At 32.4% G+C, this 72,089-nt stretch overlaps 5 protein-coding genes, 1 long non-coding RNA gene and 2 other non-coding genes across 9 annotated transcripts in view; 2 read left to right on the top strand and 6 right to left on the bottom strand.

Moving 5' to 3' along the window:
* Positions 1 to 2,134, bottom strand: part of LOC111706125 (regulator of G-protein signaling 9) — a gene marked incomplete in the record, with an annotated part of 32,850 nt that extends 30,716 nt beyond the window's left edge. The window contains 1 exon segment of the mRNA XM_023478900.1: positions 2,027 to 2,134.
* Positions 2,135 to 10,432: 8,298 nt separating this feature from the next.
* Positions 10,433 to 11,772, bottom strand: LOC111706131 (uncharacterized). The gene is made up of 4 exons (XR_002766168.1): positions 11,545 to 11,772; positions 11,297 to 11,353; positions 11,019 to 11,068; positions 10,433 to 10,834 (listed from the first exon to the last, which is right to left on the bottom strand). It is a non-coding gene; the product is annotated as an uncharacterized LOC111706131 (long non-coding RNA).
* On the bottom strand, positions 10,890 to 10,970 carry LOC111706146 (small nucleolar RNA snR60/Z15/Z230/Z193/J17). Its single transcript, XR_002766170.1, has one exon. It is a non-coding gene; the product is annotated as a small nucleolar RNA snR60/Z15/Z230/Z193/J17 (small nucleolar RNA).
* Positions 11,773 to 13,538: 1,766 nt separating the features above from the next.
* LOC111706145 (small nucleolar RNA SNORD24) lies at positions 13,539 to 13,612 on the bottom strand. Its single transcript, XR_002766169.1, has one exon. It is a non-coding gene; the product is annotated as a small nucleolar RNA SNORD24 (small nucleolar RNA).
* Positions 13,613 to 16,027: 2,415 nt separating this feature from the next.
* On the bottom strand, positions 16,028 to 19,187 carry LOC111706130 (60S ribosomal protein L3). The gene is made up of 7 exons (XM_023478913.1): positions 19,095 to 19,187; positions 17,858 to 18,219; positions 17,528 to 17,683; positions 17,119 to 17,285; positions 16,837 to 16,951; positions 16,358 to 16,601; positions 16,028 to 16,216 (listed from the first exon to the last, which is right to left on the bottom strand). Exons 1-7 carry the CDS (start codon positions 19,095 to 19,097, stop codon positions 16,067 to 16,069), a joined length of 1,197 nt encoding a protein of 398 aa, XP_023334681.1. The 5' UTR covers positions 19,098 to 19,187; the 3' UTR covers positions 16,028 to 16,066.
* A 959-nt stretch (positions 19,188 to 20,146) lies between these two features.
* Positions 20,147 to 26,047, top strand: LOC111706141 (40S ribosomal protein S3a). The gene is made up of 8 exons (XM_023478926.1): positions 20,147 to 20,258; positions 20,326 to 20,441; positions 21,347 to 21,427; positions 22,593 to 22,700; positions 23,430 to 23,525; positions 23,810 to 23,935; positions 24,702 to 24,809; positions 25,906 to 26,047. The coding sequence occupies exons 1-8, from the start codon at positions 20,171 to 20,173 to the stop codon at positions 25,987 to 25,989; spliced, it is 807 nt and encodes a 268-aa protein (XP_023334694.1). The 5' UTR covers positions 20,147 to 20,170; the 3' UTR covers positions 25,990 to 26,047.
* A 3,336-nt stretch (positions 26,048 to 29,383) lies between these two features.
* On the bottom strand, positions 29,384 to 42,028 carry LOC111706138 (uncharacterized). The gene is made up of 12 exons (XM_023478923.1): positions 41,890 to 42,028; positions 41,386 to 41,446; positions 38,092 to 38,184; positions 37,985 to 38,024; positions 36,590 to 36,672; positions 36,276 to 36,331; positions 35,934 to 35,990; positions 34,281 to 34,344; positions 33,693 to 33,763; positions 33,436 to 33,496; positions 31,285 to 31,370; positions 29,384 to 30,303 (listed from the first exon to the last, which is right to left on the bottom strand). The coding sequence occupies exons 1-12, from the start codon at positions 41,931 to 41,933 to the stop codon at positions 30,120 to 30,122; spliced, it is 900 nt and encodes a 299-aa protein (XP_023334691.1). The 5' UTR covers positions 41,934 to 42,028; the 3' UTR covers positions 29,384 to 30,119.
* Positions 42,029 to 66,158: 24,130 nt separating this feature from the next.
* LOC111706140 (uncharacterized) overlaps positions 66,159 to 72,089 on the top strand; it is a 20,196-nt gene continuing 14,265 nt past the window's right edge. The window contains exons 1-4 of one of the 2 annotated variants that reach the window (XM_023478925.1): positions 66,159 to 66,334; positions 66,395 to 66,441; positions 69,699 to 69,741; positions 71,501 to 71,559. In XM_023478925.1, coding sequence (XP_023334693.1) covers positions 66,406 to 66,441; positions 69,699 to 69,741; positions 71,501 to 71,559 — 138 coding nt within the window. In that variant the 5' untranslated portion in view covers positions 66,159 to 66,334; positions 66,395 to 66,405. The remainder of the gene's footprint in view (positions 66,335 to 66,394; positions 66,442 to 69,698; positions 69,742 to 71,500; positions 71,560 to 72,089) is intronic. The other variant, XM_023478924.1, reaches the window with a different exon arrangement.

The following is a 72,089-nucleotide window of genomic DNA, read 5'->3' as shown; positions in this document are numbered from 1 at the left end:
TTTTGGCTTTACCTAAACTAAGAATTTAACGGAGGGATTAACTACAAGTAACCTTGGCAACACCGTATATTACAATATAAATATAATACATATAATTTATCAATATATTAATATAATCAACACATGTTATCATACACCATGTTGGTTATCTATTATCTATTAACTGCACTCCTATACTTAAATCCAAGGTACTAATGCAAGGAAAGTTATTTCAGAGGTGTACGCATCTTTTGTTCTGAAGTGTACTGTCTCTGGGCGGTAATGTAAACACAAGATGGATGTTACAGCCTGGCATGGGATCCAAATTTCACATAAAAGATCAATTAAATATTCTGGTCATAGGAAACTATTATGTGAATTATCAAAATTTTCAAAATTCAATGGTTTTATCCTCCCCGAATACTAAACGAACACTGATGTATCTAATCTTGCTTACAAATTTCGCCCAGAGAGAACTGGTTTCAATCTGGACGCAGAGAATACGCAACTGCAATTAACTTTCCTTGCATTATAACCTTGCTTAAATCAATATTTTCTACAGAGAAGATGTGAACAGTTCATGGAGCTGGGTTTAGTCTTTTCATGGGCTAACTTCATTTTCTAATTTTTCTTTTTTTCGCGTAACCGAATATTAATATTAATTAAAATTAAAATTTGTAAAATATATAGTCGCCTGTTTACTATTGTACTCTACTAAAAATCCATAAAAATGGGACACTTTTCCACCCAAACAAATCTATTTTAAATATAAACATAGTTTCAGATAAACCTTCATGCAAAGATAGCTATGTCCGATTTACAACGGTTTCCGTAAAATCGCTTTTAACCTTAAGCTTTGTCTGTTCAATGCTATTAGATATCAACGTTTATAATTTTAAAAACTGATTATTTTCAAATGATGGTTTACGTTTCTCAACAAAAGTGATTTGCCTACTTCTACTGCAGGGAAACATGTAAGAACTATATCAAAATTAAAGACAATATTTTTCACAGTATTGATCCGATAAATGTTCAAAGGTATCATCGTAGATCTGGTATTGTTATCTTTGCATGTATAGGGTCCCTTGAAATTATGCTCACCAGTCCCTTTAAGGAGAATAAAAATGTTAGATAAATCACCCCAGAGTTTTGTTTTTTAGGATATAACTATATCTCGATCCAAGAAAGAAATTACTTCTTCTTTTGAACTCCTAGATCAACAACACAATATATTTTCCACCAGTGGCCCATTTAGTACCTAATTATGCATGGATTATCTAAAATCACACTTTTTCATTTTATGTTTCGGTTCAACCGTTCATTAATTTGATTTAGTTATTTGAAACTAAACTATCATTGATAATCTTTTGTAAAAGTACGGACCTACTGAAAAAATGAAAAAGATTGCCAAATTTGTACAAAACGCGAATACCACAGCATATATAACATGAAATAAATGTATATTGTCGTACATCTATTTTTCGCCATTGAACGTACTTTTTTGTTTAATATTTTATTTCACCATAATGAAATATATATATACATTAACGAGTATATATCCATACAGTTACACGTACTCTGCTAATGTACCAATATCTACAGCAGTTTTACTTACTACTGTAAAAGATGACTATCTGTTCATTATTACATGTACATCGTACATGTTTACTTCGACATCTGTTAAACAGTACTGCAAAATTCGTAATACCTTTTTGTACAGCACTTTATTCAACCCATCTGCATAGAGGAATCCATTTAAATCTATTCACAAACATTTTACATGGAATCATTCGTAAATCTTTCTTGTTCTAAACTCCACCTCTCTTCCTCTCTATATACTCTTCTCTTTCTCCTTTCCTCTTTCCCCGGCTGGAAGCAACCACCCTGCCTCCCTCCCCTCCTCCCTCCTACCCAACACATGCACACACAATTCACATTTATAATTCCTGAATTCTACATTTTCAAACCATTTTTATTACAAGTAGACTGTAGCAACTGACTTCGTTGACTTTTCAAAGCAGTTTGAAGCCGAAAAGGCTATAAATACCTTGTATAAATGAATCTATTTTGTCCCCATCCGTAGAGTAGGTTTTGGCGGAGGTTGGCCCGAGTGTACTAATCCTTCCTCCCGCCAGGGGAGCTAGTGTCGCGGGTAACCGAGGCTGCAGCGAGGCCCCCCCCCCCTCCTACTCCTCCCCCCTCCTTCTTTTCTCTGTGCTCGGCCCGGGCTACAGAAGACCAAAGCAATACATTTTTCCTTGAGGTTATATTTTACCTTTTCATTTGAAAATCAAAAATATTTCTGCATCTTCAGTTCAATCTTTTTATATTAGACCGCCTTAAATATTATTCATGCAATCAAATAATTTAAATGTAAAACTGAATATTAATTAACCGGTATTCATTTATAGAGCTATATAATTTATGTTATGATTAAATCAAAGATGGTGTTTAATTGAGGAATAGAAAGCTAGAAAAAGAAAGCAACGGAGAAATAAAGGTGGAAGGTTAGCATCTTTTCATTTTAATTATTGTTAAAAGGCCCTTGATGTAAATACAGGGTGTCCCATTAAACATGGGAATTCAGTAACAAATTCGATATTCATACCTGATTTAAAAAGCCATAATCAGGCGCGCAACTGGAGGTAGGGGCAAGGCCCCTCCTAGCCTGTTAAGTGGGGGGCAAGCCCCTCCCTTAAAAAGGCAAGAAGTCCACCCTTGGCAAATTTAGCGATTCATGAATTCCTGGGAAGGGGAAAAGGGGGTTTATTAAGTATTTCTAGATATTTTCACTTTAAGTTCTGCCACTTATTTTAATAAAGCTTTAATACTACAGTACAACTATTAAATTAATCCTACATGTTTACCGCAAATATTGTGTGATGTGTCATATTAAAAAAATATTTTCATTTAAAGTCATAATTTTTTAATGATGCTTTTCTTGTCAGTGTCTGAGTACAATGTACATATTTGATTTATGGAGGAATGATAAATTTATATTTATGTAAATTGTAAATTAATTAATGTTGTGATTTATATTAACCTGAGCTGAAAACTTAGAATGGTGGATATCGGGATTAAGGCTTAATCCACTCTTTTTCTTAATCTGCAGATTAAATATTGCTTGTTCTCCACTCATTTTTAATCTCCAGATTAATTATCCGATCAGGATTAAGGATATCCCATTCAAAAGTTCCCATCTCAGAATAGATTTCTTTTTTATTTCATATCAGATGTGTTGACTTACTGAATATCCGGTTGGTAACGTTAGTATTTTTTATTGTTTGAGTATAATACACATTTTTATGCCCCCCCCCCCTAAAATGTTTAGGGGGGGGGGCAACATTTTTTTTCATCTTGCCCCCCTCAAACAAAATGTCTAGTTGCTCGCCTGGCCATAATATTATTAGCCTGCTAGAGTTTATTTTAAGAAAACGGTAAATGAGGTTAAACGTCTGGAAAGATGTATCCATATTGTCTTTGCAAGATGAAAATTGAAGACGGACAAGTTTACTATGTACGTTTGTATACTGTAATTTTCCTGTTTTACGATCTTCCATCAGTAGGGCTGGGCATCATTCCTGGGGAACAATCGTTCTTTCACAAGAACGAACGGAACTATCAAGAACGATACCATCGTTCCTAAACCTAACTGGTTAGAACATGACCAGTCCCCTTAGGTCGGGTTAGGTTAGGTTAGGTTGGGTCGGATTACCTAACTGGTCCGTACATGACCAGTCCCCTTAGGTTGAGAAAGGTCAGGTTAGGTCGGGTTACTTAACTGGTCTCATATTGGCCTTAACCTGACCAGCCCACTCAGGTTTAATTTGGTCATGATTTGTCATTGGTCAGGTTAGGTTAGATAATTGATATAATTAGGTCTGGTCTTAACCTCACCAGTCCACTAAGGTTGGATTTGGTTATGATTTGTCTGGTTATGGTAGATTGCCTAACCGGTCGAAACATGACCAATCCTCTTAGGTCGGGTTACTTAACTGGTCTCATACTGGTCTTAACTTGACCAGTCCACTTAGGTTGGATTTGGTCAGGTTATCTTAGATTACCGAACTGGTCGAAGCATGACCAATCCCCATAGGTTAGGTTAGGTTGGGACCTAACTGTTCTCATACTGATCTTAATCTGACCAATCCACTTAGGTTGGATTTGGTGTCAAGATTGGTCAGGTTACGTTGGATTACCTAACTGGTCGAAACATGAGCAGTCGGTTTAGGCCAGGTTAGGTCAGGTTAGGTTGGGTTACCTAACTGGTCTTAACCTGATTAGTTCTCTTACGTCAGATTAGGTTAGGTAAGGTTGGACTAGGTTGCGTTACCTAACTGGTCCTAACTGCATCATAACTTGACTCTTAATTTGAAATTGGGTAATGTTGACGGACCAAGCCTCTGTAGAGTAAAAAAAAGCAGTTGTAAGTTAGTTAAATTAGGTCTTGTGTGGTTGGATTACCAAACTAGTCTAACTGGTCATAACCTGACCAGTGCCCTTAAGTCAGATGTAGGTCAGATTAGATTGAATTAGGAGGAAATTTGGGCTAGAGGAGGTTCATGGCGGGGAGATGGGTGGCGTTATTGGTTCCCAGGTTCTTGATGTACAGAGTGTTGAGGGCTGCCAGTGATTGGATGAATTGAACCTGATTAGTGAGTTTTAATGAGAGGCAAGGTGCAGGATGACGTGGTTCGTAGGTGGTTGAGGCTGGTTGGAGTTGGTTGGAGTGGTACGCTGGTCATTGCTGTTGTTCAGGTCCACGTCCAGGTTGTGAACGTGGTTGGTTGGTGTGCAGCATATCATGCATCCCTATTTCTTTCAGCAAGAGAGGTAAACTCATGCTGATAGAATCTTTTAACTCGTAAATACTTTTTGTCCTGTGAAAATCTGATGCCTGTAGTAAATATTACTCATTCTTAAATCTCATTACCTGAAAGAACCAATCTCTTGAATCTTTTCAAGCTGAAGTAAACATTTTATTGAATCCCATACTTCAAGAGTAACTATATTCTTGAAACCTATAAAGTTCAAACCCGTTAATCTGGAGTACAAATTTTCTTGAGTCTTGTAACAAGGAGTTAACATAGTTAATCTCATCAACCTGGAAGTATTTTATTGTAAATCCAGAGCCTGGGGAAACCTTTCATGAAGCTCATCAGTGATAACATGACTTGACCATTTTCTTGAATCTTTTAACCCAGAGTAATTATTCTTGAATCTTAGAAGTCTGGAGAAAACATTTTCTTGAATCTCGTAATCTTGGAGCCCTGTTCGGGAAACTAATCTATGAACCTCTTGATCTAAAAGGAATTTCATCTAAGAGTAATCTGATCTAATCTAATCTGATCTGAGAATTTAATCTAAAAAACGTGGAAATTGATCTAAATATTTTTTTAGATTTCAGTCCGCATTTTTCTGAAAATTTTTGGAATTTGATCTAAAAAATGTGAAATCTGATCTAAAATATTTTTTTTCGAGCTCACTGTTCATTTTTATATATTTGTCAATTGAAGATTTTCGTTAAATTTCTTCTTCCAAAGTTGTGATTTTGATCTATAAGTGTAAAGGCATACACAAGGTGATTAAGCTTCTCTAGGACTCTCTCCGATGTGTTAAAACTGTTAGTCGCAAAATATATTTCAAACCTGAAACAAGGATGATTTAATTACAATGTTTCTGGAGTTACAAAATGCGAGTATTTGTTTTAATAAAAAAAATGGCTAACGATCAACTTTAAGAAACACAAATGGTAAGGATACAGTTTAAGGTTGTTGAATGAGCGGAGTAAATATTTATAAACTGATAAGTTGATACTATTGAAAAAAAAGTTCCGAACATTGTTCGTTGCTAATATTATGATTGTATTTGAAAGGGTAACTTACTATTAGGTCTTAACACACTCGAAATAGAGAGGTGATTGATTTGTGACTAAAACATAATTGTTTTCTGAAAATAATTGCTTGTTTAAAAAAAAGAAGAAAGATTGTTTTCACTTGATATTTTAACTTATTTTACTTTAACATGAGCGGTTTTGGTACACAATTGAGTTTCAGGGTCGGGGGGGTTTGGTGTGTATGTCTCCGTCAGAGAAATAAATCCTTGGCAAACCTGGTAAAGACGACTTTCAAAGGCTCTGGGGAGTTTAAATTGATTTTGTTCAACAATAAGATATGTGTAATTGGATCTAAAATATGTTGAATGTGATCTAAAAATTTTTTTTCAAAAAATATACATTTCAGATAACCATTACGCTTCAAATCCTAAACTTTATTTGCTTAAAATATGGAATTTGATCTAAAAAGTGTTTACTTTGATCTAAATAATGTAGACTTTAATCTAAAAATTTATAATTTGATTAAAAATATTAAATTTAAAAGTTAAGAAATGTGTAAGGTTGACACCTTAATTGTGAAAGAGTTGGGTTCATGGGTTCAGGATCTTCATATTTTAGATCAAATTATACATTTTTTAGATCGAATTCTTCATATTTTGGATCAGATTTTACATTTATTAGACCTAATTCTACTATTTTAGATCAGATTTTACATTTTTTAGATCGAATTCTTCATATTTTAGATCAGATTTTACATTTTTTAGATCGAATTCTTCATATTTTAGATCAGATTTTACATTTATTAGACCTAATTCTACTATTTTTAAATACAGAATTCTGTACTTCCAATATAATTTCTGCACAAAATTTGGGAATTTTATCTGTAATATGTAGAATTGGATCTAAAATATTTGCTTTTCAAAAATAAACATTTTTAAATGACATTTTTGACTCAAAATATATAAAATCCAAATTTTAGATCAAATTCCACAATTTTCCCGAAAGAATTGGAATTTGGTCTAAAACTTTTTTTAGATCTAAGTCCACTTAGATCAGATTGCCTTTAGATCAAAAGGATTATAGATCGGTTTCCTATGCACCCTTGGAGCAAACCCTTTCTTGAATTTCATATGACTGGAGTAAGCTTATTCTGGAAACTCATTTACTTGAAGTATTTCCTGAAACTTAAACCTAACTAAAAAATCTTGAATCTTGTACATTTTTTTGTAGACATATTCTTATTCTTAAAAACCTGTAAGAAAACAGTTTTAATATAACTTATAAACCTACAGCAGACATATTGTTAAATCTCATAGCCTTGAATAAACATTTATTTGAAACTAGGAATAGACATAATCTTGAATCTTTTAAACTTTAGTAAACAAATTCTTGAATCTTATATACCTAAAGTAAACATGTTCTAGAATCCTATAAACCGGATGTAAACATAATTTTGAATCTTATAAGCCTGAAGTAAACATATTCTTAATTCTTATAAACCTGTAGTAAACATATTCTTGAATCTTATAAACCTGAAGTAAACATATTCTTGAATCTTATAAACCTGAAGTAAACATATTCTTGAATCTTATAAACCTGATTTAAACATATTCTTAAATCTTATAAACCTGATGTAAACATATTCTTGAATAAACCTGGAGTAAGGTTAAGTTAGATAAACATATTCTTGAATCTTATAAACTTGAAGTAAACATATTTTTGAATCTTATAAACCTGGAGTAAACAATTCACATAATTGAAAATTGAAACTAGAATCTCTTGAGAAAGCCTATAAACCTGCACTGTTTTTAAAAGATTAGTTATACAATAAACTGCGTAGACATCTCCAAATTGTTAAACCTTAAATTGCTAATATTGCAAATTCTTTCGTCTTTTTCTAATGCAAATCCAAATTAGGAAAACAGTTTCATGTGATGGAACATGGAGGTCAAAATAAATCTATACTATAGTTTAGAACATATCCACTATTATTACCAAGGCTCAGAAATAGTCAAAGCTTGCAACTTACAACTATGCATGATCATATACTTTAATACAAGTCTACTCATGTCCATAACCAGTCCACATTTTAACTCCTGGGCGACAGTAATAGTTGGAACAGTGAGCCGATTATCACATTTAGGTTTGAAACAAATCTTTTCACAAACATCTTTGGATTCCCACACCCACTCACTTAATATAGATTTCAATTTTTTCACGTGAAACAAAGCAGCTCAAATAAGCGAGAAGGATCTCCTTTAAAGTGAATTATTAAACCTTTTGCTAAGACACGGATCAGCTTTCACAGGCAATACAACTATTCACATTCAATAATCTAGCCTCACAGGCAATAATCTTGTAACACAGGCAAGAATCTAGTCACACAGGCAATAAATATAGTCACACAGGCAATAATCTAACCACAAAGGCAATATTCTCTTAAACATCCAATAATCTAGGCACACAGGCAATAATGTAGCCACACGTGCAATAAGCTAGCCATAGAGGCAATAAACATAGTCACACCAACGATAACCTAGCCAAACAGGCAATAATCTAGCCGCACAGGTAATAATATAGCCACAGACAATAATATAGCCACCCAGGCAATAAATCAGCCCCAAGGCAATAATCTAGCCACACAGGTAATAATATAGCCACACAAGCAATAATCTAGCCACACAGACAATAATATAGCCACCCAGGCAATAATTCAACCCCAAGACAAATCAGCCACAAGGCAATAATCTAGCCACACAGGCAATAATCTAGCCACACAGGCAATAATTTAGCCGCACAGGCAATAATTTAACCGCACCGACAATAATTTAACCGCACCGACAATAATCTAGCCACACAGGCAATAATCCTGACCAACCGTAGGATCTATTCGAGTTTCCATCAATTACTAAATCTAAAATATTAAACTTTGCTTTACAAGAAAAACTAAAATATGCCAAGTTCAAATTGAATTAATTAAGTATGCAAAATGTCTCACAAGAAATGTACAGTTGTCAAGACATTACTGAGCAGCTGCACTAAGATCCTTAATAAATACTGCCTTTTGTGTAAACATTGTTTGATTTCATTTATGTAATACATCCTTTGAAATTATGGATAATTTTTTTATTTAAAAACCGCTCCCATCTCTAGTTCTCCTTTGGAGGTATACACCAGAGTAATTAAGAGGGAGTGTATGATGAGACTGCTAAGAAAATTACATAGTTGTCAACTTTAGTAACACGAAGAACGCAACGGGATGGACCATTCTCTGACTCAGAACACCAAAAACGGAAGATGGCTGGAACCCTCGTTCTAATAGGGAATGGAACAATTTCAAAAAGTCGGAACGTGCCCAGCAGTTTTCGACATGCGACTACATCGCCAACTCAGATATTTAGATGCTCAATAAGGTGGACACTAAAGTGCATACCGAAAGTTCATCAAACTAACAGTCAGGAGTCAGATAAGATAGCGATCACCGTTACTGTCCAGAGTTCTAATAAAAATTTCTTCTTATTCAATGTATATTATTTTTTAAAGATATCAGGAGTTATTATCGCATTATTTGTCAAGGAAGTCCCAGAAGTGTGTTATTAAGCATTTTAAGACAGGGTATCAATTAACACTGGAACATAAGCACTAAAGGTTGAGAAGTTTCGTTTACATGATTCGAGAAAAAAGAACCATAGCTTAAGAATCCCACACATTCAAACCAATGAAGACTCTTATTAATTTCCATAATTAATGAGGAAACGCTAGACAGACCAATTTTCATTAAATCTCTTCGCCATTTATAGATCAAATACGTTCCAGTGTTTGCAGCTCAGATGCTAGCTTCAAGGACATTTAGAGTTAATACATCAATATTATAGACTAAATCACTTCTTTAATTAGTTTCCAACACTGGTAACATATTTTGTTAATTACTTAATCTGATCAACCATGACATATCTTATCCTCTAGTCTTCAATCACAAAGAGATAAAAGAATAATCTTGGTTTATCTTTGAACATACAGTTGAACTTATTAAAGACTAAATCAGTACTTGTATTAATTTCCAACACTGATAACTATTTTATTAATTACTTAATCTGAGTTGAAAACTTTAGAATGGGATATCCTCAATCCTGATCGGATAATTAATCTGGAGATTAAAAATGAGTGGAGAACGAGCAATATTTAATCTTCAGATTAAGAAAAAGAGTGGATTACGCCTTAATCCCGATATCCACCATTCTAAAGTTATCAGCTCTGATCAACCATGACAAATCTAATCCTCTAGTCTTCAATCACAAAGAGATAAAAAAATAATCTTGATTTGTCTTTGAGCATACAGTTACGATAGTTTCAATTTAAAAATGCAATGCAAATGCAATTAAATTTCACTGTAATTTTCTCCAAAATTATCCTGTATATTAATCTATTCCGAAGAAATAAACGACTAGGATGGTTAATTTACAACAATGCCATTTTATGGTTTAATAGAGAATTCATATTCTCCAGATTGAAGACTAGATTTGATAATTTAAGACCACCGAGAAAACTAACATGAACATCTCTAAGACTCGAGATTCCAACATTTTACTCTCTAATTCTCCAGTTACAGAAGAACAATTTTTTTTGTAAAAAAATTTATTTTACAACTTAACTTAAGTATAAAATTGTCGAACTTTTAAGAACATGGTCTGTGGCCCAGGTGATAAGTAACCCTCAGCCGCCATAAACCTGCGCTATGCAAAAAAAAAAAAATAATTTGATATTTAAGTCTTTCGAGAGGCAACCAATAAAAATAAACTCTTATAATTTTCTTAAACATTGTCTAAATAGAAACAAAACAAAAGATACTTCTTGAATGAAATAAATTGTAAGTGAAATATAAGACTTGTACTGCATAGCGGAGGAGCAGCTGAAGATTTTCTCCCAAAGTTCGTAAACCAAAATCAATGCGATAACCTAGATGCCTTCACACATGCTATTTAAATACAGAACCAGTCCCCTTCTCAAAATCCACCAATCCTGAAATATTTTAACTTAAGATTGAAGTATTTGAAATAATCATAAATTTACGATTTAAATGTATCAGATAGGAGCGAAAGACTAATTTACAGTATGTCATCAGTATGATCAGTTGAACTATGCAGTCATCAGTTTAGGATACGAAATAAATATTTTAATTCAAAGTATTTTTATCTAATATTACCTGCGACTTACATTCTATCATCGTATTTTACTAAAATGTTGACAGGGATCCTGAAACTTACACAAATTAATAATTAAAATTTATAATTTATTTTATCAACAGACAAATTTAAACAAACAAATTTTGTCTTAATTTTAGAGGATGGGATTCAGCCAATGATAAGCTGAACACCGAAGGCATAAATTAACTTATATTATTACTCTTTTAATATTCATCGTGCAACATAGGTCACATAATGCCAAGAACAGAGGGTAATTTATATTTTTGGTTACTTTTACCTTTAAAACCCACTGCAGCTAGATCATTCCTTGTATAACCAGTCAACACTATCCAGTCTTAAATAAAAATTAAAATGAATTTTAGAAGCAGATGGAAGATTATTTTTAGAAGAACGTTAAGATCAGAAAAAAGTTTTAAACAGAAGTTTGACAGCCCTCTATCCACTGGCAGGTGGGGTACTGACAACTTTCAGACGCAAATTACAACCATCATGTAAAAATAAAACTTGATATTGTTAAAAACTCACCGTGGACAAAGCAGAATATTTCAGAAATTTCCACACGCAATTCGACATGCCCTGAAACAAACAGTATGCTTTAACACATTATTCGTCAGTTATGAACAATTCAGTGCTAGGAATCTGCATCATTATTATGCGAATAAGCAGTACTTAAGACCCGGATCCGCAAAAATATGCGAATCCACGGAAACGGATCAAACCCGAAACTGCAAAAAAAACTTTTTCCTCCAAAACCAAAATATGAACTTAATATTTTTTTTTGCAGGTTTTGGTTGATATTTTGCCCCTTAGATCCGGATCCGTGGATCCGCATATTTTAGCGGATCCGAATCCAGGTAGCCAAAATCTTACGGATCCAACGGATCCAGTTACGGATCCTAAGCACTGGTTGGCAGACTTAGATTATCTTTGTTTTATAAACAGTTAAAAATTTGCAGAAAAGATATTTTCCCCCTTAAGATATGGAACCATGGGCCAACGTTTTACCGATCCGGATCCAGGAACAAATCTGAACCACTGAAGAACAAATTTGTGAAGCTTAGATAATACGACAATGTCAGAACCTTGCAACTCCAGTTACCCATGTAGAGGATAACCAGACCACACAGGACGTATTTTTCTAGCGACTGTGGATAAACTTCACTTTTAAACAATAAAATTGATTTATCCACATGCGCAAATTTGAGAATACAAAAAATCTTACAAATAATGCTATTAAACTGATAATATGAAGGTCTGTAGAAAATCTTCAGGTTCAGGTTAACAATTCTGCAAGAGAAAACGATAAATGAAGAAAAATTACAATATAACCTAATAATTTTTTAATAATGTCAGGACCACTGGGCAGTAGCCTTTTTAAAAAATCATCCTGTATAATTAGGTGTCCTAAGTTTTAGCATCATTAAAAATAATAAAAACTGGTGTAGAGATCAATAATTACCTGTTATTAAGTAACTTCCAGTAGAACAGGAGATGTGCAGTAATATCTAAATAAAGAACACTTGAATGCCTGTAGTGTACAGAAAATAAAAGTATCAGTAATTAACAAAATCAGAAATGTGGGTGATGAGTTAAGGGTCATCATTGAAAAACTATGAGTGCGTCAACATCATTTTAAAAAAGATCAATTTACACAAAAATATTTTTATTAATTACCCAAGATCGTGTCAATGTTGCTCAAGTTAGTGTGTTGTATCTTCGGCCTGCAAACAGATGTCGGGATGAATTTATTTATAATGTTTCTATTAAATTTACGGTTCCATAAATATTCAGAAACCAGGAAAATATATTTCATTAGAAACTTCATTGGGATAAAGTCATCATTTGAATTAAGAAAAGAGATTCTAAATTAACTTACACGTCATTAAACTAAGCTGGGTAGAGAGTCAGGGACACTACAATCTGAACAATTTTGAAACATCTCCTAATTCAGTCTTCACCAGCAATACAAGTTTCTCAATCTGCCCAAACTCCTGTAAAAATATCCAAGGTTAAACCGCATAATCACTCCAATAAATAATATAAAAAGGGATCAGTTTCAGAATCGATGTTTAGTCTATTAATAAAATAGAAGGGGAATCCTAGATCATCAATGAAAAGGTAAGTCTCCTCAAAATTATAACCCTAACCTTCAATTCAATAAGCCGGGATTTGTTCCTCAGCTTACCAGAAGCATCACCACATACAAAGTCCAGGCATTTCACGCACGACTATCAACATTGTAAGCTGCTCAATCTCCTTAAAATAATACCGTGAATTTCAAAAAGCAAATTACATAATAATTGATTTGAGATACTATGTTCAGGATTTATGGGAAAGTTTTGTCGTCATTGAATCACTCCAAGAGAGCTGGGTGTATCATCATTATTTCTTAACATTACAATAAAAAAATCATACCTGCTTATTTGAACAGTTGCTTTAATATCCCCGTTTCAGACCTAAAATAATTATCAATCTGAATTTATGTTGAAATGTACAATCAAATAGTTAGATGCCAACCAAATATCAGCGATCTTGGTGGTTAAATGTCGTCATTCAACAGTCGAGAGTAGCAAATAACAAGTCATCATAAGTAAAAAACTGCAAGTTTTGACAATAAGAAAAAAATTACCTAAAACTCGAGATTTAACAGATAGAACTCACAACCGTTAGTGTAGACAGTACTTTCTCCCGCACTGAAATATAAAGAATTTATTACTTAGTTCATATTTAAGAATGTTACAATATTTTGTTAAAATTTGTAGTCTGCATGGTTTATCCCTCTGGTCATGGCCACATAGTGACTACAGAGAACCTAGGAATATGCACTCTCCCGTCCATCAACTGAACCGGGTCCAGGACAGTAGGGTTAATCTATGACACTGTGGGAGGGGAAATATACCATATGGAACATGGTTTCCGACCACGTAGAACAAGATCACCGGTAAAGGAAATCTTGCTCAAGTGTCAAGTTAAAATGAGTACTCCTGCTTTACACAGCATTTTATCAAAACAACGACAGTGTAGAAAATTTTAGAAGTAAAAAATTGCTGCTGGAGTATGATTTAACGAAGTAGGGACCATAAGAAACTTGTTTATATCGCCATAATAGAATGCAATTATTTACCACTGCTGTTGAAATCTTCAGCCATATTTCTGTACAACCTCCGCAGCCTAAACGAAAAAGTTAAAGTTTCTTTCTGGACCTCTTAAATGTTCTTAGACATTTACTGAATTAAAATCAGGACACAGGTTGACAGCAGTTTTGTCTCAGAAGACCGTCGTGTAAAAATCTCATCAGACAAGTATTGATTGATTAAATTAATTAGCAGTTAACCGTACCGTAACATCGATGTGAACAGCCATCCATGTGATGAAGCATTCAGTTTGGTTGCTAAAATAAAAATATTTCAACAACGAGGTCTTGTTATAATTAACTTTTCTAAACTTTAGAAGGGATTGTAGGGACAGTTTAACGGCACATGATATGCTATAAAAACATCCATGCTTCCTGAAGCCCATTTTATATTCCTCTTTGATTAATAAATCTGGCACTCGCAATATTATTGGAACACATCAGAGCGTGGCTTTGAGGATTAGGTCAATTAAGTTTTAAATGTATCTAGAAGACTGACCACTCTTTAATGTATAAAGAATGGTTAATTAATCTAGAGTTTAGTCTACGCAACAAGAAAGAACTGAAACCAGATGCACTGGAACAATTGGCAAAAGTTGCAAGAGTTGTATATAGAAGTTTATATTTCACCTGTAGTTACCATTCACCAGTGCTTAGGATCCATTCACACCACTCAAACAGTACAGAGCAAAACATAACTACAAAATATACAAGTTACACTGAATGTTCAAAAGTGAAATCTAATATGTTTTACAATTCTTGAGCTCAGACAGCCCTGATGGGCGCTTATTACATTTTCCAGTGGGTTCAGCTATTACTAGCTCTGGATCAAACTTGTTTTTCATCACTGCACTTAATTAAACGAAGATGATTAATTTCTTACTTTTAATGTTATCAATGCTTCGTCGACTCACAGAAAGAGAAAAGTTCAGAACAGCCGGGCCTAATTAAAAATATTGTAATTGATTTTTTCAATGTAAAAAAAAAACATTTTAGCCTGTAAAAAATGTCAGTCCTGTTGAGCTTGTTAATTCTCTCACAGTATTTCAAGAAATGTCTAACATCACCATTGAAATTTTAAATTTTAACAAACCTATTTTTACCTGTAACTAATTCAGAAGGGATACAGAAAACCAGGTGCATTCTGAAATAACGGAATTTTGTAAATTTGTCGAAATTAATCTGCTAAATATTTTAAACATGTGAGTATCAGTAAGTAAAATCATCGTCATCCATCAATCGGAGACTCTAGTCCTGCTTATTGTCATCATTAAAAAAGGTCTTAAAGAATTAATGACTAACCTGTAGCATTCCAGTTCTGAATTATATGAACATCGTGCTTCATGCACTTACTCCGCTAAAACCTAAGTAAAATTCCATGAACTATGTGCTTGAACATAAAAATATCTATTTATTTTTCTTATACCAATCATATTTTAGAAACCTCTGAACACTATTGTTAAAATGTATGTTTTAGAGGATTTTAATACAGCGGAATAATTGTTAAATTTAAATAAGCCAGCAAAGCCAAGTTTCTAATTTAGTTTTAATCTTGCCAATAAAAAAACGGTAGTCTTACCTAAAAATATCAAAATCACACAACACACATCACACCTGAAATAATAACAATGAAACATTGAATAAAATGTTTTTAAAAACATGAAAATATGCATGATCAGCTGTAATTTCATATCAAGTAGGTTCATTTCGGACATTTTTATTCATCATTTGTATAACTTGAATTCGTGAAAGGGTCAATTTAGAGAAATTCTCTTAAATCAACCAATTAAACACATCACAATTTTAGAATGAAATAAAGCTTACCTAACGCACGAACACACTGTGCTCCAAAACGCACAAACAGACGAGACAAGGTTGGTGATAACAAATTTATTATTTGGATAAAATAACAATTTATTCTTTCTTGTCCTTCTTGAGGGGGCCCATGAAGGAGGCCTTGTCCTGTGCGGTTTGGAATCGACCGTGACCGAACTTGGAACTGGTGTCGATAAACTTTAAGCTGACCTTCTCCAGATACCTCTTCTTGGTGTGAGTTAGCAGGGACTAAACAAACTCGTATTAGGAAGTGATTTGAATAGAGAAAAATGTCAAGTTACCCTATTATAAAGGCAATTAACCCTTTTCAAAAAAAATAAACATTGTGCCATGTTGTCTAATTTGCTTTAAAATGTTAAGAAAATTCACCTTTCTCAGAGTGAGAACTCTCTTCTTGTGTCCAATACAAGCTCCCTTGATGAGAAGGAAATCTTGTTTGACCTCTCCGTAGTGAGGGAACCCACCCATTGGATTAATGGATTTGTCAGCCAGATCGTAATCTGTAGCTCCACTGTTCTTGATCAGCTTTCCATCAACCATCTTGTAACCCTCGCCAATTCTATAGATCTTCTTGTTGATCTCAGTACGGTGATGGAATCCCTTTTGTCCAGCCCTAAATAAGATATAAAGTTCGTTGCGCATTTAAGTTTGCGGTTTAATTCGAATTTAACGTTTAAAAAAATGAAAAAAGCACAAGTTCAACAGCACACGTTATGTAACAAAAGCATGCATGCTTCCTCAAGTCTGTTTTCTTTGAGATATCTATCAAATACCATTCATCAAATCATTTTACATTGAAAGGTGGCGCTGAGAATTAAGTTGATACGCCCAGTTAAAGCCAAACGTACCTGGGAACAGTGTACTGGATACGGCTAGGATGCCAAGCTCCAACACAGGCAACCTTCCTTAGACCTTTATGAGTCTTACGGGGAAGCTTCTTTGTGTGCCAACGTGAAGTTACACCTGAACACAAGATGAACTGTAAATATTGTTAGGATGAAGCCAGGTTTCCGGTAAATCGGTTTTGTTTTCAGAAGGAAAGCAGCAGAGGTTTGGTTTCATTGTTTTCAAACGGTAATTCCATGTGGATCATCATTTTAAAATCAGATTTAGTCTAAATTTGATATTACCTTTAAATCCATGACCCTTGGTGACACCGATGACGTCAATGACCTCATCTTGGGCGAACACAGCGGTAACTGGGACCTCCTTCTCAAAATGTTCCCTGGCAAAGTTGACCTTGTCGGAGATGCTTCCACCGTTCAGCTGGACCTCCATGATGTGAGCTTTCTTCTGTCTAAAAATTTGGTACCATTAAAACTAAATCCAAGTAAATGTGCTTACAGCTTACAAAATTATTTATCAGCAGCACAAGTTGTTATCATAATGATCAAACAGTACGGGGCTAGTATCATCACATAGTAGAGAAAACCTTATTTTAACACAGAAGGTATCCTCAAACGTTTGTTTAGAGATTGCAATCTGTTCAGAATAAACAAGATAAATCTATCGGAAATATTTCTTAAAATGAGAAACAACCTGCGATGAAGGATTTTCATTTGAGTGTGCACAATAACTCTGACAACAGTGCAGTACTTCTTGATCTGGTTGAGCTCCTTCTCAATCATCTTCTTACCAGCATCATCAGCCCACTTAGTGCAAGATTTTGTGAAAGCCTTCTTCTTGGACTGGGACCTGAATAAAAATATTGACCCGACCTGTCGTCCAAAGGATTGGACAAGCCGTGGTCCACCCCTCGTAGCCTAGACCAGAGGAGGGGTTTACAGGCAACCAGTATCCTGACATCTCAAGATGTGGATATATCTGGTATTGCTCAGATAGCTCTGAGAAGAAGAGCCAAATACTTACCAATTCTTGTAGAATCTTCTCTTGCACTCCTCTCCAATATGCTCAGCCCAGACTGTCTTCAGGGCTCTGAGACCACGGGGAGTCTCAATATATCCAACCATTCCAACGCAGACAACTGGAGGAGTCTCGATGATAGTACAAGCCTCGACGACCTCCTTCTTGTTGACCTTAGAGCCAGGCCTGTCGACATCGCGTACAATATGGGTCATGCCAGCCTTGTATCCCATGAAGCAGGTAAGATGCACAGGTTTGCTGGAATCATCCTTGGGGAAGCACTTGACGCGCCCTCTGAAGGTTTTGGAACGCTTCTTAGGGAGAAATCCCTTGGATCCGTGTCTTGGCGCCTCAAACTTTCTGTGAGACTGAAATAAGAACATTTTAATACAATGACATGTACCACTTAAAGGTCTGCCCATTTAAAGACTGAGTGGGATTCATGTCGTGTTCAATGCCCCAGAAAAATCAAAAACAGCGCTAATTTTGATTAATTAAAAAATATGATTATATGGTTCGCAGTATTAAAGTTCAGAAATTCGTTCAACGAGAAGGTTCAAGCCTTAAGCGAGGGACGAAAAAACCGAAAACCTAGAGGTAAAAAACGTTCAGAAAGTTTAGCAGAAATAAGAGTATTATTTGTAACTTAGGAAACGTCTTCAAAGTTTATATCAACCTTGTTATCATTTTAATAATAGAACCAAGAATAAAAGTAATACCCTTTTTTTCGAGAAAATCTGAGAACCTATCCAAACTTGTTTTATTTACAGCTAGGGGTCTGTCCTAGTGAACGATTTTTGGACCCCCCCCCCTTCCTATCAATTTTGTACATGATCAAACAAGTATTTATTTAGCATTATTTAGGGTTAGGTTAGGACACTTTCTAGGCCGAGCGCTGCGGCTAAATAAGGCTAGGGGGCCAAGCGCTGCGGCCACATGACTAACATTTAAGATTCATGTCATTTAAGATCCAAAGATATTAAAAAATTATCCATCAGGCCGTTCAAAGCGTTCAGAACTTTTAAATTTGAGTATTAGTTTGTCTTTTAAAAGCCTCAAGAATAAAAAAACACTCTAAAAGTATATTTTAACAACTCTAGCAGTTGAGTGTATAGCTTCAACATTTCGTTCATAAAAAAGAGAAATATCACAAAACAGTACAACATTAATAAGTTACCAAAACTAATGCATAACATATGTTAAATATAGGAAAAGCATAAGATTTGTATGTGTAAGGTCTTACCATTGCAAGCAGTTTAGTTGGAAAGATAGAATTAAGTACACGGTAGTGCTATATTAACCCGTGCTTCCGGTGTACACTCCACCATTCGCTCAACACATGTAATAATTATAAACAGCGCATGCGCAAAATTGAAACCTTTTCCGTTTTCCTTAGTCGTCTTTGATTTTGTTGCATTCTTGAAATTCAGGGTGGCATTTTTTTAGAATTTATTTATATCTTTTACTTGGTTATTGATCAATTTAAAAGTAACCATTTTATGCAGGAAATAAATTCTAACTCACTTGAAAATTAAATTCAAGAAAACTACTGTTTCACCGAGAATCAAATTCAGGGGCGTATTCAGGAATTTGTCCAGGGTGCCATGAATTTTTTCTTTCTGCGGGGGGGGGCTCACTCAGGCTCAACGTACCCGTTGGGGCCCAAAAAGCCCCTGAAAACTTACTGATCCAGGGGGGAGGTTGAGCTCCCATGGCCCAATTCTTCATTTCCATTTTAAAACTATAAATCAAGCACATCTAAGAAATTTTGTTGTTTGCGTTTGCTAAGCTGGAAGTCAACATGATTTAGAATATTGAAATTGCACAGCAATTATAGATATGGAGGCGGGGGATTGTTAATTTTTCACTTTTAGCTATTTTTGCACCCAAACTTATTATATAATTACTGCATATCCGCCTAGAAATTTGACTTATAGACAATTAGAAATGTTCATAAAAATGTGAATATAATCTTTAAATCACCCCCCCCCCCCTCTTCCTTCATATTTTCTACTTTTGTGTTATTTTTATACATCATTTTGTTAAAGTCCTAAAAAAAATACTAGATTTTCGAATTTTGAGTTTTTCCCGATTTCAATCCACCCTGGCGCGGGCTTCAGGAAAACCGGGAATTTGTTGCGGCACTGCTCAAATTCTACACAAGCATGTTGTCCGTGATGGTGTAAATTTTCTCAATTTCGCTGTTTGTAGCTATTAAAATCAATCAGTGCATTTAGTACATGTTATTTATTTTAACGAATGTTTTCAGTTATAAGTTAATGGATGGTTTGGTTATGTATTGATTCAATTTCAGGCAATATGGCTGTCGGAAAAAATAAAGGATTGAAAATTGGTGGAAAGAAAGGAGCCAAGAAGAAGATTATTGATCCCTTCACCAGGAAGGACTGAACGATCCTTCAGAGTCCGATTACCTGTAACGTTTTACTTCCTCTTCTAAAACTTAGATTTTTCTAGGTATGATATCAAGGCTCCCTCCGTCTTCAAGGTTCGTCAGGTCGGCAAGACCCTTGTCAACAGGACCCAGGGAACCAAGATTGCTAGTGATGGGCTCAAGGGACGCGTCTATGAGGTAAAGATTGATTTTAAATCGCATGGTTGTCATCTCGAGTGAGGGGGATCTTAAGAATTTTTCGTCAATCTACTGTTATCTTATTAGTAGATTAAAGGCCCGTATCTGAAATTTGTAGAGGGAGGGGCAAAGCTTCTTTTACCAAAAACTGTAATCATACGGCGGTGGTACGCGCCTACTATTGTGGTCCACTTCATAGCACTGAGCCGGAATTTTGTCATCCGTACTTTTTGCAAACATATGACGTCTCCACTTACTAACGTCCTCAATATGGAGGAATTAAGTACTGTCTAAATGGGATTTTCTACAACATTTAGTGTCCGACCATAAACTGCAACAGCGCGCGACCCCTATAGACTAAAAAAAATAGAAAGCTGTTCAATTCACTGCGTGAATACATTTTCAGGGATGCTTTTTATTGCATGACTTTCAAAAATATTAAGTTCTCAAGAATTAATGGATTATAATATTTTAAATTTTTCGTAAAATAAAACTACAGATTATTAAATTTTTTATTTAGTTTGATCAAAATCGGATTAAAATTTGACTTTGTATTATTAAAATTGTGATTATTATTTATCCCCGTGTTTATAAAGTTGTAGTGTGTGCAGGTGCTGACATCTATAATAAGGTTAACTCACGGCGAAATTATGTGAGTAACCATGACGTGAGTAAGTCTGTCTGTCCGAAAATAACTAACGGGAGACATCTAGCGGAAAAACACTATAGAGTACGGAGACGTATTTAGGACATCTTAAATACGACCGTAAATTTGAAAATATTCGGGCTCTGCTAGGGGAGGTGATGGATTTAAGTGAGATCCATTTGTCATTGATTTAATCATAGTTGAAATTGACTTTACAGTATTAGGAAATGAATTTGAATATTTTTGTTTTTATTATTAGGTTTCCCTCGCTGATCTCCAGTCTGAGAATGACGCTGAGAGGTCCTTCAGGAAGTTCAAGCTCATCTGCGAGGATGTCCAGGTATTTAGATATGATAAGGATTAAAGGAACCTGAGCTGAAAACTTTAGAATGAGAACCTTAATCCTTTTTACTTAATCTGTGAGTATCCAATGGACACACTTGATTTTCTTCTTAAACCGTTCTTTCTTGGATAAAGGAGAGTAATCAAAAACCGGTTTTACTTTTTTCATGATAGTCTTAAATGGCGCGCTGAATTTTGAATTTAGCGGCTTCTTACACGCGACTCTTATTGGTTGAATTTTATACCCTTTTCAGGAGACAAATACTAAATTTGGTTAGTCTCGATTTTATTAAAAAGGGAGGATCAAGGATTAATCTGGATATCCACCATTCTAAATTTTTCAGCTCAGATCGATTGTTGAAATCAGCATAATGTGATTGACGAAATGCTGGCAGGGAAAATTGATTTCATTTGAGAGAAGAGGTACCCACGAAGTACTTATAGTTGACTGAACGGATTTTCCTATTCGGTGTCAAATTATTTGTTTCAATAAGATTTTTACGCAGAAGACTAAAAACTTCGGATTTCAAATAAAAAGCTTCTTATTTCGTGAAGAAAGTCGTATCCTTGGTTGTAAAATCTCATTATTAACACTTAAGTTGATGAAAAAAAATAAAAAAAAAAATCATTCGATACTTTTCTTATAAATTTGTGTATTCAGCGGAAGAAAAAACTTAAATAATAAAGATAGCAAAATTGTTTTTCTTTATATACAATTGAAACTTATTCCATGGTTCATGTCAAGTTTAAGTAATTAAATTTAAGATTTTCATTGTAGTGTTCAATTTTTTTTTGAACATATAGATATATGAATTCATAGACCGTCTTAAGTTTTTTGATAATTTAAAGAAACTTTTTTAGTTTTAATTCAAGGTAAACTAACAGCCCTGAAATATGAATGCAATTGATATATTAATATTTAACTAATTTCCCCGGTATTTGATCTTAAATATGTAATACGACATTATTAAAAAAAAACTCTTATTGTTAGTTTAAAGAATATATCTATGTAAAATTATATACTTTAATGATAAATATATATCTATCTATGTATTCATTTATCCGGGATTCACTGTAGTTAAACACAATATTTTAGTTCTTTCCTGTCACCTAATAACCCTTTCCTTTTACGCGAACTGCATTTGTCATTGTTATTATTCTAGGGAAAGAACTGCATGACCAACTTCCACGGCATGTCCCTGACCACCGACAAACTGAGGTCCATGGTAAAGAAGTGGCAGACTCTCATTGAGGGAAACGTTGATGCCAAGGTAATAAGGGTTCCCTCCGTATATCCGGACTACTGATGGATATACCCTCCGTGTATTCTGTATTTATATTTTATATCCAACTATTTTCAGACTACTGATGGATATACCCTCCGTGTTTTTCTGTATTTATATCAAACTTTTAGAATGATGGATCCGTGTTTTTCTGTATTTATATCAAACTTTTAGAATGATGGATATACCCTCCGTGTATTCTGTATTTATATCCCAACTCCATTCAGACTACTGATGGATATACCCTCAGTGTATTCTGTATTTATATCCAACTATATTCAGACTACTGATGGATATACACTCGGTGTATTCTGTATTTATATCCAACTATATTCAGACTACTGATGGATATACCCTCAGTGTATTCTGTATTTATATCCAACTATATTGAGACTACTGATGGATATACCCTCCGTGTTTTTCTGTATTTATATCAAACTTTTAGAATGATGGATATACCCTCCGTGTTTTCTGTTTTTATATCCTACTATATTCAGACTACTGATGGATATACCCTCAGTGTATTCTGTATTTATATCCAACTATATTCAGACTACTGATGGATATACCCTCCGTGTATTCTGTATTTATATCCAACTATATTCAGACTACTGATGGATATACGCTCCGTGTATTCTGTATTTATATCAAACTATATTCAGACTACTGATGGATATACACTCCGTGTATTCTGTATTTATATCCTACTATATTCAGACTACTGATGGATATACCCTCCGTGTATTCTGTATTGGATTCACCAAGAAGCAGGAACTCTCCCAGAAGAAGACTTGCTACGCTCAGTCTCAGCAGGTGAAATATTTAGAGCTTGTACTTAATCAAATATTATTTATTATCTCTCTTATTTTTATTTTGACATATGAAGTTTCACCTGGATTTTATGAGGAAAGTTTTAAGTAAATTTAATAATATCCAAATTTCTCTCTTATGAATTTGGAATAAATCTGAAATTTTATATAGCGTCATCTCTTTTTTGGCAGAATCAATAATTTTTTCTTGGTCATACTAAACATTCCCCTGTATGAAGTTTCCTGTTCCCTCCCCAATTACTTCCTTTTATCAATTTGCTGGTTTAGATTCGTAACATCCGTAAGAAGATGCTGGACATCATCACCAAGGAGGTGAGCTCTGATGATCTGAAGGGAGTTGTGAACAAGCTTATCCCTGACTCCATCGCTAGCGACATCATGAAGGCCTGCCAGGTAATGACGGAATACCAGAGGATGATATAATTTGATCCGAGGTCAAAACTTGTGTGTGACTGCGCCAATTTGTCAGGAATATCCGGGAACCCGTCTGAAAGCCCCCCCCCCCTTTTTAGAGAATCCATACTTTTAACGCTTAATCTCGTTATCCGCTGTGGTAACCTTCAATACGAAATGACTCGTTTCATACTTTGTGTTTCTCATCGATCTAGAGAGATATCCAAATATAACTATCTTCATAACCCTCCTAACCCCAAAAATAAATCACGGTTAATTGATTAATTCCACAAGCTCTGACCTCGGTTCATTTATCATTTGAGTTCTGTTCAGAAACTGTCGTTTATAATTTAAAGTTTTGCTCATCTTGTTCCATTTATCGATTCTTCTCTGAACGGCCATCCCTCTCATCAAATTTTCCAATTGGGGGTTAAAGAATAATGCTTATTTGGATTACTTTTGTCTTAAGTTTTTAGACTGAAGTACAGCACTAGAGGGTGTATATTTTCTCAATCTTCTTTTTCTATGTTGGTTTCATAATCCGAGTTTGGGGGAAATTATGATCTTTAGATGATGATAAATGAATATTTGAGTGAAGGATCCTAATTACCAATCTTTTAAAATTATCAAATTATNGTTAATTCTTAAAGATATACACCCCTGTTTTTACAGAACTACTCATTTTGAATTAATCCTGTGAATAGTTCTGACTAGTTCTGTACTTTTTAATCAGATTTGACTTTTCTTCATCTTAATTCTATTTCAGAGGATTTACCCCCTTCACGACGTGTACATCAGGAAGGTGAAGGTTATGAAGCGCCCTAGATTCGACCTCGCCAAGCTTATGGAGATGCACGGAGAGGGAAGCGGAAAGGTGAAATTACCTTTTTAACCGTTTTTGTCAACTTATTTCTATAATTTTGTTGTGAGCTTCGTCTGCATTTTACGCTCAAATTGGACCTATAATCTCGGTTTTTGATGGTGTTAAAATTAAGAGCTACCGCGTAATTTCAAATGACTGTCCCTGCAACTAATGCACAATTTACCACGCTACACAGCTTTGTCAGAAGAATTAGATATCAATGATTTTGTTTCATCGTTAATAATCAATTGCGGTTCATCTGCGAGAGAAAAAGGATTTTAACTCAAATGACGCACTTGGGAAAATATCAAAATTGAACACTTCTGTCGGGAAAATTGCGTATTTTGATCCGATTTTAAGAGATCAAGGGCTCCGTTGTTAATCATGCATTGCCATCTTTGCAAGGAGGGTTCCTTGAAATCACGCTCACGTTACTTCTGCATTTACTACAAATATAGATGCAATTTAGGTTGAACTACTGCCGTTTGAACTATTGCACGTGGTATCACGTGTAGTAGATAAAGCGACTAATGGTTCAAATGATAACATTCCGAGCATTACAACTATTCTTAACTTATTTGACCTTTTAATAAAAAATTTCAAAATTAGCAACAAAAAAGTTCAAATGAACCATAAAAAGTTTTAATGAAACATAAAAAGTTTAAATGAGGGAAAAAAATCAAATGTTCAAATGAACAACAAATATTTTAAATGAGCCTCTCCTGTTTAACACATGGATGAAGTTTGTCATGTGGCCGCAGAGGCCGGCCCCCTATTTTTTGGCTCTTTTGAACTATTTAATTTAAACTGTTTTTGGTCCTTTGAATTATTTTTATGTCCATGGTGAAATATTTTATGATCATTTAAACTATTTTGTGACGAGAGTTTGACCTATAAAATAAAATAAATGAAACTTCATATTTAATAGTAAAAATGACTAAATAATGTGTTTGAACTACAAAAAATGACGTCATTATCAGTAGTTAAAATAATTTATAGTTAAAATAAAAAATAGTTCTGACAGCAGTAGTTCAAATGAGGATCCTCTCAAATATGAATTGACAAAGTTTTATTTTGGTCTCTTAACTACTTTTTAATTTCTTTTCAGGGAGCCGTGACCACCGATCCCACAACAGGAGAGGCTGTTGACAGACCCGAGGGATATGAACCTCCAGTTATGGAGGCCGTCTAATCTTAATCCTCGACAACCGGCTGTATCATTATACAAATAAATCTTAAGCCCTCTAAAATTTTGTTTTATTTGGTTTTAAAATGAAACTGTTCATGAGAGAAATATCTTTTATTTACTTCAATAAAACTTTGAAGCTATTGAAAGTAAATAAATTTTGAACGCCAAAATATTGAATCAACCTATATTTTCTGCTTGCAAATTTTTAATATTCGCCTGATTCAACTTATAGATGAATTTTTTAAAGTTTTTCCGACTAAAGCAATTCAGATCTGTTAGCGATACTCATTAATAAGACACGCCCCAACATGAAGTATGCGGGAAAACAAATCTAGTTCAATTTATCGAGGTAGAAAACAACTTCAATTCCATTCTTTGAGATAGAACCCCCAATTAATTCCAGTCTTTGAAGTAGAAAACGCACATAATTCAATTTTTGAGGTAGAAAACTCAATTAATTCCTTTTTTGAGTCAGAAAACAAATCCGATTCCATTCTTTGAGGTAGAAAACACATGTAATTCCAATCTTGAGGTAGAAAACACGCGTAATTTTACTCTTTGAGGTAGTAAACACATGTAATTCCAATCTTTGAGGTAGAAAACACAAGTAATTCCAATCTTGAGGTAGAAAACGCGCGTAATTCCATTCTTTGAGGTAGAAAACACATGTAACTCTATTCTTTGTGGTAGAAAACTCACGTAATTCCATTTTGAGGTAGAAAACTCGCTTAATTCCACTCTTAGAGGTAGAAAAATTTCGATGTTTTCAGTTTCTTATTAAATTATAATTATCCCATTAAGCATGAAAATAAAAGTACCTCTTAAAAAGATATTCTAGGATCTTTAAAAGATCCTAGAAGGCTAATTAAAGGGACCATATAGACCTTAAATATAGATGTAAACTAGATGTAAAATGAGTGAAAAGTTTGAATCACAAAGGCATTGAACTAATTGTACCTTTATCTGATCAAAGATGTATGACATACCCTTGCGTTTTAAGTTAAAAAATTAACCATTTTCAATTGTACTTTCTTTGAAACAGAAAAAGTAAAGATATTGTCAGAATTAAACACTTTAATGCTAAAAACGATGATAGCTTCCTCATTTTTTTTCAACTGAAGGTTTACAGAGTACCATTGTGAATCAGAAATTAAACTGAACTTTTTAAGTAGATGAGCACTTGCATTTTCGTTGACAATTCCTTCAAATAAAAAGTGTGAATAATAAGGAAGAATGTACGCTCTAAACGCTTTCTAAAACTTCACTAAATCTTATAATTCGATGTTTTAATAATTCTAGTTTTATTCTGTATAAACGTCAGAGTTCCCACATCACACACGGGCAGCCGTAGCACATTTGAATTTCTGAGCCGGGTCAACCTTTCCGGTCCCATTTTGTACTTTATCGCCCGGACATTGGGTAAATTAAGCAGACACTCAATAGGACTAGCGGTCAGACTTTAGTTTTAATTTTTTTTTACTGAAGGGTCAGGGGTGCGTGCACATTGGATATCAAGATCAAACTTATAGATTAAGGATTCCGACCTCATTTTAGGTATTGCTGCATACGTTTATGGATAACGAGCGTAATGAAGAGAAAAGAGAGATTAATAATCATGGAGAATTATTGACTAGGAGAGAAGGTTAACAAACCTAAACCTAATCTGGCTTTCGTGGACTTTATGGTAACTAAACTTTCATTAAAAAACGGAGTTTGTGCACAAAGTCTGATTTTAAATCCCTAGATATCTGCAACATTTGGCCGAATTTAAAGAATTTGAGCGGCGGTTTAAATTTAAGCCGCGGCTTAAATATGGTTGGTTTCACTTAAAATTGTATCAAATGTTTCAAGATTTAAGCCGGCGTATAATTCACCAAAACCATACTGCAGTCCTTCAATTATCATACAGGGAAATTTTCATCTTTCTAAACATCCCAACGAATGATTTTACAGGTTCTTTTTACAAAAAAAAAAATACTCTCTCAGCTCGCCATTAAAAAAAATATTTTGATTATTTTTTTCAAAAATTCTTAGAGCCCTAAGCTGGGGTTCGGAAATCGTCCCATTCTATAATACATATTACTAATTAGGTCGGTACGTGATCGTATATAATCCTTGTATTCTCTATACTCTACTGGAGCTATGGGTTATCCTACTACAGGGTGTCCCAAAAACATGAAAATTCAGTGACGAATTGGATATGTCTTTGTTATGAATTAGCATTGTAATACCTAATTTCAAAACCCATAATATTATGTCTGCTAGATTTTTTTTTATGAAAAGATGTGTCTATAATGTCTCCGCAAGATGAACAGTGAAGACGGACAAGTTTACTCTGTTTGTATACTGCAATTTTCTTATTTTAAAACCGTATACAATCAAAACATAAACAAACAAAATGTGAAAATAGCGCAGATGAAAATCCTACGGATTACAAGCTTTCTCAGTAGGTATCACTATACTAAATCAAAGAATTATTTAAAAGACGGTATCGAATTCGTCACTGAATTCCCATGTTTATTGGAACACCAATAAACATCAATATCTAAACTAATTCATGTTTTTACCAGAATAAATGTACAAAACTAATAAGATACTTATAAATAAATTATATAGTATAGTATAAATAAATTAAGATGTGTGGTATATAGAGTGCTTTAAAAAGGAAGGAGAACATCAAATTTTATTTGTTAAATTTTTGGAAATCAATATTAAAAAACCATGAAACTTTGCATTCACTGACTTTAAACATTGAACAAACACTTTTATGAGGCGAAAGAGTGCCTAGAAACGCCATGAAAGCTTTTATTAGGAGAAAGAGTGCCTAGAAACGCCATGAAAGCTAATATCTCCGGTAATATTGAAAGCACAAAAAACGCAGACCACTTTTTGGAAATGCCAGGGCTAGGAGAATTATGTGATAATTGTTTCAAGAATCATACATGTTAAAGTAGATAGAAGACTAAACGTCACAAATAAATTCAAATATCAAAGACGACTTTCAAGTCGTCTTCCTATTGTCATGTTTCGTGGGACACCCTGTATTTTCAATAAATATGGAACTAACATCTACTTTTTTTTGCTGTACAGAGGTTTGGTCCATTACCATCACCGAATTTTAAATTATTATTTTGGTTCGCAGTATTCTAAAGTTTTTTGACAGAAATTTTCTCTTTATCAATTTTGTCCCAAGCAGGACAAATTATGATCTTAAATTGCGAGAACCTTCGAGATACAGAGTAAATTTAAGTGTAAAAACTTTATAACACGTCGTGCCAAAATAATTGTGTTTTATGTAATTTTATGAAACTATTGTGAACAATTTACATGTCTTGATTCAATGGGTATTTCTAGATATAATAAGCTAATAAAAAATAATAATTAAAAGTTAATTTCATTTATATTTTCCTTTAAATTGAAAAACATATTCTAGAAATATTCGATTTTTTTTTAGAAAATCCGGGAACCAATCGAAACTTCATAGCACGATATACAGCTAATTTTACATTATGGCACGATGATTACTTAATAGCACGTCAATAATAAAATTCACCATAAGGGAGTAATTTTGATAAAATGCACAATATTTTAATAAAAATTTAAAATGCTTATGGTTCATTTAAGGTGAATAGAGACATAAGTTTAAGTGAAATTTTGACTTTAAACATCGGGAGAAATGGAACCACTGCCAAACAAAAACGATGTTTGTAAAAATCATTTTTTGTATAGTGTTCAGTTGTAACAGTTTCGTTATTTTGTTAATGAATGAAACAAAAAACTAATAGAGAGGACAATTTTATCACATAAATTGATGAATTTTAGCCATTTTTGACAAATTGACGATTGATTGATTACATCAAAATTCGTTTCTGATACTTCAGAATTGACAAGAGCAAAATTGCCTTGAAAATATTGATGTCAAAATTAGATAATGTCAAAATTCTCCAAAATATCTGAGTTATCTGCAAATTAAGATTTCTCATTTATCACTCGAGGATTTGAATTTTCTATAAAATTTTCATTCTCTCTATAAAATCTGAATTCTGTAGAATATCTGAATTCGGTAGAATATCTGAATTTTTTAGAATATCCGAATTCTGTAGAATACCTGAATTCTGTAGAATATCTGAATTCTATAGAATATCTGAATTCTGTAGAATATCTGTATTCTGTAGAATATCTGAATTCTGTTTAAGGTCTGAATTCTGTAGAATATCTGAATTCTGTTTAAGGTCTGATTTCTGAAGGCCCAAAGGTTCATCATGAAACTGTATGTCTGACACAAGGTGATGAGAAGTCGGACTTTGGCTCCAATAACTAAAATATTCAAATTATTAAAAAAAAGTCTCAGAGCATTTGACTTAAATACAGGGTGGCCCAAAAAACAGGGATCAGGATTTCTTAGCCCTTTTATTCATTTAAAATGACTCGAAAATGTGCCCTGCTGTATAACTTTTAATTTTAGAAGTGGTCTTTTAATTATCTTTTTGTCGTCCGATTGTTTCGTTTGGTGTTAAACTATAGTCCTATAATCGAAAATCTCTCCGTTAAAATTTTAAAAAAATCATTTATATAAATCTAAACCAACTTAGATTTTTCTTAGAAATTGTACTTGATAATATAACTTAAGTGGTATATTTCAAATTAATTCTTAAAGAGGCCCCAATTTGATGCCACTAAAAAATGGAATATTTCTAAGGTCCATCAAAGCTGTTTGCAACCATAGGCTGGGATTGCTGCAACCTTCCTTTTTTAGGTTTTCGCCATATTGTTCCAGTTTAAGACTACTTAGAAGTTCACATTGGATTCCAAAAGCCCAGAATGAAAATCCAAGTGGGTTCAGATTTATATAAATGAATTTTTTTTAATTTCTTAAACAATTTTTGTCAACAGAAGAATAACTTTAAGTACCAAGGTATACTTTTAACCTTGATGAGTACCCTGGGCAGCGCTGGGCTCCCAAGTTAGGTATCAATAAATATATAACGCATTATTAACAATGTTTCAGTTTTAAAAGTATAAGTATCCATTTTCTTGGAGTCACAGTATAAATTTTTTTCATTCAAACGAATTTTTGGAAATCGCATTCGGCGTAACACATTTTAGAAATTTAAGAAATATTTGCGGATGCCGTCTTATTGGCTAGAATTCACACAATACTCGTACTGGCGAAATACTCAGTTTTCTTGTACTCGATCAACAAAGATAGGGTTATAAAAGGTACATCGTACATGCCAATCCAAAAATGGAGGGGCATTTGAAATTATGTGTACAGTTATGGTACAATCCCTTATTTACCTTGAAGAGTCAAGGTTCTGATTACAGGTGGGCTGCAGCCGCAGGTCAACTTCATTCATCTCCACATTAATCAGTCCGTAGCAACCCTGAGATATATCACACATTTTCGTGTGTGTGAAATACAATGGTTTTAATGAATTATTGAAATCTGGATATCTCTGTCAATGTTTAAGGAACAATATTGGAAGACGACATTTATAAAATCCTAAAATGTTTTCCTATTCGTATACTTGTTGGAATTCCTTGTTTATTAATAATCTAACAACCTTCAAATGATTTATACAATGCTAAATGTAGATATAAAAATGAAACCAACATATCAACTTGCTGAGAAATTTTGCTGTCAATTCCTCTTATTGATTTATTCTTTCTGGCTATTTGTCACTTTTCATTTGCACGTAGGGCTGGGCACGTTCAGACTTTTTTGAAATCGTTCCGTTCCGTTCTAGAACGAGGGCCTTCAGCTAAATCGTTCCGTTCTCGTTCCTCTTTTTTTATCGTTCCGTTCTCGTTCCGTTCCGCCCCGTTCCGTTCCGTTTTGAGTAGAAGAACGGTCTTCCCGTTCCATTCCGTTCTTGGCGTTCTTAGTTGAAGAACGGCTGCATCCCTCTTGTTCTGTTCTTAATCAAGAACGTTTCCATCCCCCGTTCCGTTCTTAGTAACGAACAATTACATCAAAGACAAAAGTTTTATAGAAAAGAGTTGGTTAAAAAGTAAAAAAATTAAATATTTGATACTGTCACATTACAAACCTGATCTAATATTTGATACTGTCACATTACAAACCTGATCTTATATTTGATCTTGTCGCGTTAGAAACCTGATCTAATATTTGAGCTTGTCAGTGTCACGTTACAAACCGGATCTAATATTTGATCTCGTCACATTACAAACCTGATCTAATATTTGATCTTGTCATGCTACAAACCGGATCTAATATTTGATCTTGTCACCTTACCAACCTGATCTAATATTTGATACTGTCACATTACAAACCTGATCTAATATTTGATCTTGTCATATTACAAACCTGATCTAATATTTGAGCTTGTCATATTACAAACCTGATCTAATATTTGATATTGTCACGTTACAAACCTGATCTTATATTTGATCTTGTCGCGTTACAAACCTGATCTTATATTTGATCTGGTCACGTTATGAACCTGATCTAATATTTGATTTTTTCACGTTAGAAACCTGATCTAATATTTGATCTTGTCAGTGTCACGTTACAAACCGGATCTAATATTTGATCTCATCACATTACAAACCTGATCTAATATTTGATCTTGTCATGCTACAAACCGGATCTAATATTCGATCTTGTCACATTACAAACCTGATCTAATATTTGATCTTGTCACGTTACAAACTTGATCTAATATTTGACCTTATCACATTACAAACCGGATCTAATATTTGATCTTGTCACATTACAAACCTGATCTAATATCAATCTTGTCGCGTTACAAACCTGATCCAATAGTTTATCTTCTCACATTGCAAACCTGATCTAATATTTGATCTTGTCCCGTTATAAACCTGATCTTATATTTGATCTTGTCGCATTGCAAACCTGATCTAATATTTGACCTTTTCACGTTACAAACCTGATCTAATATTTGATCTTGTTGCGTTACAAACATGATCTTATATTTGATCTTGTTACGTTACAAACATGATCTAATGTTTGATCTTGTTACGGTACAAGCATGATCTAATATTTGATCTTGTCATGTTTCAAACATCATCTATTATTTGATCTTTTCAAGTTACAAACCTGATCTAATATTCGATCTTGTCAAGTTGCAAAACTGATGTAATATTTGATCTTGTCACGTTACAAACCTGATTTAATATTTGATCTTGTCACGTTACAAACCTGATGTAATATTTGATCTTGTCACGTTAAAACCTGATCTATTATTTGATCTTGTCACGTTACAAACCTGATTTAATATTTGATCTTGTCAAGTTGCAAACCTGATCTAATATTTGATCTTGTCAAGTTACAAATCTAATATTTGATCTTGTCAAGTTGCAAACCTGTTCTATTATTTGATTTTGTCACATTACAAACCTGATCTATTATTTGATCATGTCACGTTACAAAGCTGATCTATTATTTGATCTTTACACGTAACAAACCTGATCTATTATTTGATCTTCTTGCTTCTCAAATTCAACACAGTAATCTTTACTAAGGGTTCTAAAATAGACAAAGTTAAACCAACTGAGGCCGAATTTAAAGAATTTGAACCATTGTTGATTGAAATTAATTTGTTATTTTCAAAAACTTAATGTTTTTAGGTACATAACGAAGAATGTCTTATCTGTAAAATTCTTTAGGTCCTATGGCATAAAAATCTTTCTTTTCATCTTAGTTTTTCTATCAAAACATTTACCTGACGTAGGGTGCATTATCTTGGGAATTCATTTGGGAGGAGAGTATTAGAGATCCCTTATCTACTGAATTCTGGAATATAAACAAGAACAAAATTGTATATGCGAAACTATATTATATCAAGTATCAATCTCTGTTTGTCTGGTTGGATGTTCGATCAAAACTTGGTAAGGATCCCCTCGACTTATATTTGGACACAAATTTTGATTGGGGAACTTTGTAAATGTTCTTAGCAGGATTAAAAAATTCTATGTTGGGTGGTTCGACTTTTAACGGGAAAACTCCAGGCAAAGCTGGATTCCCAAGCTTGTATTAAATTGGTTTAGACGTATACTTAGAAAGTACCAACCTGAAACCCTTCTAAGTCAAATTCTCCTCTACCTTGTTTCTAAACTGTTTGACGAGAAACCATGCAATAAAAAGTGATATTTTTCCAAAGAAATATTGATTGACATCTTAGCACTCTTGAGTATACAATAAGTTTTTAAAGGGTACTACATGAAGCGATGCACTCTATATATAGTCACTTAAAATTGTGCCTACAGTCCCTTTAAACTGGGATTTTTCTAATAAAAAATATGACTGAAACCTGTTTTGAATTTGATATAGTTGCGCTGAGAGCATAGCTGGACCCAGAGGAAGGAACACTCATACTAAAATATTCACATTTTCACCCTTTAGAAATATTTAAAATGGGAATATGAAATTTCTCTCAAAAAATTAAAAAAGTATATTTGAGAAAAATGTTTTGCTCTTTTCATCTAAATAGACGGGTATCCTTTTATAGGGGAGGGGGGGATATTTACCTATAAGTCATTATTAACTAGTTAGTAGCAAGTTTATACAATGCAGGGTTACCAACAAAAGATGAGACTTCAGAGACGATTGTACGGAATTTATACTTCACGTTTCCATATATTTGATCATACCTCCCTGCAACTATAAACTTCTGTTTTTCTTTGTAAATCATTAAATAAGCCATCTAGGCTCTAGAGTCTAGAGACTACCTTTAAAACATTAAATAAGCCATCTAGGCTCTGATTTAGAGACTACCTTTAAAACATGAAGACTTAATTTGTCATATTTGAAGAGTTTAAGCCTTTCAGAGTCCGAATTTAATGAAATTGAGCCGCGTCTCAAATCCCCCAAAAACCCGTTTCAATTGAGCGCTGGCTTAAATCTTGAAAAATTGAAAACAATTTAAGCGGAACCAACCATATATGAGCTGCGGCTTAAATTTAAGCCGCGGCACAAATTCAATACAATTATTTTACTGATTACGTATTATGATGCATAATGGGGCACATAGAGAATGCCGGGGGGGGGGGGGGGGGGGGGGATAGATAAAACTCCTAAATTGATTATGTGGCCGCAACGCCGGCCCCTTAGCCGCGACGCTCGGCCCCCTAGCCGCAGCGCTCGGCCCAGAAATTGTCTAAACCTAACCTAACCCTCAATAATTGGAGTTTTATCTATCCCCCCTCTGCAAACCTACGTTCCATGCCAACTTTACAACAAGCTTGATTATTATTTTTCTTTCTTTCGAAAATTGGAATCTTATAAATTAACAAATTAACTGGACATGGTTTTGTAATTTAAAGGGGCTGTAAAGGAAAAATGAAAGGGGGTATAGGATGAAGCCTGAGAATCTCAGGCGTTGAACGATACATAAAAAACATCTATCTGATCAACCATTTGTGTAATTAACCTGTAAATAAAGTTTTGTGTGCAAACATGTTTCATTATTCCACTCAATCTTGGCCTTTTATTTTCAGTCTTTTTTCAAGACCACTTACCGCGGAGTTAGGCCCAATCCTTGGTTGGTTTTAGTGGAGAATAAGTCTCAATGTTGAGACTGTTGTTTTCCACCACATACAATATCAAACCGGTTTGATAACTCCATCTTAATTGCAACTTATCCCAAAGCTAGAGTCTTAAATTTGTCTCAATGAAAGCTTAGTCTTGAGTCTTATCTATCTAGTATCCAATCATAAAAGGGAAAGAACCTGTAAAATCATTCGTTGGGATGTTTAGAAAGATGAAAATTTCCCTGTATGATAATTGAAGAAGTGGATAAGGGTGGTGGGGTTCAGAAAGTTCATTTTTACTCTAAAGTGATCTTACTGTTTAATGTTTATGTACAGAATCCTTGAAATACTTGTTTATGTGGAATATACACTATATACACTATATATACTATATACACTATATACACTATATACACTATATACACTATATATACCTGCCAGTTGAGAGTTGGTAGAAATTTTTCACTTTCCCAGAATTCTTGAATTTGCTCCTAAAAGTTTAGTTTTTACCAACAGTTTAAAAAGTTTCGAAAATTACAGTGAAGAATTCATTCTGAAAGTTGTGAATTTTTCAGGGAGAAATGAGAATCGAGTGGAGAGGGAGGAGGAGGGGGAGGGAGGAAGGAATAAGGGAAGAGGGTAAGAGGGAGAAGGGAGGGGGAGGGAGGATGGAATAAAGGAAGAAGGTAAGAGGAAGAAGGTTAGAGGAGAAGGGAGGGGGTGGAAGGATGGAATAAGTGAAGAAGGTAAGATGGAGAAGGGAGGGGGAGGGATACCTCCTGGCCGCAGCGTCGAGACGTATCTCTACTTGTGGAGTTCTTTGATAACAAACCTTAAATATAATATTTGTAAAACGCTAGAAAAAAGGACACCTGTCCCCAACCACACACATGACAGTTTGCTATGTACATATTGTGTACTGTAGGTGTAGCTGCACTCTTGGTGTTTGTTGTTGGTTATGTTGGAAATGGTGCATTAATAGCTTTGTATTTGTGATAATTAAAAAAATATGCAAATCAATAAAAAGTTAAAATTCAGTCATACGCAGAATTTTTTCCCATAGCCGGACACCATATCTAAAATAAATTACCATGTTTAGATAGATCCACATGTTAACTGAAGAGTTTGCCGCTATCGTCAGATTAGATATTCCTCTCATTATGTGAAACCAGTCTAACAAAGTTTAACAATTTAGACAATACATTTGTTAATTTGACAGACACAAAAAATGTAGAAAGTGAATTAAAAAAAGAGATAAGTGATTATTTAAAAAAAAGAAAATTTAGGAACTCACATGCCTCTCCATAAAGAAAATTCACCCTTTTTAACCAAATATATTGACAGAGTAAAACCAAAATGTAATATTAGATTACTTTTTAAAATCCTAAAAGGAATTGAGTTTTTGTCACAAAATTTGATTTTCTTGTCTCTATATCTTTGCATTTCAATGTCAGAGACCTTAGATATTTCAAACTTTGAATTATTTTAGATCAAATAATAATAGTTTGAAATATCAAAGGTTAACACCATTAGGTTGCAAAGATATAGCGATTTGAAAATCAGAATTTGTGGCTAAAACTCAGTTCCTTTGTATGCTTGTCAGGTTGACCAATTAAGAGATATTTCATAAAACCTTGAACAAGTTTAGTGATATTATTCTGATTTATTGTTTAATCGGCTATATGAAATAAAGCGTCAGAAGCTGAAATTTAAGAGAATGAATTGAATGAAACTCCTGATTTTTTGTTTTTTTTGTTTTTTTTTGGGGGGGGGGGGGTTTATTAATTAAAGAATAAGAAAAAGAAAAGACTATCATGTAAAATAACAATTCTAACCAAAAAATATATATCTCTATAAAATTGTCTTAACCCAATTACGAAACCCGTGTTCTGATACTGGGTTTCATGACGATACTCTGTCTTTCGGGTTCAGCAGTTTCAATGCACCTTAATCAGAATGTAACCTAATCTTTGGGAGATATTTCATGATTTCACTAATCTTAATCAAATAATCTAATAATTTATAGCCGTGCTGAAATATCACAATATTGGTTAATGAGTGATTTTAAGATGGATTTAGTATAATGAGTCAGTAATTGAATAATCATTAGACTTTGTGATATTTCAAGATGCAATACTCAGTCAAATTTGTCAAATATTTCATTGTAAAAGTTTAAGAATTCAACACACAAAATATTAATCTTAAGTAGAATTGAAAAAATGGTTTGAGTCGTGCTATTTTGCGTGACGCGGCTGGATTTTTTAAAATCACACTTTAAAGGCCCTAAATATAGCCATTTAAAAAAGTAGTTTTGCCCAGAAGAGTCAAATGTGGTGGTACGGGAGGGGAAATAGTGGTGGCTCATTCCGCAGTGTATGGGGCGCACTGTAACAGTGAATCCAATAAATCCTATAAAGGTCATGCAGTGTTTGGAGATTTATAAACCAAACTTTAAACTAGTTTCAGATTTAAATTCTTATCAAACCTTCGGCTTCATCAAACTTATCCTCTGGATGAATCAATCTCTATAAAATATAATAATGTCATTATTAATAATATAATTATAATAATCATATTAATAACAAAAATAACCTCTGTGGCCTCTACAATACTAAGAATGATACGTGGAGGCTGGCAGAGGATAAACAAGAAAACTATGGCCGTCAAGAACATCGTCATTCGTCGCTAGGTACAATTATATTTCACGGATTATTACAGAGCACTACTCAATAGTCACTCAATACTCAGTTCAGTCCTTGTAAATTGTAATGAAAATGAATGAGAAGAAATATTATTGTAATTGTAATTTCAAATGACCTTCCATTAAAACAGGGGAATATCCGATTTCCAATTACAAATTAGTTTCATATTGCAACAAGTAATGTTTTGGAAAACTCACAGTTGAAAATAATCAACTAACAAATAAATAGATAATTGATATCTCACGCTTAATTTTCCCCACAAACTCAAATTTTCTAATTCCTATACCTTTCCAACCTTTGCTATTTCTAAGTTAGACTATTTAGTCTAACAGATTGCATATCTCGAAATATCACTATATAACATTGGTTATCGAAAATATAAAGATTGAAAAATCTGGCTTTGTGGCAAGAACTCAGTTCCTTTGTCTAAAATTCGGCGAAAGTTGAGAAATCTTTTAAGAATTTTTAAAGCTATTTTTATGAATACTAAAAAAAATTAAGGGTTTAAACAAATAAAATCATGTTCAGACAAAAGAATGTTATAACATTTAAATCATCCTTTCAAACGTGTTCTTAAAACATTTTTCGTGATTACATTTATACTGTTTTATTACATAAGGTTTATTTCATCATTTATATAGGAGTTAAAATTAGATATGAAAAAAGCTCTGCTCTAAATTTTTCAAACCGGCGAAAAGTTTTTTATAAACGTCACATTCATTGATTTTGTCATTTAGTTACAAATACTTTAATAACAAATCCATGATTTTGACGTTAATATATAAACATGAAAAACGTTATAGCCAGTTTGTTTATAGCTTAACCTTTTTATATTAATCTTTTATCAATGAATTTAGCGTGCTTTGAGACCTAACATGCATTGTAGTAAACTATAAAACCTTAAATTACGTACTCATTACGAAACAAAATATTTTTACAAAAAAATGTTAAAAAATATGATTAAAAGCTATTTTATTGTCAGTGCATCGTCAACACATGATTTTGTCAATTTATACAATTTAAAATTTGACTCCAGATTCTGGGATTTACTCCACACCCAAAAGATCTGCCACTCTCCTCTTCATAGTTTGAATTTTTGAAAGGACACCAGGAAAAACAGTTTAAAAAGGTTGAAATGATGTTTTTGAACTTTCAAATTCAATGTATAACTTTTCAAAAAGATATGTGGTTTTTTTCTAAAGTTTTTGTTTTCGTGTTGAAAAGTTTGAGAAAGTGTAGGAGTACGGGTGCACTTAAAACTTTTTTCCAAATTAGTTTTTAAAATCTAATTATTGAAAGAAGAGATTTTATGATTCTTAAAAGTTTAGGATAATTGAATAATCATAGGATTTAATCTTAATACTGATTTTTTCATCATGACTTTATAAAATCTTACTGAAACTATTGTGTACTTTATCATTAATGGTCACTTAACTTGTTAAATTTATTAAAGACGTGCTATAAACTAATCATTGTGCTAAAATGGTAAATTAGCTGAATATAGCATGTGGATAATAAGTATTTATAACACTGTTATTTTGGTTCGCAGTGTTGTAAAGTTTTTGGACAGAAATTTTCTCTTTTTCAAGAAGGTTCAAGCCGGCCTTTTTAGATTCAATTCTGCCCTGAGCTTTAGCGGGGGACAAAATATAATCTAAAAAGGCGAGAAACATCGAGATACACAGAAAAAACTGTATAGCACGTTGTGCCAAAATAACAGTGTTATAGGTAATTTTATGAAACTTTTCTCTACTTGTATCATTTCAATGGCCATTCCTAGATCAAATAAGCTTTGAAACACAGCAGAAGTCAAAATATAAAGTTGATTTAAATTTTATTTTCATTTAAATTGAAATTTAAAAATTTTGAAAATATCCTAAATTTTTTGGAGAAAATCTGGGAATCAATCAAAACTTTATAGCACACGTGCTATAATGTACAGCTAATTTAACGTTATAGCGCGATGATTACTTTATAGGTTCATTAAGAAGTTTACGATGAATACACAATAGTTTCATAAAAAGTTTGAATGGTTTCCGGATATTCTCGTAAACATTTAGAATATTTCTTGAAATAAAAAAAATAAATGGAAATTAAATTAAAATTAACTTTCATTTCTGACTTTGCTTTATAAAGAAGCTTAATTATACCTAGAAATAACCGTGGCATTAAGACAAGTCCCGTAAACATTTCATGAAATTGCCCTTAACGCAAATCATTTTGGATCACGGACCTTAAATTCAATTGGTGCTACCAAGAAAAACAAGGCTCAAAAATTAGAAAACAGAATCATCGGCTGATTTTGAAAATTTAGATTTTTTAATCATTTCTGCGCAATATTAGACATTGAAGCCAGTCAAAACACTTGCAAATGTTAGCATCAGCATTGCACTTCAATGTGAATTATCATTAAAAAAAAGTATCAATTCTTAAATAGATATTTATTTTTTGAGGATTTAAAAGACGACATTTGAAAGTTTATAATTTTTGTTTGAATGTTCTTCAGCAATTTAATGATTTAAAGTGAGAACCAGAAAGCCATAGAAAAGGAAGACATTAAATTAAGCAATAGTGCATTTGATGTTTCAAAGCAAACAGTTTTACAAGTAACTTTAAGTGTACTTATAGTTAACTGAAATTGATCTGTTTACACTGCACAACTGGTACGTGTGTCCTGGGCTCATTGAACTTTCACGCACCCTTGCACCGGCTAGTCCTATTGAGTGTCTGCTTTATTTACCCAATGTACGGGCGATACAGTACAAACTGGGCCCGGAAAGGTTGACCCGGCTCGGAAATTCAAATGTACTACGGCTGCCCGTGCTAGTGAAAGTCAGAACTATTCCTCAGTTTTCTGGTTCTCCATGTACAATTTACAATTCTTCTAGTAAAATTGTCAACATTTTCAGGAAGAAAAAATATCGCGGAGTAAAGAATGAATGCACTCTAAATTGTTTTACCTAGACTACATACAGGAGGGTTATCAAATATCCGCAAAAATTAAAACTTCAGAGATGACTCTACGTAGTCTAAAATGTCTTTCTTTGCCAGATCTTTTTTAAGCCATTACAAAAGTATAGCAAGGCAGAAAACTAAACCTTAAAATCATATTATATTATTTTCCAGTCTCACCAGTCTTTGTGGGTAGCTCTGTATGTTTTAGCAGAGTAAAAAAGGTTTATACCTCTGATCTGACGACATCAGACCCAGACTGTCTTTTTAGGGTAGTCCGCAACCTTTCATTACTTTAATAGACAAATTTTACTTCATGAAGTTCTTTATTTATATGAATTCTTTGTTTGGGTGCCTGTTTGTTTCAAGTTTGTATACAATAAACGTAAAAACGGCTGAACCGATCGGGCCACCATTTTTTGTGGGACATGGCTCGACCCCAGGGAAGGTTTATGGATGATATAATTTTTAAATATTTGCCTCAAACAAAATTCGATTTTTGAAAATTTTAAAAAACCCACGATTTTTTTTTTTATAAAATCCGCGACTTTTTTTTGTTTGTTTTTGTTTTACAATGCATACAAAGAGAACATGTTCTCAGTTAAAATAGAAATAAGGCGCAAAGCTCCCTAAAAGCTTAGTAATCCTATTTTACATGGTGAACATGTAATGTTTAGTTTTTGCTGTTTTATTTTATTGAGAAAACGGGAATTGAAACTTGTTGTTTTAATTTTACCTCAGAGTAAATACTTGAATGTTGAAGTAGATGAGAGAGGCCATGGGGATAATACTGTTAGTTAGAACCAGTATTATCTAGATAATACTGTTAGTTAGAACCAGTATTATCTAGATAATACTGATAGTTAGAACCAGTATTATCTATAGTTAGAACCAGTATTATCTAGATAATACTGATAGTTAGAACCGGTATTATCTAGATAATACTGTTAGTTAGAACCAGTATTATCTATATGATACTGATAGTTAGAACCAGTATTATCTAGATAATACTGTTATTTAGAACCAGTATTATCTAGATAATACATATTAGTTAGAACCTGTATTATCTAGATAATACTATTAGTTAGAACCAGTATTATCTAGATAATACATATTAGTTAGAACCAGTATTATCTAGATAATACTATTAGTTAGAACCAGTATTATCTAGATAATACTATTAGTTAGAACCAGTATTATCTAGATAATACTGTTAGATAGAACCAGCATTATCTAGAAGTAGATACTATCTGTTAGTTAGAATCAGTATTATCCAAATACTGCTGTTAGTTAGAACCAGTATTATCTAGATAATAGTCTTATCTCTGGTTAGAATAGGATAATACTGTTAGTTAGAACCAGTGTCCTTTGATTTTAAATTTGATCGTATCTCCATTAATTCAAAAAAAAGAAATTTCTGAAATTGCACACGACCATTAAGGGGGGTGTTCGCGAAATATTAAAATAATTAAAAATAATCGCTTTTGATCGCTACTAATCTTTCTTCTATCTGTTGCGTCATAATGAGAAAATTGTTAAAAACGTCTCATACCGAAGAACGTAGATTCCTTACAAATTCAGAAAGTTGCAACATACGACTCGGATCGTAAAAAAAGCATATTTAATTCCAAACAAAGCATTCAGATATTACAACTCATAGTCATCGATTATTTTTCAACGCATTCGTATATAGTTAATATTTCATAATATTTTTTACTTTCTATGATCTGAGAGTGACTTTTGAAAACATGCATTCCTGTTTCGAGGATTTAGATAATGAAGACGACATTTTCCATATTTTCCGGGAATGCGTCAGTCGTGAAAACAAGTTGTAAGCGAAATATTAATTTTAAAAAACACAAAATAAAAAATATTATAAAATATCAACTATATGCAAATGCGTCGAAAAATAATCGATGACTATAGGATTTAACATCTAAATTATGTGTTTTATATTAATTTGATTTTTTTACGATCCAAGTCATATGTTACAACTTCCTCATTTTGCATGAACACTTCGTACTTCGGTATGAGACATTTTTAACAATTTTCTCCATATAGACGCAACAGATAGAAGTAAGACTAGTAGCGATCAGAAGAGAATATTTATCGCCGTAAGCCTATACCCCCTTTCATTTTCTTGCGAACACTCCCTTTAATAATTTTTTTCTTTAGTGCTCAATACAGCAAAACTTGCATTCTATAAAAATGTCTTCCAACATTCTTGTTTCCAATATGAGTTATGCAATGCATATACAGTATTCGGCAACGTTTCATTCATTTTATACAAAGTAGATTTTGCAGTACTTGAATTCCAAAAAAATCACGATGGGGGGGGGGGGTTGTACCCCATGTGGTTTTTTCTCTATATAACTTAAAAACGGCTTACACTAGAATGATTAAACATATTCACTTTTTCAGCTTGATAGATGTGAACAAATTTTGCCAAATTGTTTTATGCATATGGTAATGGTATATGGGTTGAGAACAGTGAAACATCTGGTCGCATGTTTCAATAAAAACAAGAACAGTCCAGAATTTATACAGCAATGAAATGGGAAAAAAATCTGTGTTTTATTTAAAAGATATATATTTATATAACGCTAAAGACCGAGAACGTGTTCTAACATATTAACTTTCTAAAAAATGTTGTCAAAAATCGTCATGAAATATTATATATGGTAAATTTATTCTTCTCTAATTTAACATCCAACCGTCGTTTAAGGAACTGTTAAGGTAAAATGAATACACACTATTAGTTCTATCTGATATCTCTGTCTCATTGATAATAAAACCGTGTCCAAGTTAACAAAAACTCATATATACGTAAAATGGTAGACGGAGCCACGTGACCAGATACTGCACTGCCATTGGTGGAAACTCTGGTCACATGATACAGACGTAAAAATTATGTTTTCAATTGTATCTTAAAATTTATAAGTATTATATTCAAATTATGATGGGAGCGTACCTAGAATTTCTTGGCACCTCTATGTTATCGTAGTTTTCAGATTCGTTCCGTATTTGCTTAAAGGCAGGGACTGGCTAAACATGGTAGTTGAGCTGAAAGTGTAGTATTGTAGAGAAATTTTTTTTATTTATTTGATACCACTGAAACATTTTTTATATAAGAGCATGCCACTATTTAAAATATTTCACCATTTATTTCAGTCAGAATGGAAAAAACGTTTCTTTCAATTATTTAATAAATAACCAGGACAAAACATTTATATGTCTGTCCTGTCTAGGAACATAAAAATCAAAAGAGATTTACCATAAAAGCCATAAATTGATTACTTTATTATCATCATTACCTTTGCTGTTTATTTAAGTTATATGAAAACCGTTTCTTCTGTTGACTGAAACAAATGGTGAAATATTACAAACGACTTTCACTCATATCTAAAAATTGCACACTGTAAAAAAGCCTCATTGGTATAAAATGAATCCTAAAATTTGTCTCTACAATACTGCATTTTCAGTACCATGTCTAGCCGGTCTCTCCCTTTAATATGATCTGTTTAACCTTCAAATCCATATCACTGAATGTATTTGAGACTTGGTAAAAGTCGGACACAGTTTAAAACATTTTCATGAGACAGGGACACCAGATAGAACTAATATTGGTCGCGATCAACTCCTAAAATCTTTAGTCTTTAACCTATACCCCCTTTTATTTTACCTCATCAGTCCCTTTAACAACCAACATTTTTAGAAACAGTAGATCAATTTTCAAAAAAAAACTAACGGTCCTGCTAACAAATGATATAAAAAATTAAGAGTTTGACCAGCCCTACAAACCACCAATCCTAACCAGGGCTACCTCTGACCAATCCTACCCAGGTGTACCACTGACCAATCCTACCCAGCCCTACGACTGACCAATCCTACCCAGGCCTACCACTGACCAATCCTACCCAGCCCTACCACTGACCAATCCTACCCAGCCCTACCACTGAACAATCCTACCCAGCCCTACCACTGACCAATCCTACCCAGCCCTACCACTGACCAATCCTACCCGGGCCTACCACTGACCAATCCTACCCAGGCCTACCACTGACCAATCCTACCCAGCCCTACCACTGACCAATCCTACCGGATCTGATGTGAACTCGAAGAATCTGACAAAGTTTAAGGCCAAGGAGAACATGAATACTGCTATCTGGATCCCTAAGCATCGATCCTAAACAGAAGAAAAAATAAAGATAAGGTAGGGGCCATGTGTGGTCTTTTAAAGGGACTGTAATCGTAATTTTAAGGGACCCTAAAAGCAAAGGTGACAATTCCCTTATCACAACTCTATTCTTGAAACCTTTATATGATCAATAATGTGGAAGATATTTCAGTTTTAAAATATTTTTAAATGCTTAACTCAATTTTTTTTACATAATTATTTTTAAATTTAAAATTTTTAACAATATTCTTTAAATAGTTGTATAATACAGAGGCAAATATTTTGACATTTCTATATTCCTTGTTCTTCATTTTCATCTTGTTCGTACATCTCTCAATCATATTTCGGCTAAATTTTGAAAAAAAACCCGATTTTTTTGGACATCCTTTTTGCCAAGCTGTAAGCTTTATAACTATGTTAAGGTGAATGTTTAACCTCAATAATTTCTTTATAGGTTTTCCTGCAGTTGAAATGCGCAGTCATTTTTTTCAAGAACTCACAATTAGAAATATTCAGTTTTCAACATTAAACACATTGATATCTGGTTAAAAATGACCAGAACAAGCTTGTGAGGGTACCTTTGTGAATCATGCATGGTCATCTTTGTATGGAAGGTCACTTGAAATTACGCTTCCCAACCCAATTTTAGATTCAGTGACATACCTTCTACTTTCTTGGAGAGATTAATCGACGCAACCTCAAGTGACCCAATTATTTGGGAGTTACATGATTTTTAGAGAAAATTATGTCGATTTCTTATTTTGCCTATTTAACAGGAATATGTTGCTAGTTTTTGCTCAGTTGTGGTTTGAAAGGGTTATGGAGGGGCTCTGGAAATTCTGTTGACAGTCCTTTCAAAAAGGAGGAAAACCTCCTGAAATATTTGAGAAGGGGGTTGAATGAGAACAACAGGAGACCAAAGAAAACTTGATTGTCATTAATCTTAAATGCTTGATTTCGATATCCAATGTTGGCACTATTAAACTTGAGGATAATGCTTGGTCCCTCCGTTAAAGTTATCCCTGCAGGGTATTAGCACAATGGGTCGGTACAAGGTACAAGGTGGAGATCAATATTTGATTTCAAGATTTACAACAAAATAGTTCAGGCTTAAGATTAAACTTTTCTTATCATATTTATTGATATATCTCTATAACTTATTTTCATAAGCTTCACAGAAACTTCAGCAGTTTAACTAATTTAAAAATATAGGTACAAGGTACAAGGTGGAGATCAATATTTGATTTCAAGATTTACAACAAAATAGTTCAGGCTTAAGATTAAACTTTTCTTATCATATTTATTGCTTGATTTCGATATCCAATGTTGGCACTTTAAAACTTGAGGATAATGCTTGGTCCCTCCGTTAAAGTTATCCCTGCAGGGTATTAGCACAATGGGTCGGTACAAGGTACAAGGTGGAGATCAATAGTTTATTTCAAGATTTACAACAAATAGTTCAGGCTTTAAACTTTTCTTATCATATTTATTGATATATCTCTATAACTTATTTTCATAAGCTTCACAGAAACTTCAGCAATTTAACTAATTTAAAAATACTTTATTTAAAATATTTTCGGAGTCTTTCGGGGCTGGTTCCTCACTAATTTACTAACCTTATGAATCATATTGATGTTAAAGCAAAGGAATCTCTCTAGAGCAAGACTAACATTGGTATATGTACTTGCTGTCAGCACTATACCCAATAAACCATGTATATACGGTAGCAACGCTATCTAAACAAAGAAGAATGAAAGCTGTAATCTTGTTATTTTATTTTGTAAAAAGTTCTTTTTTACGCGGACAAGATGATTTAACCTTCTCAACGTCTTTTTTCGGCGCGTGGGGAAGGCGACGCATAGATTTATATGATGGATTTAAAGTATATTATTTTATGTTTTTTTTTTTACGGGATAAAGTTTAAATGCAAAAATGCAAATGCATTAATATATTTACGTGGAGAATTAAAGATTATTTGCAAGTATTAATATACTATGATAGACTATATAAATCTCTAGAAATATGATACTAGCTAAAGAGCCCGGCGTTGCCCGTGGATTTTTTAAAATTTGAATGTTGAAAAAAAATTTAATTAAAAAAATAATTTTTTTTGAAAAAAAATTAGAATTTCGGAAGAAAAAAATTTAGATTTTTCTTAGCCTGAATGTTAACCCGGGGCACCCATGGGTTCCCTTAAAAAATGTCAGCCCATTTGGTCCAGCCGTTTGGCCGGCTATAGGGAACATAAATACGAATGTCTTGTTTTATTTTATAGAGTACAAGCTGGAAAAAAAATCAAATTTTGTTTTAGCCTTTGTCACCCCCAGGCTACCCATGAATGTCTACTGATTTGATTCATAATATTTAGTTTGTATAAGTATCGTTCGATTTAAAGTTTGTATTTTTTGTATCTTTTGTATATAAATATATTGTAAGAAAAACCGACTCGTTGAATATTTGAGAAACTCAGTGCATTGCTTTATTGATTTTTATTCATATACAATAATAATATATATATATACAGGTAGAATACATAAGATGAAAGGAAGGATTAATAAATGAGTTTAGAGTAAATTAAGAAACTGAATAATTGATCTTCAGCTGTTGGTATCGTTTCCTGTTTACAGGGACTATACACATAATTTCCATCTGTAGAGGGACGTGTCCAATTCACAACAGTACCCTTTATACTTTGACTTGTAATGTCGGAGATATATTCCTTTATTTACAGGAACTTTTTTCTTTGTTGACACACTTTTTGTCAGCTGTTCTAAATTACAAAAATATATTGTTATTCACTTTCTAGACGTGGCTGAAAAATTATTTTTTCCTTAAGATTTTCAAGAACCGCATTTAACGTAAAATATTCAGTAATTTCAAGGTGTAACTGATCATCTGTGTTAATTTCACACTATACGAAGCGTACACCGTGCTTTACAGGAATTCCAGCTCTTTTTTAATAGTGGAGATCTTTGAAATCGATAAAAAGACAAAGGTTTAAAGGGGTACTGTTGTAAATCTGGCATTGCCCTCTTTCATGGAGATTCACTTGAAATTACGCTTTCAGTCCCTTTAAAGGGTTTGTAGACTTAATTTCAACTAATTCTCCTTTTATTGCAGAGCGGAATGTCTAAATCAAGCCAGTTTTGTTAATAAATTAAATTTGCGGGTTGTCTATACAAGTGACCTGGTAGGATTTATGCTGCACAACCATTAGAGGAAGTTACTAAGTTTTTTTATTAAGATAGAAATCAACGATATCTTCCTCTTTGATATTCAGCTGCAACTCTTTAATTAGACGCTCACTTTAACAAGGACTTTACATAATTAACGCGAGTGCAAGATGGAGAGAGGTTCCCGAATTTTTTTTCTTCTAGCTTAAAGAATCATGACCATAATAAATTTTTTTTGGACATCTAAAAAACACAATTCTTTCAAGAGGTTTCTACTTCATATTTTATTAAAAAAATATCAGGAACTTGAGAACAAGAAAAAGAGAATTTAAAAAAAAATACTTAAGAAAAGTAAAAGTTTAAAATAGACTGATTCCTGTTTGACTTACCAATAATCTAGACTGATTCCTGTGACTTACCAATAATCTAGACTGATTCCAGGAAAATATCTGGTGAGGAATCATCAACCCCAGTAAGATGATATCGTAAATACACTGAAGCACAAATATTTATAAATACACTGTGTTTGTCTGTTTGGGTGAATGTTAGTTTGTTGAATCCAATAAACGCCAAAACAGCTTAATCGATCCGGTTCAGAAGATTAAAATTTCTAGACAGACTCAATCAGGTTTTTAATGCAATATGCAAAATAATAGCGAAAAACTTGATCTGTTGCCGGCTAAATTAGCTGCACAAATTGAAAATTCAAAAAAGTGTCTCTGTTGTTACGGATATCAAAAGAATAAAATACAAATTTTGCGCATTATTGCGCTAAAACTAACCCTATGTATTAATAAAAGTTGTGAAGTTTCTCAAAGGTTTTTGCTAAATCATAAAAATATGTTAAAGGGATCGCTTTAACTATTCAAACATTTGTTTTCAAAATATAAATTCCAGATTAAGCCGGGTACCCAGGGTACTAATATATCATTTACCAATGAGACGAGTAGGTTCGTGAAGTTGGGATGAAATCCAATATTTCTGTGGAGAAGGAAGAATATACTAATCAGGTTTCCTGAACATGTACTGCACTTTAAAAAGTTAAGTTGTTTTTCGTGACAATAAAATCACGTTTAGGAAATGTTTTGGCTCTGGATCATATGATCTTCATTTTTGTTCTGCGCGAGAAAATAATTTCAAAATCAATTTAAATATTCAAAAGTACATGCTGCACTGTGCCTGTAAACTCCGGTTTATTTAAAGTACCGACTTTTCAGAAGTTAGAGTAAGCTATACCCACCCCCATCTATGAAAGTCGGGATTTTAAAACGCTCTTCTAAATTCGTACCGGCCCGAACCTTGTACACTACCGGGATTAGTTCAAATCTACCAAATGGAATGGCTATGTTTTTATGATTTATAAAAAATAAGACATTTTGAAAATAATTTTCGTCATATTTGTCTAGCTTATTCTATAGCTATAGTTTGAACTTTCGAGCCTTTGAACCTTTTAGCATAAACGGCCAAAATAATCAATATTTTCTGTCAAAAGTATAAATCATTTGAAATGTCTTGTATTAAACACAAGGTTTTACATCTGAAATTTATTATTTATAGGGAGGGGAAATATCATAAAGGGGCATACAAATAGAGATATATAGAGATATATAATAGAGATATATAGAGATATATAATAGAGATATAATGAGACATTATTTTTCTTTCATCATTTTCTTTTCTCATGGCTTAATGTTAACTTACGGAAAAAAATAGAATATTTTCCATTGAAATGTAAAAATCTTGCTGAAAATTTTTTGAAAATTATATTAAAGATTAAATTTAATACGTACGTTAGTGAACCAAAAATTCAAGGAATTCTGAATTAATTTTTTTTCAATCTTGTACTAATAATTGTTAATTTTTTATGTATAGGGTGTCCCACGAAACATAACAGTTGGTAAATAGTTTTGAATATCGTCTTCCATACTCTGTATCAGATATTAAAGGCTGTTTGCAGTTTATTTCGTTTAAAAAATCTTTTGCTCAAATATATTTTACTTTTAAGTTAATTTTACTATGATATGACTCTTATACAATATTTTTATTATTGTCTTTGGTATTAAACAACCAAACAAATTATGGAAGAAAACATTATAAACTATTTACCAACTGTTTCGTGGGACACCCTGTATAAAACAATAATGTGTTTTTATGCTATGATCATTCACATTAAACTGAACTTTCTATAATTTGGACTTTTTCGTCGTCGTCTGAAAAGGTTTTCAAGCATTTATAAAATGAGTCCGTAAGACCGTGGCCAATAATTACGTAATCAATTCTAGATTGACGTGTGGCTTCATTTACAACATTTAATTTCCTTGTTACTGGGTTTAATGGATAGAATAGAATAGATAGGTTACTCTACGTGTCATCTTTTTAAAAATGACGTCACACTAATGTGGACAAATTTATTAGGACAAAATACTAATGCCTTACTAATGAGCACGCAATATTGAGGATATATCAACAAGGACACACTACTTAAGACACGCTAATGAGGAAGCACTAATGGGAAAACAATAATGAAGAAACTCTAATGAGAAAACAATAATGATAAAACACAAATGAGTAAACACTAATGAGAAAACAATAATGAAGAAACTCTAATGAGGAAACACTAATGAGTAAACAATAATAAGTAAACACTAATGAGGAAACACTAATGATAAAACACTAAAGAGGAAACACTAATGAGAAAACAATAATGATAAAACACAAATGAGTAAACACTAATGAGAAAACAATAATGAGGAAACGCTAATTAGTAAACACTAATGAGAAAACACTAATGAGGATACACTAATGAGAAAACACTAATGAGGATACACTAATGAGAAAACACTAATGATAAAACACTAATGAGAAAACACTAATGAGGATACACTAATGAGAAAACAATAATGATAAAACACTAATGAGTAAACACTACTGAGAAAACAATACTGAGGAAACACTAATGAGGAAACACTAATGAAGAAACACTAATGAGGAAACACTAATGAGGAAACACTAATGAGAAAACAATACTGAGGAAACGCTAATGAGTAAACACTAATTACAAAACACTAATGAGTAAACACTAATGAGAAAACAATAATGCTAAAACACTAATTAGTAAACACTAATGATAAAACAATAATGAGGAATCAATAACGAAGAAACACTAATGAAAAACAATAATGAGGAAACGTGATTGAGGACGCGCGGATAAGGACGCAAGAATAAGGACACACTAAAGAGGACGTAATGATAAGACGCACTAAAATGAGGACTCATATATACAGCAGGTTTTTATCAATAAATACATACCTATGAGTCCAAGAAGTATAACACACGGCAGAATACACAAATCTGTCAACAAAACGTTTAAACAGGAAACAAAATAGTTTTAATCCAAATTGTAAATCAAATTGTTTTAATTTCTTGATTTATCCCTTTCATGCAGAGATGGCAATGCCAAGGGTTACCAAGGGTACCCTTAACCTTTAATCTGATCAAAAATGTGGAAGAAAACGTCGTTTTTCTGAGTTTCTCAAATTGCTTCCTACAAGTAAGAGATAGAAAGTCACTTTCGCAGAGAAACCGCAAATGAAAATAAACAATTTGAAGAAAGATACAAAACCATGAATATCTAATTCATGCTTGATAAGAAACAGCTTTTAAGGGTACCGTTGTAAATCGGACGTTGCTTTGCTTGGAGGGTCACTTGATATTAATCTACAGAGCTGAACACTTTAGAATGGGATATCCTTAATCCCGATCTGTTAATTAATCTGGAGATTAATAACAAGAGGAAACAAGCATTATTTAATCTGGAGATTAAGAAAAAGAGGATATTAAGATTTGATCTCGATATATACCATTATAAAGTTTTCAGCTCAGCCCCTTTAAACAAGTTAAATTTGAACGTTTTCCTAGAAACTCTACTACAAGGGTTGAAAAAGTTGCCTGAAATACAAAAACAAACATTGAAAGATAATCCTAGAATTATCCACGATCTTAAAGGCATTGTTGCTTGATTTTAACAAAATGCACATAAGAGCTCCAATTTTTGCAATATGGGACATCACATACCTATCTGGATATTTTTATGGCCCAAGAACAAATTTGCTTTAATTGATTAATGCACTATGCATCAACTTTTATTTACAAAGAAATTGAGTCTTTGCCACAATCTCTGATTTTCTAATCCCATATCTTTTCAACCCAATATCTAGACCTTAGAAATTTCAATTTTCAAACTATTAAATCTGTTAGATAAAAAAATCGTAAAATATTAAAGATTTACGCCATAAGGGTGCAAAGATATAGGGATTATACATTTTGAGTTTGTGGCAAAGACTCAAATCCTTTGTTCACAAATCACAAGCATGAAATTGAATAAGTGCAGAGGATTAGGTATACTAGTGCAAGCAGTTGTTAAGTTAATGAAAAAAACCACAGTCGCTGTGATACGTATAGATAGGGTTAAAATTCTGAAATTGAATTGATTTTGGACAATAATCGACCTTTAATTCCCCTTCTTGATCAGGCAGAGGACATCCTTCTTTTTCTCTTGTAAAATTTGTAGAATTCCCTTCTCAAGCAATATTTTGGCTTTCATTTTAAGGCAATAAATATCCTGATATATTTCAGTTTAAGGCAATAAATATCCTGATATATTTCAGTTTAATGCCATAAATATCCTGATATATTTCAGTTTAAGGCAAAAAATATCCTGATATCAAATATGAAATTTAGAAACATGACAAAACACTTTTAATTTAAGAATAAAAACATCGCTTATTTGGCAATCAATGAAACTATTATTGCCTGAATTACGAAATTTAGGGTGAAATTAAATCTAATTAAAAAAAATTGTAATCAACGAAATTTTAAAATCATGTTTTGTGCTTTGGCATTTTTATTGTCTAAAGATTATTTTGTGACTTTCTGATCAGATTACCTTATCAAAGGCAAGCTATAGTTAAATTAATAATAAATATTGAAAAATATATTTCCTAGTAGATCCGAGTTCACGCTATGGGTCAGGTTTTGTGACGTCACATTTATCGGTAAAGTCTGCGCTACGAGGGTTGGATTCAAATTCATATTGAATATGACGATGCTAATCAGAGCTTTTTTATTCAAGGACCAGCACATTTTTTCTCTGTAAACAATAAAAGATTTAATTTTCAAACTCAAAACGGACATATACGATACGAATATATGTATAGATATTTAAAAAGCAATATTTTGCTTCCTTTGATTTTGACTGAACCCCTTTCATATACTCCAGTGTGCCGGGGACGATGGAAACGATTGAAACTATGCAATATTATTTGTAATGCTTTGTAACCTCGTAGATCCCATATAGTTCAAGTTTGTGTCTGATTATGAAAAAGGCTAATTTATCCTGTAAATATTAGAAATTAATAACATTTTCATTATTCTCAATAACTTATGAATGAGATTTCAATTTTACATGTAATTTTATTTTGTTTTGAGTACGTTTCTTTACATGATACTTTAGCCTGTCTCTATAACACATATGCTGCTCTCTGTACAGGAAGGTGTCTACGGATGACCAACTTTTCCCATTCCAATGCGTACTATGAGAACTAATCTAATTGTTTAGCTCAATATCTTTAAAACTGTAAGATCTAATCGCTGCTAAAGTTTGAAAAAGACCTATACAGCTCCAAAAAAAAAATGTTCTTGAATTTATTATGTAATACATCATTTTCTTTGTAATTGTCCAGAAAGATGAAATTCGTTGAAATTTTAAAAAAATTTCCAAATTGACTGAGTTATATCTAAAAAATTACAGCGTGTTTTTTTATCAAAATATTAAATTTTATTATTTCAAATCAGTATAAATATTAAATATAGCAAATAATAAATATATTTTTATCCATAGGAAAAAATAAAACCATTTTCTTTCTTTATGTTATCTTTAAAATGAATTTTTAATCTAATTGAGTGGTGTATCTGTATTCTGTACCCTTGCAGTAGGCAAATTCAATTCACTCTTCTACAAATTCTTAATCCTTTTATACTTTAAACTTTTCAGGGCTGAATATGCATTCAGATTAAAATAATCATCAGTAATTGTATAGCATTATTTCTTTTCGATTAAAAGTTTTTCTCTTCGATATTTCCATGTTTTAAAAAGAAATTTTAAGAAAATGGTCTCCTTATTTATTGAAAAGTGTGCCCCTGCGTACTTGTTACTGGGTTGTGCAGGGTTACCCACAAAGCATGAGATTTCAGTGACGACTGTATGATATTTTCCTTTATCTTTATTCTAACACTTTTGGTTCCTTTCAACTGTAAACTTGTTTCTTTCTTTGCAAAATAATTAAAATTCTATTTTCAAGAGTTCAAGAACAAAATAAATCTTCAATCTTCATAATTATTGAGTTTCCTGTCGTCGTTCAAGTTTCATCCTAAGTGGGCGACCCTGTCTAAATAGGTTCAGGACAATTAGATTTAAATATTAAGATTGACAATATTGTGATAGGAAGGTGTATTAGATCCAAATTTTAGAGTTAAATCTATTTTAAAATGAACAAATTCATGTTCCATTTAACTCTTTCTAAACAATTTACAAATATAAAACTGGCAGGAGTACTGTGGTCAGCGTTTATTTCAATACAATGAAGACGACTTTTCTATTTCAGTTTTCATTTCTAACAAGATTTTTTCTTAATTTACAAGTTTACAAATAAATAAAGAAATGGTGTTAATAGACAGCTTCTCGTTGTTTCCATGTATATGTGTATTCATGCTGTTTGAAAGCTTGGTAGAAATCATAAATTGAAATCAAAAGTCGTCTTCATTGTATTGATATATACGATTGTATTTAAAATTTATATCCGCTAACAATGTAACAACAACCAAAATATTTATAAATAAGAACAATAATGATATTATTATCAGTAACACCAAAAATAAGCTATTGATAGCAACAATGATAAAGAACAAAGGTTGCAGCATAAAATCCTGTATCCTGTATCCTGTATCCTGTATCCTGTGTCCTGTATCCTGTATCCTGTATCCTGTATCCTGTATCCTGTATCCTATATACTGTATCCTGTATCCTATATCCTGTATCCTGTATCCTATATCCTGAATCCTGTATCCTGTATCCTGTGTCCTGTATCCTGTATCCTGTATTTTGTATCCTTTATCCTATATCCTGTATCCTTGAAATGTGCTACCATTATAAGCATCTGTTGTGCTGAAAGTTTTTCTTCTTCTTTTATCATTCTTTTATCTTAGTAAAGTTTGTTATCGGACCTATCATTCTTTTATCTCAGTATAAAGTTTGTTTTCGGACCGATCATTCTTTTATCTCACTATGATCCTTATTAATCCTCAATGTTTACTATCTCTATCACCACTAAAATTACTCCTCTGTGATTACTAAATCAATTACTAACTCATTTATCTCTATTATTCCATCTCTATTTTTATTAACTCTATGATTACCATTATCACATTCACACCTCCTCTATGATTACTACCTCTATAATCTCTATTATTCCTCCTCTATGTTTACTACCTCTATAATCTCTATTATTCCTCCTCTATGATTACTACCTCTATAATCTCTATTATTCCTCCTCTATGTTTACTACCTCTATAATCTCTATTATTCCTCCTCTATAATCTCTATTATTCCTCCTCTATGTTTACTACCTCTATAATCTCTATTATTCCTCTTCTATGTTTACTACCTCTATAATCTCTATTATTCCTCCTCTATGATTACTACCTCTATGATCTCCATCTACCAATATGTCCTAAGTTTCCGTTGTCTAAAAGGAAAAGACGGAAAGAGCTTTTAACTTTGTTTACTCTCTGTCATCTCATCCATCAATCCACGAAATCTACCTGATTTTCAAAAATCAGAAAAATTTAACATTACATTTATATAAGAAGGCTATTACCCTGGACTAACTTGGGCTAGACGCGATCGGTTTCTTCAATTTTATGATCGACTGTGTTCTGGTATAAAGTTCATCCATCTTAAAGCTTACAGAGTTGTTCAGATTCTTTTTCATTCAAAGGGCGAAAAGTCCATTCCTCTTAAAACTGTAAAATAAATAGTCCACTGTAATCATAATAGGCTTTATTTGATCCATAAAAATAAAACGTGCTGGGTCGAATTTACACTATGGGTAGTCCAGACGGGAAATTACGACGTATAATTCCATGAAACTTTGTTAATACTGGGGATCGGGAATCCAATATGGCTGATCCTAGTCTTTTCTTCCCTGGCCGTAGAATCCCATTAAATTCCCCTCCTCTGGTACTAGCCCGGCCTGTTGGATCATCAGGCTGCAAATATACTAATAGTTCAATAACCTTTAGCGCTTGGGCTTAGGTTAGATTGTTTGGCTTTATTCTTGGGTTAGATCAGGGGGGCTGGATCTTAGCTACTTCTCCGTGTGTATTAGCCTGAGTTTACACTTGGGATAGTTTAGCAATAAAGGATGGCCTATTCATACAGTACACATATTAAATGTGCAGTACGCTTTTGGAGTACAAGTGTATGGGGAGTTTTTGTATCTTGAATTTTACTCAGTTTTCTCAGAACAGTTTATTAACGATGAAATATTGCTCTGTAAAAAACTGTAAATGTACGTCTTCCTGTGAAAATGGAATCCTGCACACGATAAAGGAGTAGTGAATTTCAATAGTTACATGGAATACAAATTCTTCATTTAAATATTTTTAGAAATCACCCTTGAGTACTGTAATATACAGATTGACCTGTGGAAGTGAAGTACATGGCCTGTACAATTAGTAAAGGATTAGCGCACATCATCACTTTATTCTCGCTTGGGAGCAATGGTCTGTACGGTACTATAAACATGTTGTGAACCCTTGTGTTGGGTTCGAATCACATTAGGCTTACTGGGACACACACCTGATTTTTATTCAACAATTGAAATTTTCTTTGATCTCTATCTTCTTGAAAGGAGCAGAAGTTCTTTAAACCTTTCTAGCTTCCTTCCAGGATATGTTTAATTCTTTAGCTGAACCAAATAGAACAAAATCATATAAACTTGAACGGGTTCTCTTTAAAACCCTAGAATGTTTTCCCTCTGCATTTCCAAAAATATGGAATTCGATTGAATTAGAGCTGAAAGAAACTAAATCTGCAAAATCGTTTAAAAGAAAAGTCGCCAAGATCTATTTAGATAGTTATGCAAATTATATCTGTAAAAAAAAACTGTGTATCATGTGGATAAACTTAGTCTTTACTATCTTCTTCACCTTGTAGTTCATAAACATGATTCTAATAACTTATGTTACCCTCTGTTCCAACCCTTACGCTGAGTATCCTCCCTTTTCTTTATACTCCCTCACCTCCTCCTTACCTTTTACCTGATTTATTATCATTCTTATGTTTAAAATGTACAATGTACATTGTTTTTATCTGCAATTCTCATTCGTTTATAGTGGGCCAACCAATTAAAACAACCTCCTCTGGTTAGGCGGGTCCAAACTACATAGTAAATTGTGATTTTTTTATTTGTATTATCTCGTGCTTTGTAGTTGAATAAAAATATGAAATGAAATACTGAAAATACAAGCTAAACAATAGATGAGATTTGTTTAACTTTTATATGTTAAGACAACGATATTGTTTCTCAGTTGAAGATTTGAATATTGTCGTTCAATGCTAGTTTTTAATAAAGGAGTCCCCATTTAGTACTCAAACAGCCTCCTACCTACTCTGTAATCTAACAGCCTCCTACCTACTCTGTAATCAAACAGCCTCCTCCCTACTCTGTAATCTAACAGCCTCCTACCTACTCTGTAATCTACCACCCTAAAACTATCTTTTCTTCGCTATCCATTGATATTCACACTAGGGCTTGTTCACACTTTAAAATTTTCTTTTAAAAAGAAGTTTACAGAAAAGGATAAATAACTTGAAATGCAATAAATATTTAAGAACATAAAAGAACACACACAATCATCCCTCCCTACTTTCCTTAGCTCCCTGCAACTCTCTCTTATAACCCTCCCTACTATCCCTCCCTAGTCCCTACTATCCCTACCTACCATCCCTCCTTACTAATCCCCCATCCCTCCCTACTATCCCTCCCTACTATCCTCCTACTATCCTCCTACTATCCCTCCCTACCATCCCTCCCTCTAATCCCTCCTCTAATCCCTCCTTACCAACCATCCCTATACTATCCCTCCCCCCCCTTCCTACTATCCATCCCCTCTTCCGTCTAATCTCTCCCTACCATCCCCCATCCCTCCCTCTAATCTCTCTGTAGACCAATACCAACTCTAAACCTCTCTGTATCTCCCTCTCCCTACTTACCCTTTCCCTAACATCCACTCCCCCTCCCTACTATCCCCATCCCTCCCTACTTCCCTCCTTTTTATTTCTCCCTTCCTCCCATTTCTCCGTAGACCAAAACCATCTCTAAACCTCTACAATATAATATATCTCCTCGACTCCTTCTCCGCGCTGAGTTTAGTTCTCCGCTGGAAATTTTCCTTTAGTTGAAAACCGTCCTGCTCTTGATTCACACATCATTATTAATCATTTACAATCTGATATCAAATCAAATACAAATCTGTTGTACACTGTACATGTACACAGTACATTCTACTTTTACGGCTTGGGTTATGTTGATAGTGTTTCCAATCGGAATTCCGTAGCGCGGAATTTCACCTAACAGTTCTCGAATTGCGCAGAGTTTACAGGGCTCGCAATTGAAATCCACTCCCGTGTTGGAAACCCTAGCTATGTAAGATGGCATGCTGGGCTTGGAACTTATAAATAAACAGAATGGACTAAACTCATTTGATATATGCGAAAACTAAGCGATCTCTCATTCCTCTGAAGCACCAAAACTCTAATTACGAATATAAAACTTACTTGGACATAAAATAATAATTTCAAGTGCCCTTTCATTAGTAACAATAAGGTAGATATCGTCGTTTTATTGTCTTAAATATCGTTAAACTCTGACACCATAAATCCTCAATTTAAAAAAAATCTATTTTGTTTGCTCTAAAACAAGGATATCTCTCTCACCTAAAATCAGACAAAGGTATAAAGGGAAACCATTATGACAGACATACCAATTTTAAATTAACGGTATATATAGAATCAATTTTAGCTTCTAATCGTAATCGTAATCGTACATCGTAATCGTACATCGCAAAATTCAAAAAGATTATCAAGACTTGAGAATCTATTTGGAAAAAAAAATATTTCGCAGATGTTTCTACATTCAGAAAGCATTGATGGATTTCCAAAAAAATCTAAAAGCAGTTTCGACCTGCCAAAAATATTTCCTATCAATGAGATATATGAGTCTATGAGATATACCACAAAATAATTGAACACGATCGGTTGAACACAAACAATTCCACAAATCAACGGACACACAAACCAAATATTCTGCAGTTCTTATAGTGTTGCTGTATACATACATTAGCTTAATAATATAAATACATTAGTTTGATTATATTTCCTAACTATTCTTTATTTACTCGTGACAGTTTTGAATATGGTATTCAAGCCGGGTGTCACAAAACAATACAATCTTTAAAAAACAATTAACTTTGCCGAGAAAACTCTGGAATATGAAGACGACTTCTATGCTCAAGTTATGGCTTTAAACAGTCCAATAAACATGAAACACACACATTGTTCAGTGTTAACAACCCATTTTACATAATAATTGATTTTATAGATTACTAGCAACACGCTTTGCTTTATAACAACATCCAAAATACATTATGTACTGCTTTAGTATGGTCTTTCTATTCCAGAGAATTTTGGTCCTCACTGTATAATTTCGCCGTTGCCCATGCAAGAAAACCTAACAGCAAGTATCCGTTAGTTTTTTTAATTAACGATTCTTTCCATTCGTTAACAAGTTCAAAACTGTTGTTTTCTGTTCGTTAACGGGATTTCCCCCAGCCCTAACTGTAAACAAAAACATAGAAACATATTCATTTTTTAAGATTAAGGCACTCATATATGTTATATACAAGCAACAACACGAAACAAAGAATGAATAGTAAAAAGAAAATTATAAATAAAAGATTTACTAAAGAAAAACCCCTAAAAACAAATCTTGAAGAGACTGTAAACATATAATTTAAAATTACCCTCCATTAATAGAGTGCCAAGTCTGATTCACAACGGTACCCTTAAAAGCTCTGAATGATTAATTATGAACTTATAAATTATATTTTGTTTTGGAAAACTGTTTATTTTCATTCGTGATATCTTTGCAAAAGTGACTTAACTTGGGCATTTTCTGCTTCGGAAACCCTGTACAATGTACAGTGTACAGTGTACATTGTACACCTCGTAATAACTTTATCCTTGCCTTTTATCTGTTGTACCTTTATTGTGTAGGATATCACCATTTTTCAATTCTAAAAGGTGGAAAACTATAAAATTTTATTCTTTGTCTTTGCAACCTAAGTCCGCAATCCCCTTTAACCGAGAACCCCCAATTGGAACATTAAACTTTTAGCTACACAAATATTGATATTTTTTATTCATCCTTTAGATGAGACGAAGGTTCAAAGAGTACCGCTGTGAATCGGACATGAAACCCTCTAACCGGAGAGTCAATTGAAATTAGTCAAACCGTCTCTTTGCAAGTTCAAACTTCAAAGAGAAGAGTTAGTATACTTTGGAGCTTATTTCCTCATATTTGTGAAACAGGTTTTATGGAAAACGCTGGAGGAAAAATACACTCTTTCAAAATTCAAAACAGAATTTTCTTTAAAAACGTAAACATAGTCTTAAAGGGACAGTAAACTTAAAAAATCACAAACATAAACACTGTAAAGTTTGATTAATGGTTAAAGAGTCCGTAAAGTAAAATTCTTGTCTTAAAGAATAAAGTAAGTTTGGAAATAAATTTTGCACGCGTAATATTACAGTCTTTTGTCATAGCTATTTCATGCTATGTAGAAAAACTATCTATATATAAATTTGGCTTGACTGTTTGTCTGTTTGTATCCAATAAACGTCAAAACGGCTGAACCGATCGGGCCCAAATTTTAAGTGGCACCTCGCGTTATCCCAGGGAAAGTTTATGAATGATAGAAATTTAAAAATTTGTGTTTAAAAGTTTATTATTTTATATCCGCGAATTTTAGTATGTTTACAAAAAGAACATGTACACAATTGAAATAGATAATGGGCGCGAAGCGCCACAAAAGCCTAGTTGCAAATAAATCTATAATTTTTATTTCTAAAAGTTGTTAGTTAATCGTTGAAAAATACTAACAATCCACCACCGGTTATATTAGATATAATGTAAACAATAAATATGTAACTTTTCTTTTCCTTTCCTTTTCTATCCTTTTCCTTTATTTTTAGAATTTGGGCAAAATATTCCCTCAACCTCTATTTTTGAAGGTTTAAAATATTTTCTTCTACTTAATTTTGTATGTTTTTGTTTTATATCTTTAATAGATCATTACTTATACTTACGTACTTCCTTAAACATAAATACAAAGAAAATAGAATATAGATTAAAGAGGAATTTACTAGAAAAAAGTGTTAAACGGCCATTTTGTTATACTGTTTCCATACTGCAGGTGTNATGTCTTGTCTAGGAAATATCCTATATGTCTATGTGAAGCCCTGTCTATGATATGTCTTGTCTAGGAAATATCCTATATGTTTATGTGAAGCCTTGTCTATGATATGTCCTGTCTAGGAAATATCCCATATGTCTATGCGAAGCCCTGTCTATGATATGTCTTGTTTAGGAAATATCCCATATGTCTATATGAAGCCCTGTCTATGATATGTCTTGTCTAGGAAATATCCTATATTTAGGACACTTACTATAAAATTTCCGAATACCGAAAATTCAAATGTAATTTATTTTCGTAATCATAGATTTTCCTGAAAAATTATTATTGAGCAAATATAAATAGAAAATAAAAAGGTATTTCTTCCGTTGCAAATCTATTTTGACATTTCAAAAGCTTGGAAACAAATATACAGACATTCTTTTATTTATCAAACTAGGTTCAGACTGCAAACTGCAAAATCAGAGTAAGAGCTCTTTTTCAAACCAAAAGAAACCAAATTTAAGTAAAGAAATAATCTCTTAAAACTAACACCTTAAACCTAATAATAAAAATATTTATTAATAATGCAATAAAATGTTCAAAACAGTATAAAATTAAATGTATGTACAGAGATTTCACTTCCTGAAAAAATCTTCGGATAAATAAGTTTTTAATATTTTTTTTTTTGAAGGTTTAGAACACTGTAAACTCCAGTTTATTTCAAGGACATGTTGAGTTTAATAATATATTTAATAAAAAAATAATATTTGCATCTAAATGACCTATACGAATATACAATATGTAAAATACACTGAAAGAAAAAAGTCAGTATAAGGTTTCAATAATTCAGTGTCTAAAATTCATGCATCTTAAATTTACAATTTTCTTTGAAGGTTTAAAAGTTTTATAAGAAAAATTCCTACTCTTGGCATACATCATTCAAAACCCGTGACAATACAATTTTAGATGAAAAAAGTATTACATGCATAGGTATACGGTATGTACAAAAATCTATTCATCGTAATTTAATTTAAATTTTAATATTTGATTAAAATTTATGTTTCAATAGATCCTTTCTTAAAACTTTTAAATTTGTAAGCAATAAAAATTTTTCGTTGAATTTAATTTTCTAAATATTTATCGGTCTTATTTATGAATGTGATATAAACTTATGATTTGATAAAAAATTTAACAAGTCTACAGCTGCTGGAAGCCAAGAATTAGTTCGCAGAAAAGGGACTGTTAACGGAATTTCACTTGATCCTCAATATATAGAGTACACCTGAAATACTTATATAAGCATCAAAGAGGAAGATATCTTCGTATTTCTATCTGAAAAAGTGTCCAATTCTAACAATTTCTTTCTTTCTCTCCTACTGAATTTATCCGCAAGTCACTTACAGAGAACCCCCAGGCCCAAGATAAAAATAATCTGAATAACGAGAGAAGAAAGGGATAACTCCCTCAGTTTAGTCAAGATATCAGGTGCACGTTAACCTAATATAAACTGCACGTAATATTCACGGGCAGCTGTAGTACATTTGAATTTCCAAGCCGGGTCAACCTTTCCGGTCCCAGTTTGTACTCTATCGCCCGGACATTGGGTAAATAAAGCAAACACTCAAAAGGACTAGCCGGTTGCAACAAGGTTGACGCGGTCAGACTTTAGGTTGAATTTACTTTTACTAAAGGGTCAGAGGTGCGTGCCTAGTTTGCAGTGAAGAATCGTTTGAAATTACGTGTACAGTCCCTTTAAAGTAAGTCTATTTATTTTACTAAAAATGACTGTCTAAACGTAGAACGAATATCTGAGAAATATTTGGATCTTATATTGCTTAAAAACTTCTTCCAAAGGCATGCACCCTTTGAATTTTGTTGTAGAAATTCGACCAATCAGATTTCAAAAACAAAACTTCTGTCGGCCAATGAGAGATCGCAAAAAAATACGTCAGCTGTTTTCCACGGATAGGGCTTAATCGCATCAAATTTTAGATTCCGCCCTGTGTTTCTGCTAGAGCCATAACAAAATTGATTTCAATAATTATGCAATGATGAACCACCAGTTGTGAAAATTAATTTAATCGAACCTAAAACAATTTTTTTCCATTTGTTTTGATTTTTAACTAAAGCTTATAAACTTATTATGTAAAAAAAATAAAAATAGCTCTAATTTATCTCACCAAATATCCAGATTGCACATTGCTAAAAAATAATTGGGAATGCAGGTTAAAAATAAATGCCTGTAACAGACATTGCACAAGCCAAGAGCAGACCATGTTATATATTGAATGTTGCAAGTAATGCAGAAATACAAAGTTATTCAGAATTTAAAATTTTTTTCTAGTTTCAAAGTGAAAATCACTTTTTATTTATGCGTTCAAACTGTGATTAATTTATTAAGATTTTGTTAAAAAATTTAAAAAGTTCTCCGTTTTAGAATTATCACATAAATGCGGGAATTTTATCAAAGTATGAAAAAAATAATTTCCCGAAAAGTTTGCTGAAAACAGTTTGTGGAATTTCGGTGACTTTTCAAAAATATTTTTGAAAGTGTAATATATCCTTTATAGGAGAATAAACATGTTTGATTGCAGTGTGTAAATGCAACTTGAGATGTAAAACTGTCCAAAAAACTGGTTTATGCATCAGGTTGTAAACAGAATATAAACACAGAAAAACAAATATTTTCAAAACAGACAGTGTCGCAGCATCAAAGAAATCTAGAATATGAATACAAATAGCAAAGTTTTTATCGCGTCAGAATAGGATATTTTAAAGGATTTTTTTTTCTTTAACTGGACTGAAAATTGTAATGTTCGAGCTAACAATTCTATGCACCGACAAAAAATGTGTAATATATTTAATTAATCTGTAATATATTTAGTTAATCTGTAATATTTTAGTTAATCTGTAATATATTTAGGTAAACTGTAATATATTTAGTTAATCTGTAATATATTTAGCTAATCTGTAATATATTTAGTTAATCTGTACTATATTTAGTTAATCTGTAATATATTTAGTTAATCTGTAATATATTTAATTAATCTGTAATATATTTAGTTAATCTGTAATATATTTAGTTAATATGTAATATATTTAGTTAATCTGCTGTATATTTAGTTAAACTGTGATATATTTAGTTAATCAGAGCTGAAAACTTTAGAATGGTGGATATCAACAATCTCATAATTTCATAAATTTCGAGATTAAATATTACAGTAACTCTGCATGATTTTAAACTTCAGATTAATTATTCGACGGGATATCTGGATATTTCATTCTAAAGTTTTCAGCTCTGTACTATGTTTAGTTAGTCTGCAATATATTTATTTAATCTGTAATATATTTATTTACTTAATCTGTGATATATTTAGTTAAACTGTAATATATTTACTTAATCTGTGATATATTTATTTAATCTGTGACATATGTAGTTAATCTGTGATATATTTAGTTAATCTGTAATATATTTAGTTAATCTGTAATATATTTAGATAAGCTGTATTATGTTCAGATATTCTGTAGATCATATGTTCAGTTATATACCACTGTAATATATATTTCAGCAGTTTTGAAGTTTGCAGGCTAAATCAAGTATCTAAGTATGGGACTGACAGACCCAAGGTTGCATAATAAGGTTGCTTACTCTTAATGCGCTCCAATGTACGGAAAATTTCGTTTCCTCACGGTGGACTAGGCCAGTAGGGTAGGTCAAATAGGCCTAGGGTACTGTAAAAAGTCTGAACGCGCCATAGATGAGTTTCCCAATCAAGATTTGAGGCGTTATAGTCAAAGGGTTTCCTGAGGTATGATCGGACATACAAACAAACAAACAGAGATTACTAATTAATATAAATAAATGTAGAAATATATTTATTTAAACTTCGTTTACGAATCCCTAGTTTCCCAATACTCAACTATCCGTCATATCAAACAAAATATTGATTTTGTATTTATTTAAAATATTCCACAGAAAGGGGAAATGCGGGAATATGAAAACATAAATCTGCAATGCATTGAGTACTGCATCTAGTTCTTAACAATGTATAGATTTACTCCATATCAACACTAAGACATATATATATATATATATATATATATACATAAATATTTATATCCAACTTTATGATGAGCTGTGTTGGCGGATTTCTTTAGCAGAAACATTGAAGTTAATAAAAAGAATACATCCTTCTTAATCTTACGTCAGAAGCAGATTTATGCAGTGAGATTTTTGACTCGAGGGTCGCTAGAAAGTAGGCCTTAAATAATATAAAAATTATTAGGAAATTTATTAATGATAATTTTATTTTTAGAATAATAAAAAATGAATAAAATTAATCTGTCTCCAGCAGAAATAAAGGTAAACAAAATATATTTTTTTAAATGTTTTTTATTCAAATCTTTTAATAAATGTAATTTTTCTATCCAACTCCGTAAATGGAAAATATTCAGATATTAAGACACCGAAAGATATTTAAGTAAATAAGATTGAAAATTAATCAAAATAATATCTCACAATTAAGAAAACATAAAACATAATCGTCTCTAAAATATCAATTCCAATGTTTGTTTAGCAATTAAAATTTTTTAATATTTATCTATTTATTCATGAATTAAAATCTTCACAAAATTTGATTTTAATTGAAACAGTAATTCAAAACTTTAGTCCTAATTTCTAATTAGTCTTTTTATAATTCCTAATTTTCTCATTTTAATTCCTAATTTTACTTTATAATTCCTAATTTTCTCTTTATAATTCCTAATTTTTTTTATAATTCCTAATTTTCTCTGTAGAATTCCTAATTTGTGTTCTTAATCAATATAACTATCTGAATCCAATATTTGTAAATATAACTATCTGAATCCAATATTTGTCAATATAACTAAAAACTAATCTAAAAAACAAGATTAAAAAAAAATTTGAATTTTTAGCCTATGATAGCCAGGATACTGAAGGGTTCCCTCAAAAAGCCTATTTGGTCGAGCTGTTTGGCCAGCTATAACTATCATATAAATATATGTATATTTAATAAATATAGTAATAAACCCCATATCTTGTAAACCTGAACCATACATGTATATATATATATATTATGTTTTGATCACTTGACCGTATTATCAGTCAGTTTAATCTTAATTATACATTATACCAAAATATAGTTAGTTAAATATGAAATCTGTTTTATTACGGTCAGACGTATTAGCTCTCGGTAAAGAGTATAGAGTTTGAGAGAGTTGTATCTGGATTGATACATACCTAAATACAGAGAGAGTCGAAGCTGGATTGATACATACCTAAATACAGAGAGAGTCGAAGCTGGATTGATACATACTTAAGAATACACAGAGAGTTGTATCTGAATTGATACAAACTTAAAAATACAGAGAGAGAGAGTTGTATCTGGATTGATACATACTTAAGAATACAGAGAGAGATACATACTAAAGAATACAGAGGGTAGTATCTGGATAAATACAAACTTAAAGAACTAAAGGCATTTGTTACATATATATGAGCGAAGAGCTGTATTATATAGAAGGTTATCGAATTACTCTCAACAATAAAATGTGGATATAATTTTATAATTCGTATTCAACCCTTTGAACCTGCAAACATCTCATCAGTTTTCTCCATGTGCAGAACAATGATAAAGCAAAACAGCTGTCATAAACATTTAAATGATTTCTAGACGACATTTCATGCGCTCTTGCTATGTATCCTTATATCTGAGATTGGCTGGCATATATTATGTATGGATGAGGATAGATATATGTAATTAAAAAGTTTGTAAAAAAGTAAACCTGGAGGAGAATGGAAGTTTCTTAATTTGTAAAGTTCAACCCAGAACTTCTTCATTATTTAAACGAATAAGAATAGTTTAAATAAATAATTTACATTCGCGGTCACTGTGCAAATTAAGTTTTTATTTTCTTTTGAAAATATCTTGTTTTTTCATTGGTAATATCATTGTGTATCCAACATGCTATAGATACAGTGCTCTCTACAATAAAGCAAAACAAAGATTAATTTTCCAATTTATTGCTGTACATATATATAAGATAGATAGATATTAATCTACTCAAACATCATGTATAGCGAGATTCTGAAATATATTCAATTTTTTTATTTTGAAGCTGATTCTTTAAATAGGATAGCCAGAAAGATAGATAGATATATAGATAGATAGATAGATAGATAGATAGATAGAAAGATAGATAAATAGATAGATGGACAGATAGATAGATGGACAGATAGATAGATAGATAGGTAGATATATAGATAATTAGATAGATAGATAGATAGATAGATAGATAGATAGATAGATAGATAGATAGATAGATAGATAGATAGATAGATAGATAGATAGATAGATAGATAGATAGATAGATAGATAGATAGATAGATAGATAGATAGATAGATAGATAGATAGATAGATAGATAGATAGATAGATAGATAGATAGATAGATAGATAGATAGATAGATAGATAGATAGATAGATAGATAGATAGATAGATAGATAGATAGATAGATAGATAGATAGATAGATAGATAGATAGATAGATAGATAGATAGATAGATAGATAGATAGATAGATAGATAGATAGATAGATAGATAGATAGATAGATAGATAGATAGATAGATAGATAGATAGATAGATAGATAGATAGATAGATAGATAGATAGATAGATAGATAGATAGATAGATAGATAGATAGATAGATAGATAGATAGATAGATAGATAGATAGATAGATAGATAGATAGATAGATAGATAGATAGATAGATAGATAGATAGATAGATAGATAGATAGATAGATAGATAGATAGATAGATAGATAGATAGATAGATAGATAGATAGATAGATAGATAGATAGATAGATAGATAGATAGATAGATAGATAGATAGATAGATAGATAGATAGATAGATAGATAGATAGATAGATAGATAGATAGATAGATAGATAGATAGATAGATAGATAGATAGATAGATAGATAGATAGATAGATAGATAGATAGATAGATAGATAGATAGATAGATAGATAGATAGATAGATAGATAGATAGATAGATAGATAGATAGATAGATAGATAGNTGTTGTTTATTATTGCAGGTATAATATAAGGAAAAGTATTTATCAAGTTCACAGTGATTAAAAGGTTACCAGCTCTCACGCCAAAATCTATGAGATGTTGGCCAATCACTTCAAAAAAAACTAGTTTGGCTAAAAAACTAAAGCTTTAAAGAAAAAACAAGTCTCAAACAAAAAAATTAAATTAAATATTTTAAAGATTAAAAAGTCAACTCAAGTTTGAAAATTCATGGCAGCCCGGATCTTTGTGATTTTGCGCATTAATTTTAATATTTTTTCATAATTTGAAGAATATTCACGAAAAGAGTGACATTTATTATTCACAAAATCTAAGTATTGACTGGTAATCTAGGAAATAATTCAGTGGTTTCCAAAACAAAGCCGAGCAAAAAAAACGCCCAAGATTGACTTCTTTGCGAATGGAAAAAAAAAGACTACAATAATTGATTCTTACGTATTGCTGAAACTGCAAAATTTTAATTACCTTTCTAATCTATTAATATTTACTTATTTTTCTAGTTTATTCCTGGACTAGAGACTGAGATTGATCTTCATTTAATCGGTAAATAGTTAAAAAATAAAATAAATAATAAAAAAATATAAAATTTTACCTTTTCATAAAACCTTATTTTCTAGTCATCCTGTTGAATTTTCAAATAGTTTTTATTCATATTTATCTAAAAATATTCAAATCAATCTTTTATGGATTTATTAACGTCTAAAAGGGACTAATGACCTTCATTAGTATTGCATGTCCGATTCACAATGGTACTTTTAAAATCTTTGTCTGATCCTGAATGAATGAGATATCCATTTTTTCTCGTTAAAAGCAAGGTACTTATGCAAGGAAAGTTATTTTCAGACGATTACGTATTTTTTGTACTGCAGTGAACTGCCTTTGGGCGGAAAAGTAAACACAAGACAGATGTCACAGCCTGACATGGAATCCATTTTCACAAAAATAATCTATGAAATATTCTGGTCATAGGAAACTGCTATGTGAATTTTCAAAATTATCAAAATTAAATGCTTTTAACCTCCTTGGATACTAAACGAACACTGATGCATCTATTCTTGTTTACAAATTCCGCCTAAAGAGAACTGGTTTCAATATGTACGCAGAGTACACGCGACCGCAATTAACTTTCCTTGCATTAGTTCCTTGGTTAAAAGTTGATATTTTTTATTGTGATTTATCTGCTTCAGAAACAATGGAGAAAATGAATAAATAAACATATATTTTTTTGAATCACAGAAAGAAAAATTTACTCCTCATTATTGATAGGGCAGATATTTCCCTTTTTACATGGAGATTTTGTTGAAATTACAAAAAAGTCCCTCAAATCTAGATTTTTACTTTTGTAAATGAAAATTTTAAAAAGTAGATTGTGCACAATAAAGTTGTAGATTTTGTCTTCCTGCAAATCATCAGATGTTGAAAAGTATAAAAGAATTTAGAAGAATTTCTTTTTCCTCTCGATTGATAAATTGAAAAAGATATCGTGCCAAAGCTGAGATAATAAATCAAATCCTAATCCTGAGCCAACAGTCTTTATGATGGAGTTAGAGAAATCCAATCTTAAGCACAGTTTTACTTCACTTAAGTTCAAATGATCTAATTGAGTTTGAGTTTATTTATATTAAACATTAGCCTCCGGACTTTAGATCTGAACTTTAAAGGCTAATTTTGCAACTTCTAGACAAGCTTGGCCTGACTGCCGACATACAAACAAAAGATAAAATCGAATAAGAAGATGCGTCATCAAGGAATTATTTTAAACTCTTCCATTTTTGTGCTTTACTCCACAGTGCATCTTATATAATATGGTTCGCTCTGTAGCTAGGGTTTGCAGTGAACGAAATGTTTTGCAAAAAAAATGCGAATATTTTCGTTGGCATTTCGCATACTTTTACGCGAAATTTCGCGAAAACGAATGAAGCGAAAAATGCATATATGAAGCGAAATTTCTCGAAAAAAATTCACAAAAATATTTTCGCGAAAATTTCCCATTTCGTGATTTTTTCCGAAATTTTCCCATTTTTTCGCGAAACAGATGGAAGCAAAATTTTGCGAATAAAGTCGCATTTTTCGCAAGCAAACGAAAAGCAAAAAATGCGAAAATTTTCGCAAAACATTTTTTTTTCGCGAAAAATGCGAAATTTTCGCGAAACGATTATTCCTTTTCCCTGCAAACCCTATCTGTAGCTCCCCGGCACCCCCCCCCCATATGCTTGTTATCATTTTGATATGTATTTTTATGTATGGTGACCCAACACATAAATTGTTAGATTTTTTAAAAGACTTTATTGAATATTTTTAGATGATTCAAACCTGCTAAAACTGGTTCAGTTTGTAAACAAGAAAAAACTGGTTTTACAGGTATTAACTTTTGCTGTTTAAATGCGAAAATAAATAACTTTTAAGGATCTGTATGACGTAATTGGAAAGTCCGATTCACTTTAAGATTTTAATCAAATTAAAGAAATAAAAACTTTAATGTTTTTAAATTTGTTAACAACTTTTAGGGTTGTAGTTTTATTTTGAAATTGTTTTTGATTTCAGACTAAATTATTTATCGAAAAACAAACCAGAGGGAGGTTAATAACCACCCGCTCGAAGAATTTCATCTCAAAAGACGTTAAAATTGTGTAAAAATTACAAATTTTACATAACCACGTGTTCCCTCGACCAATTTTGTCTAAAAAACATCCCTCGTTGCGATATGGATGTTTTGAAGTCAAATTTGGTCTTTGGAACCCTTGATAAAATAAAATTCTCTTAACTTTCCTGTAAAGTAGTTGTAAATGATTAAAACTACCCTAATTTCTGAATTTGCCAACTTACCCTTTAAGAATAAAGTTTTCTCTAACGTTATTCCACTATATTTATATTGAGTCGAAACATTTTGC

The sequence above is a fragment of the Eurytemora carolleeae genome, unplaced genomic scaffold, assembly GCF_000591075.1.
Source record: "Eurytemora carolleeae unplaced genomic scaffold, Eaff_2.0 scaffold223, whole genome shotgun sequence".
Taxonomy (NCBI): domain Eukaryota; kingdom Metazoa; phylum Arthropoda; class Copepoda; order Calanoida; family Temoridae; genus Eurytemora; species Eurytemora carolleeae.
The sequence above is the reverse complement of the archived record's forward strand: the minus strand, read 5'-3'. Positions and strand labels throughout refer to the sequence as shown.

What these genes read in the sequence shown, in the direction of transcription:
- LOC111706141 (XM_023478926.1), top strand. Translation starts at nt 20,171, where the DNA reads ATGGCTGTCGGAAAAAATAAAGGATTGAAAATTGGTGGAAAGAAAGGA. An exon ending in TCCCTTCACCAGGAAGGACT is followed by an intron (nt 20,259 to 20,325) that starts GAACGATCCTTC and finishes TAGATTTTTCTA; the next exon opens with GGTATGATATCAAGGCTCCC. An exon ending in TCATCTGCGAGGATGTCCAG is followed by an intron (nt 21,428 to 22,592) that starts GTATTTAGATAT and finishes TTATTATTCTAG; the next exon opens with GGAAAGAACTGCATGACCAA.
- LOC111706138 (XM_023478923.1), bottom strand. Translation starts at nt 41,933, where the DNA reads ATGGCCTCTCTCATCTACTTCAACATTCAAGTATTTACTCTGAG. An exon ending in CTCGACGCTGCGGCCAGGAG is followed by an intron (nt 35,991 to 36,275) that starts GTATCCCTCCCC and finishes CTAAACTTTTAG; the next exon opens with GAGCAAATTCAAGAATTCTG. An exon ending in GATAATGCACCCTACGTCAG is followed by an intron (nt 33,497 to 33,692) that starts GTAAATGTTTTG and finishes TGTCTATTTTAG; the next exon opens with AACCCTTAGTAAAGATTACT.
- LOC111706130 (XM_023478913.1), bottom strand. An exon ending in CAAGGGTCATGGATTTAAAG is followed by an intron (nt 16,952 to 17,118) that starts GTAATATCAAAT and finishes TCTTGTGTTCAG; the next exon opens with GTGTAACTTCACGTTGGCAC. An exon ending in ATCCAGTACACTGTTCCCAG is followed by an intron (nt 16,602 to 16,836) that starts GTACGTTTGGCT and finishes TATCTTATTTAG; the next exon opens with GGCTGGACAAAAGGGATTCC.